Here is a 72089-nt window from a genome sequence, read left to right on the forward strand (position 1 = left end):
AGAGGGAAGAAATCAGATTACAGGGAGCTTTCCTAAATGTTGCTTATATAAATTGGTTCAGATGTGGATAAAATTGACAACACCCCATTTTCCGATTGTTGCTAAGATTGCTAGTTAAGGTATGTAGCATGTATTGATTTTTACTACTTATCATTAGGAAATTGTGACTAGGTTAAACGTGTTATATAGGCCATGAAGCAGGAGGATTATTACAGCCTTTTGTTTGCCTCAAATTAATGATCTTAAATCAGAGTTTCATGGCACATGTACACAGGAAAATTGAATCTACCTTTTCACTTTATCAAATTGTATGTCCCTATACCATTTACTGTGTTTGTAAACTTTAACAAGTTCTATAAGATACTGGATACTGTGTTTGGCCTTGGCAGGCTTTTTTTTTTTTTTTTTTTTTTTTTTTGGCTCTACCACCTGCTCATAGTGTCAGCGTACAAATTTAGAAACATAGAGAGAGCCAGAGGGTCATCATTTCACCAACTGATTTGTTACAAATTTCTCAAGTGAAACTACGTTGCCTGGAAGACCTCTTGACATAAACAATACAAAGGTATGTGTCTAATCCTTCTGAAAAACTTGGCATTTAAACAAAACACGAAGCGGAGTTACATAAGGACTCCAATACCAATAGTCATGTTACATAAAGTGTTGCATGTTAGGAAACCTTAGTGTATTCTCCTATGAAATTACTCTCTATGCTGCATAATAACTTGTTTTCATGGACTGAGAAAGTTATGCTATTAAATTTTAAGACCTTTAAATTATAAGTTGTTAAAAGATTTAATATTCTTCTAGTCTCGATTTTGGTTTACATAATTCATAGCTACTTTTATACACATTACTAATGAAAAATTTTGATATATGAAGTCAGATGTATGAATTGTTACATCTAATTTTAGAAAAGCTTTCTGTATTTCTACCAAACTGAAAACAATTTGATGTATTTGACAATTACTTCAATATTTGTGAGTAATGAAGCCCTTTAGAGCTAAGGCTGTTTATACAATTTCATTCAAAACTTATTAATAGCAGTATTCTATAAGTTATTATATTGTGTGGATTGCTCCTCATGATATTTAAATTCACTCCTTGAAATAAAATGTTTTTCAAAGAAAAATAAAGATTAAAATGTTGAGTTGAATAACCCTATCTGTCCACTGGAAAAGATTCTTCATTCTGTAGTTTTTATCCAAAGAGCCACTATTACTTTGCTATTGCTTTCTTCCCCACCTTTTTCTCCTTTCAAGTCTTTCTTCCTCCCTCTGGTATTTCTAGCCATTCGGTCTAAATCAAGATCACACACTCTACTTTGCTCTCTAAGTGAGTGGAAACTATATAGAAAGTGTGTATAGAAAGACAGACTCCTCCCTTAGCAGAACTGAGCCTTTCTCCCTTTTGCTCAGCCAGAAGCCTAGGAGTAGCAGGAAAGGCAGAAGAAAAAGAAAAATGTTCCAAATACATTTAAGGAATTGGAAAGCAGAACTAGGAAACTGGTTTGTAGGATTTGGGTGTTTTGTTGTTTGTTTGTTTGTTTGTTTGTTTGTTTGTTTGTTTGGCAGCTGGGTTGGGAAGGCTATTAACACACTTCAAAACTCTAAGGAAAATGAAAACTCAAATAGAATTATCAGTCATTTGTTTTCTGGCTTTACAACATGGTTGCATGCATTTAAAGTGAGGAACTAACATTGTTTAAGAGAAAATCTAGACGTATACCAATTTTGAAACTTTTTCTTTTAAATTGCTAAGAATGAAGAATTTGATGAAAAATGCTAGTTCTTTCACATCAAAGTCAATTTGGTCGAAGTCACAGTCCTAGTGAGTGGAAAAAAAAATTCAGAAAAGTTAACTGAAGATACACATTTTTAAATGACTTTCTAAATACATTTCCACCCATTTCCCCAATACTTAATTTAACCCATCCAAAGAATACATTACTGTCTAATAGGAATCCAGCCATAATAACATCATCAGTTAATCCTTGCTAAATATCTCAAAAGAAATTTTACAGACTCAAAATTCCCAGTAAAAAACATTCTTATTTTTCAGGATGTCAAACTTGGGACAATTTGACTCTGATTTTTACCAATCTAATTATACTATTGATAATCAGGACCAGAGTTCTGAAGATTCTAATGCCTATGGAAATCTTTATGGATCTAGACAGTAAGTATGCTTTCACTTTAAGAAGTCATAATATTTTAACAAGGGAGGGCTTCCTTGGGGAAAGCCAAAGCTCTCTCCAGCATATCTTGGTAAAATACCCGAGAAGAAATGCCAGGAAAGGTCAGGGAAATTAATTCACTTCACTGCAGGCCCATTTATAGGTGGGTGGCTTGTCTCCTATTTTCAAAATATCACTTAACGGGGAGCCTGAATACAGGCCCTGGACAGAACAGAAAACAATTTTCATTTTACATGATATTTTCTGGGACACTGATCAAGAAGTAGATTTTATTTAATTAATAAACATGTATCAAGTGCCTGCTTGTGTGTTAGGAATTAAGAAGGATGCTACGGACCCAAAGATAAAAAAAAAAGAAAAAAGTCCATAATCTTTTCCCTCATAAAATTTAGGAATTTATGTTGGAGAGAGGGCAATTAAATATGCAATTATAATACAGTGTGAAAGCTCTTAAATGGAATTAAAATACACATATTTCAGAACGTGTTAGTTATTTGAGTTGATGGTTTAACTTGAGTTGAAAATTAAAAAGACTAAGAATTTAGTATTTACCCTCACTAAGGTAAATAGGGCAAGAGCATTTAGGGTTAGAAGAATTTGTTTCAAGTTTTGGCTCTAGCCTTTGTTCTTTGTGATATTGGGAAACACTTTAACTTCCCTGAGTATCTTAAACTGAGAAATAAGGGCATTAATAATACCTATTTCATGGAATTATCATGAAGAGTTGTGATAATGTGTAGGAAATTGTGTTGTATGGTAGAACCATAAAATAAATATTAGTTTTTTCTGTGACTATAGCTTGTCACATCAATGGACACTTTATTGTCTAAAGTCATTTAATCTTAATTGTCTTTGTTTTTACAGTTGCTTCTTTGGATGTTCTTTTGTGAGTCTAGATTAGGGAATTGTGAGAGGCGTCAGACCTTTCAACTTTCAAGATATCTAAAAGTTATTGAACTCTTACTGTGTGTTAGGTACTGTTGTGAACTGTACATGAGTTAGCTTATTGGATCTCCAAACAATCATGAGATGAGTGCTTTTATTTTTCCCCACTTTACTTATTTTTCCCCTGTTTTACTTATGAGAAAACAAGGACCCAGAGAAATCCAGGAACTTTTCCAAGGTCACACAACTAGTAAGAAATAGGGTTTGGATTTTAGTCCAAGGTTATTGATTAGACCCATAACTAAGGTGGGCACACAATTTATTATAAAATCAAGACATTTTTAAGGTAAAATGCATGCCATTAATAATAATTGTGGTACAATGGGATTAAAACTGGACCATCTTAGGTGAACTGGGATATGTGGTCACTGTTTCATTCCAGCAAGTTTAGGCCAAATATAACCTCATAAGAAATATTTTTAGTTTATTAATTCTTGAGTGTATTTTTCTAAAAGCAGATAAGTATCATGAAAGATCCAGATGAAGGAGGAAAAGATAGAATAAATACAACAGACAGTGGGTATGCCCAGAACAACTTAGAAATTGTTTCCACTGGATGATCAGTCCTGAAGACAGACAGATAGGTGCTGTTTTCTACCTACTCCTGCTGAACCACTTCTCTAAGGCAATAGGGAAAGGTATTGGTATAAAATGTTTTTAAAACTGTTAAAGTTTAGTATGTGGAGTTTTATCTCATTCACATCCCTATTCTATGTTATCCAGCTTCAGTCAGGTTGCCATAAGCATTCCTTAACATGAAAACCAATCTATACCACTCCCTCCCTCTTTCTCTCTCTGTGAATATTATCATTAGGCAAATTAGGATATTTAAAAACTATAAGAAAAAAAGGACAAAAGGATAAAGCTATAGAATTGGCTCTATCATTGCAGAATCTACAAAAAATAACTTGATTTTATTTAATTTATGATTTACACTTTGGAAGGCCAAGAAAAAGTATTTGGTGTCAGAAAAGTGTTAATCAGGCAAAGGGAGTAGCTTGAACATTAAAGTATTACAGGATGGTAACTCAAAATACATAATCCACAGTGAGAGCCATCTGATAGGATTTTTCTGCTGTGTTCTCCTATTTTGGTGACAGAAACGAGTCACCTACTGTTTATTTTCTCCTTTCTCTTCTCCAGTTGGAATAAAACACCTGGGTTCTATGTATGTAGTCTCTACAGTCTACATTTTCAGACTAAACTAAAAAGCCCGATAAAAGTGAAACAAAGCTTTCTCCTTATGCAGGGACTCATGGACCACAGCTTTCTTCCCGCCAACACCACCCAATTTTCTTTCTTCATTTGATTACATATGTCAACATTGCCCAGAAATCAAGATGACAAAGAGATGGAAATTAACATAACCACATGAGAAAACTCAAGATTATATTGTATTAGGTTGATGGCCTGGCCTGCTTCAGTTGCTTAGCATTTAAATCCAAGTCTTGATTTGGCTGCAGTAACATTTAAATTCCAGTCCACACTGCAAGTCTCAGGAATTAGAAAAGGGCATATTAGGTATGGTAGTTTTATGAGGTACATAAAATATGGAGTCAAGTCAGCGACTTACTAGTGTACATCAAACTCCAGAGATTTGATCTTTTATTCATACAGTGAATTGTTCAATTAAAATACACCCCAAGTCACAGTGAAGATGCTGACCATCCTGGCAAAAGACACAGGAATCCAGGAGATAGCTATAATCAGTTAGTCTCCTTCTCTCTGTCTCTGTTCACCCCTGACCCCATTAATGGAAACTTGTTTTAAAAAGCTTACTCAGTGGCATACTCATCTGAAAGCTGGTTGACTATGCTTACTAAGACAATAAAGATATTTGTATTTAAAACAAAGTTTCTTATTTGAGAATGAACAAGGAGTTTTCTCATCTTAAAAAACTATTCAGTCAGGGGCGCCTGGGTGGCTCAGTCAGTTAAATTTCCGACTTCGGCTCAGGTCATGATCTCAAGGTTCGTGAGTTCAAGCCCCACATCGGGCTCTGTGCTGACAGCTCAGAGTCTGGAGCCTGCTTCAGATTCTGTGTCTCCCCTTCTCTCTGCCCCTTCCACACTCATGCTCTCTCTCTCAAAAATAAGTAAACATTAAAAAATATATATTTTAAACTATTTAATCATTCAGATAGGCATTATTTCCAATCACCTCTCACCAGTTATCTAGGCCATATTTTCCCACTATATCTTTCTTTTTTTTTTTTTTTAAATAGAAAATCTATTCAAATTATTTAGAGCAAGAAAGAGCTACTTCTGTGGAAAAGGTGACAACTAGACAACTCCCTCTGAATGTTTTAGTAGGGCTTTAACAGATAGACTGAACCTCAGCTTTTCTGAATCCCCAGACCTGATCTTCCTCTAGTATCTCTAACATAGTTAGTGGTACTGCCAGTGGCACAAAGTCACTGTGCACCCAACAGCTCAGCCAGAATCCGGGAATGTGGTATAAGTCGACTCCCCTGCCCCCATTCCTTAAACCACACCACCATCCAACTGATCCTGTATATTTTGTACTGACCGAGATTATTTGTTTGTTTATTTATTTATTTAGTTTATTTATCTATTTTGAGAGAGACAGAAACAGTGCAAGTTGGGGAGGGCCGGAGAGAGAATCCCAAGTTGGCTCCACACTGCCAGCGAGAGCCCAATGAGGGGCTCAAACCCACGAAGCCATGAGATCATGACCTGAACCGAAACCAAGAGTTGGACAGTTAACCGACTGAGCCACCCAGGTGCCCCTGTTCTTACCAAGGGTATTTAGAATGCCTCATTTTACTGGCTCAACTGGAGACTTACATAGATAAAATGATTCTGGGAGTACAGACCAATGTTTTTTTTGTTGTTGTTGTTTTGTTTTTTTGTTTTTGTTTTTTTTAAACCAGCAGGGTATTTTCATTGTAGATCTGTCATATTGTTGTCTCAGGCTATTTCAGGTGATAGTATTACAAATGCTGAAAACTTCATTGTCTCAGGTCTTTGCAAGCATACTGTGTCATCTGGCTCTATGAAATATACCCATACCTGAATATTAGTTAAATGTGCAGTTAGACTTTCAATGAATTGTACTTACCTGTTGATACATTTTTTACCACCTGATTTATACTCTAACTCTCCATATGGCACTGGGAGTTAGCTCAACATCTACATGCCTTCTGGATCAGACTGACAAAGGAAAGCAGCTCAGATGACTGTTGTAATGAAGTCCATACCTACAGTTTTGGAAAAATGAAACTTAGTAAAATATGTAGCTAGTGACTGTGTAACAGGATGCAGAAAACATATTGCTGCAATCACAAGAAATTATTACTGAGTCTTTTTTTTAATGTATTTTTTTTTTTGAGAGAGAGAGAAACAGAATGTGAGCAGGGGAGGGGTAGAGAGAAAGGAAGACACAGAATCTGAAGCAGGCTCCAGGCTCTGAGCTGTCAGCACAGAGCCTGATGTGGCGCTTGATCCCATGAACCACAAGACCATGTCCTGAGCCGAAGTTGGACGTTCAACCGGGTGAGCAACCAAGCACCCCTTACTGAATATTTTACCAATGATCTTCTATTTTTGCATTGCAAGGTGAATGTTAAGTCCTGTTTCCTCAGAGGTAAAATATTTTCCCCAGCTGGAGACCATGCCTTAACATGACATCATACCTCTGGAGACTAGTTGGAAGTTTATAAACCCAGGTATGGGTGGTGAAAAAGGAATTACTGAAGAGATGGTGAAGATACAGAGGATTTTTATATAGACCAGGTGTGTGGCCATTGCTTTATTGCTTAGAGACAGATGTCTTGGCATGCATGTAGTGGAGATTCTCCTGGTAGGAAAACACAAGACTGGTGGGGTGTTGGTGAAGTCAATTTGGGTGTTCCAAGGAAGCCAAAATGGTGAAAAGCTAAAGGTGATCAGCACAGAAACCCTCCTGGCCTCCTATTAATGTTGTTTTCTTTGAGAAAGACACAAGTATTTACAAATAGAGAAGGAGCTGTTCCAGGATGTGTGGAAGAAGTCTAGAATGCTTTAGTGTAAGCCTCAGGAAGAAAACAGCATACAAATACTTAGCTAATGCTTATTGATCATGTTTTGGGTGCCCAACATTATTCTAAGTGCTTTACTTATTTCAGCTAATTTAATTCACAATAACCTTATGAGTTCCATTATTATTATTATTCTATTATACAGCACTTTTTTTTATGGCTTGGATATATTGGTAGAAGAACATTGAGCCCTGTTCAGCTTTGATATTGACTAATTTTTTTTTAAATTGGTTCTTAATTGGTTCATACTTTTTGAGGTATAATTGGCATACAATGTTATATTAGTTTGAGGTGTACAATGCAGTGATTAGATAATTCTATACATTAAACTATGCTCATCAGGATAAGTGTAGTTACCATCTGTTACCATGTGTTCTTACAATGTTAATGAGTATATCCCCCATGCTTTACTTGTCATTCCCGTGACTTACTTATTTTATAACTGGAAGTTTGTAGATTTGAATCCCCATCACCTATTTTGCCCATCCCCCAACCTCCTCCCCTCTGGTAACCACTACTTTGTACCATGAGTTCTATTATTATGCTCATTTTACAGATGAGAAAACTGAGGCACAGATATGATGTAATTTGCCTAAGATAAAGATACTGGGACTTGAACACAGGATTTTACTCCAGAGGCATGTTTGCTAACCACTCTACTTGGTTTGGGATAAATTCTATCATTAGACTATTTCTGCAAGGGAAATGTAATCCCATGCAGTCAGGAAGCAAAAGAAGAGCCATGTGACTAGAATGTTACCAGTGGTTCTAAAGGGATTTTTTGCAGTCATCTGACAGTTGTTTTAACTTTTTATTTAAGTATTTATTTTTACAGGAAGAAGAGATGCCTGCTAACAAAGTTAATGTTTAAACTCTACCAGCCGGAGTCCAGTGTTTTCTTGGTCTAATTTAGTTGACATTTGTTTCATCTGGAATAATGTGCTGAGTTAGAAATCATCAAAATTTCAATATGCATCTTCTCATAGAACTAATTAAGATGCTGTGTAATCAAGGAGAAGAGGAATATTTTGTTGATACACCCTGCACAACTCCCATTGCTATATGGACTGTAGATAGGATAGACCCTTACCGTCTTAACTATTGGTTACACTAATTTAACTCATGCAATTGCCTTTAATAAGTTAATAATTCAGTGCTATGGGCTTAATAAAGCAATTAGGAAATTGTCCAGTCCATTCTCCTTGAATGACTTTCATGAAAGGATACTGTAGGCTTCAAAGATGTCACTGAAAATATAAGAGAATTTTGTTAGCATAGCCATCAGAGTTAGCACCATCTAATATAAAAGGATAATGCTAGAAAATGTGGGATTAAGTGTACATTCAATATATATGATTAAGAGTACACTTATGATGAGCACTGAGTAATGTATAGAGTTGTTGAGTCACTGTAGGATACACTATATGGTTACATGAAATTAATATAACAATATGTTAACTATGGAATTAAAATAAAAAATAAAAGAAAAAAGGATGTATGGTTAAATAAAATTAGCAATTTTAAGAAAAAGGGCATGAGAATTGGGTTATGTACAGAGTTTGTTGGGTAGAACTGTGAACTAATAATGCAACTATATTGGTATTGCTTAGATTTTATTGAGATGTAGGGTTAAATCTCAGAGTCAACATGTACAAAGTTATAAAAAGAGAGAATTTTAAATCAGTGATAGGAGGTGACCATGGTAATTTTTGTTAGATAAAAGGTTTTGAGGTTTCCTTTGTAGGGCATATTTTGAAATTATACTTTCTTAAACAAGTGGTGGGAAAATTTTAGTATTATGCCAAGGACAACAGAGGCCAAGCTCCTGATGAAGAAATTTTCTGGATGAAGGAGCAGAGAAGGAGGGAAAAAAAGGGGATGGGATTTAGCTGGTAATGGGCTCTTTTTTTTTTTTTTTTTTTGGCAAAATGTTTTTCTCTTTGCAGGGATTGGGTCAAGGTAGCCAGCCACCTGTGCCAAATTTCCCCCCATTCATGGAGATTGCTTTCCAGGGAGTGATTGTAAAAGTTACCTTTCCTCAAGCCTGGTTAACCACACCTGGGTATGGGTTTTAGTGAGGCCAGGACAGTTTGTCAGTGAAATCATCTTGGTTAGATGCTGGTCCATTAAGTCCACTCTATTTTCCCCTTTTATTCTACATTAAAAACTGTATAGATCAAGGGGGGCTTTCATCAACCAGCATGCCCTTCAGATTATTATAATTCATTTCTACCAGTACTTTAAAAAAAAGTTTCTTTATTTTGAGAGAGCACACATGTGAGCAGGAGAGGGGCAGAGAGAGAGGGAGAGAGTATCCCAAACAGGCTCCATGTGGACACAGCACGGATCTCACAAACCGTGAGATAATGACCTGAGCCAAAATCAGTCGCTGCTTAACCCACTGAGCCAGCCGGGCACCCCTTTGCCAGTAATTTTGATAGTGCATCTATTTTGGTGAGAAAAGAAAAAAAAAAGATTAAGAATATGCCTCATGGCTAAGTGAACAGTAACAGTAATCAACATATGCTGTTGGGGATTTGAGAAGTATTGCACGAGGTCCTGGCCCTAAGGAGCTTACAGCTGAGTTAACGAATGATTAAATGCATGTATCTTTATTTTGGCAGCTTTTTTTTTTTTTCCCCCCAGAGAAGGTTATTTTCTCTGTCAGGCTTACTCGTATAAGGAAAGTTAAATATGTTATTCTTAGACTTCATATTAAGATTAATGTTGGAAGGAAAGTACCAAAATCCATTCTGTAAATATTTTAACACAAAGAGATCAGGGAGCTGCAAAGTTCAGAATCCTGGGCTGTATTTTTAGCTTAACCTAAGGGGCTCTGATGAAAGAAACTTAAACATGTTAATAAGGACAGCTCCTTATGTGTCTCCTCCTTCCTTCAGGTAAAAACAATTTTAAATGATCAAATAACCTCATATAACTCTTTTTCCCTTCCTTCTTTTCTCTAGCTCTAGTAAGTTATGTACTAAGAGCATTGTTTTCCAACTTTCTCATACAAATGGTGAAATAAAAAACAAAAGCATGGTCAAAGAAGTATTGAAACATGATGTTTCAACAAAACTAAATTGCACATTTGGAAAGAAGGACATTAACCCAGCCATAGAATCCTTTTAGTGAGTTATTCAAAGATAATTCAGTTGGCAGTAATTGTCTGGCAATGGCCAGAGCTAGAAAGTCAGTTTATACATTTGTTTTTTCATATGAATTGACTATACCATTACAATTGTGAATTTTACCCATTGCTTCCACAGATTTGTAGGAAATGTCATGTTTGGTGATTGCCCCTGAACAAAGTGAAAAAACAACATCGTATCAATGGGCAGAGATGCTGGGACAGTTTCATTTAGGAGTCCAACACCAGCAGTGCTGCTGTGTGACCATGGACAAGTCCTTCAGTCTCCATGAACCTCTATTTCTTTACCTGTAAAATGGGATTAAAGTTACAATTTCTACCTTACAGAGTATTAATTATGTGGGAAAATGTGAGGGAAAGTGTCCAGCACTTGTACATAATCAATAAATATTAGTTGGTATGGGGATCTTTCTTCTAGAACCTTCTCACGACCAGTTACTTCATTTGTTTTTATTAAAGTTAAATTTTAAGCAAGTTCTGTCTTTCATGGGTAAGTGTTCATAAAAATTAGGAGAACTCATAGAAGAAAAATTGTAGCTTCCTTCAGTGATTTGTCATGATACCCTCTCTGTATATATATGTATATAAATCAATATTCTCCTTTCTCTAGACAGCAAGCCAGTGAGCAACTCCAGGCTGCCTTTGTCCCACAAGAGATGCTCATGTCATCAGGTTACGAGGGACAATTTTTTCAGCCAGCATCCAACCCGGATTATTATTCACAATCTTCTTACATTGACAGTTTTGATGAAGAGCCTCCTTTGCTAGAAGATAAGTTAAGGGAATGCTATTAATGTGTGTACAGCTAGAAGAATAATAGCAATAATCAGCACATAATGTGCACTGTCAGCATGCTGTATACCGTGTTTTATGTGTGATTATCCCATGTTTAAACAAGAGTCTGCCAAACAAAGGTGCTTAAACCGTTGGAAGTTTGTCTCGTGTGTGTGTGGAGGGGAGGTGAACTGGAAGTAGATCTGTACTATTGCCACACTATTACTGCTGTTATTAAATGTTTCTTCAGTGTGTTAGAGTGCAGACTCCCTTACCATGTGTAGACAATAGTGAACATGTCTTTTAGCAGAGTGGTTATAGCAATGACCCTTTTTAGCCCAGTTAACTTGTATCTTCTGCTATGATGCCTGGGAGCCAAGGGGGTAGTTTCTCAATATTCTTTTATTGTCATGGATACAACCCATTTTTCTTCTTTCCTGGGTCATATGAGTCCCCTCATCTCAGCTAGGTATGGCTAAGTGGGGAGGAATAGGATTCCAGTAAGTAACACTGTTGGTGGCAGGAAACCAGTGGACCCTTGCAGTTGAAGGTCTCAGGGATCTCAAGGGATGTTCCAACCATTGATTTTTTTTTTTTTTTTTTTTTTTTTGGTTCAGCCACACTACATCTGCTACTTTTGCTCTTGAAGAAAATCAACATATGCTAGAAGCATAGAGGCTAGAAAACTAAAACTCAAGTAGATTTAAATTTAACCACAGGGAAATACTAATAGGTTAACTATTATGCTCTAACCCCTTTATATGTAGTCAAGTGAAAAGGGATAGATTAAAATTCCCAATATTTTACATCAAAAGATAAGTGTTTGTCTCGTATAAACACAGCCAACCACTTGGCATTAAAGCATTCCCTCTTTGTCTTCAAAATTCATAAAGGGTGAAAGATTTAAACCACTTAGAAAAGCATAGAGGCGCATAGGTGGCTCAGTCAGTTGGGCATCCGACTTCCACTCAGGTCATGGTCTCGTGGTGCATGGGTTCAGGCCCTGCGTTGGGCTCTATGCTGACAGCTCAGAACCTGGAGCCTGCTTTAGATTATGTTTCTCCCTCTCTCTCTGCCCCTACCCCACTCGCCTCTGTCTCTCTCTCTCAAAGTTAAACATTAAAATAAGAAGTTTTAAAAGAAAAGCACAGAAAATTATGTAATAGTTTTGTTGGCTCTTTAGAAGCCAGTTAGATTTGGGAATCAGTTATGTTTAACCAATTCATTCTAGTTTGCCTCTGAAATAGTAACCAACACATGAAAGTTATAAGCTATCCTCATTACACATTTTCCTTGATTCCGCCAACATATCTACTTTAAAAAAAACTATCAGTTGTGTTGTTATAAAAGTTATCTATATTCAACATAGAAATTTTAAAAATACAGAAACATATGAATAAAATTATGAGAACCACCTAAAATTTTGTCTCTATGACATAACTACCATTAATGATTTGATGTATTTTCTTCCAGCCTTTATTCTATTTTTCTGAGTGTGTGTGTGTGTATAAAATGCATTTATGTATGGGGTGCCTGGATGGCTCAGTCAGTAAAGCGTCCAACTTCAGCTGAGGTCATGATCTCACGGCTTGTGATTTCGAGCCCGGCATTGGGCTCTGTGCTGACAGCTCAGAACCTGGAGCCTGCTTCGGATTCTGTGTCTCCCTCTCTGTCTGCCCCTCATCGGTTTGCATTCTGTCTCTCTCTCAAAAATAAATAAACATTAAAAAAAGTACAAAACTTTATAGCCATTGTATGATCTAACTTCCATTTTTGAGTATTCATAAATACATATTCAAAAATATAGCATTTCGGGGCGCCTGGATGGCGCAGTCGGTTAAGCGTCTGACTTCAGCCAGGTCACGATCTCGCGGTCCGTGAGTTCGAGCCCCGCGTCGGGCTCTGGGCTGATGGCTCGGAGCCTGGAGCCTGTTTCCGATTCTGTGTCTCCCTCTCTCTCTGCCCCTCCCCCGTTCATGCTCTGTCTCTCTCTGTCCCAAAAATAAAAAAAATAAAAAAAAAAATATAGCATTTCACTTTAAGCATATATACTTAAATATATACATACATACGTAAAATATTTACATATATGCATTTTAATTTTTTTTAATGTTTCATTTATTCTTAAGAGAGAGAGAGAGGAGAGAGCGAGAGAGAAAGCACAAGTGGGGAAGGGCAGAGCGAGACACAGGGCTTCAAGTGGGGAAGGGTTCAGAGCCTGACACAGGGCTTGAACTCACAAACCGCAAGTTTATAACCTGAGCCAAAGTCGGACACTTAACTGGCTGAGCCACCCAGGTGCCCCATAAAGTTTTGTACTTTTTAAAGTTATCTTATATCAAAAGCATTTCTCTACATGCATTCTTTAAAGTCATTGAATATTACTTCAAAATATGATTTAGAATGGCTTAATAATATTTTGTCATATAAAAGTACTATAATTTAAACTCACCTAAAGGTTGCTCATTATAGTAAGTAAGGCTTTGTTGAACACCATAGTGAACAACTTTGACCTCTACAGAGTTGTCCTTGGATTGGTTCCGTAACTGGGATTACTGGATCAAAAGGTACTTACATTGTCAAACTGATCTAGAAAAAGGATGACCTACTACACCATCATCATAGAACATGAGATGTCTTAGTTAATTTGATGGGCAAAAAGGAGTGCTTTGTAGTTCTTGGTTACTAGAAATGTTAGACATGTTTTTCCATGTTTATTGACTGTTCTTCCTGTTTTTCATGTTGTCAGATTTCTTATTGGAATCTTAAGATTTTTCCTTTCCTTGTTTATTTATAGGGATATTTGCATGTTTTTATTATTTTTATTTTTTTATTATTTAAAAACATTTTTTAACATTTACTTTTGAGACAGAGTGAGACCCAGCACTAGTGGGGGGAGGGGCAGAGAGAGGCGGGGTGCCAGGGGAGACACAGAATCCAAGGCAGGCTCCAGGCTCTGAGCTGTCAGCACAGAGCCCTAAGCGGGGCTCAAACTCACGGACTGCAAGATCATGACCTGAACTGAAGTTGGATGCTTAACTGACTGAGCCACCCAGGTGCCCCTAGGGATATTTGTATGTTAAGGATATTTAATGATTGCCTGGAATATGTGTTGCAAACATTTTTTTTTTTCCTAGATGGTGTTTGCCATCTAATTTGCTAATAGGAAATTAAAGCATATTGGAATTTTAATATTTATGTTTTCAGGTCCACAATATTTTTCTTGGTAAATTTTCTTTCTGATTGCTCTTTTGTTTATAATGTATTTCTCCAGCTCTGAGTACTGTTTATATCCTCTTGTATATTCTTAAATTTTTTAATGATCTTTTTTGTTTTGCACCTAAATTTTTGATTCAATAAAAATTATTTTATGTTTGTATGTGAAGTAGGATTCAGCCTTATTTTTTCTTTAATGATTAACCAATTTTTCCTGTAACATTCATTGAAAATAATCTTTTCTACTTGTCTAAATGTATCTATTGTGGTATTCTAAACTCTAATACATCCTTCCTTTATGTCTTCTCAAATTAAAATAGGAAATACCCTAGATTTCCCCTCCCACCTTATGCAGCTTAGAGAAAATTCTTAGATTTTTTTTTTCTTTTTGTGATTATCCCCACCGAATTGCTAGGGTATTAGAAGAGATTGCACCTAATATAATTCGGCATTTTGAATCTGTGAAATTTCTAGACTCTGATTCAATATGTTCCTCAGGCTGGGTGACTGAAAGCTTTCAGCTTCATCTGTCTCAAAGATATGTAAACACCGTAGGCAGGGTTTCTAGGATAAGGTGATAAATGGTGTTCGCTAGTTTTTATTGAGCATACACCAAAACAGCCTATCACATTATGAAGCTATAATAATTAACAACCCTTGCACAAAATATGTTATTTGAAAATGTGCTTGTTTATTCCTTAAATACTTTGTTATCTAAAAGACTCATTTGGTGGTTTTATGTAAGAATGATAACTTTTGCAATTTGATAATGTACAATCAATATGTTAACAAATGTATCTCGAAGCATAATAGTCAATTCAAGTCTGTCAAACCAGAAGAATTACTGTGATATTCGGTACTTATATATGTAGCACAGCCTGATGTTTATATTTGAAAGGCCAGTGCCACAATTTGCATAGAAAACAAAGATATTAATTCATTTTTATAGCATATATATCATATACTTTACTACCACTAGATGACAGCAAAACAATAAACTTTACATTCAAATTTCACAACAGCTTCATCTTTTATCTGTATAACAAGGTATTATATTAGGATATCTACAATTAATAAATACTTATAATCTCATTTGCATACATTGTAATAAATTTGGAAACAAAATGTTATGGGGAAACAAAATGTTATATTTTGGTAGAAAACACATAAACTCTTTTTTGGTATGACAGAATGTAGCAGGTCTTATGTTCATTCACTGGTTAATGACTCGATGTTGCAACATGTGCAGAAGTTAATTATGCCATAAAATAAATGTCTAAAATCAGTAATAATGTCTCATAGAGCATTTTTCATCGGAGTTTCCTCAGGAATAATTGTTATGCTTTTTGAGGAAAAAAAGGTATTTTGAATTAAAGGGCACTTTGTTGTAAATACTGAAAACATATTGCTAACATAAATGTCTTAATTGAAAATATAGTTTGAAAACAACATAAGGCTTAGATGAAATTAATTTAAACTATAATATTTCTCAAATTTTAAAATCTGCTAATTTAAAAAATCATAGTAGACATTCTAACCTCATTTTAAGCTCATCTTCTCCAAAGTGTATGTTCATTAAGAAATATATAAATAACAGTGTGATAATAAAAAGGATGCAACATGGAAGTTGAAATGCACGTGATTTACTCACCATTAACCAGTCAAATTCTTTTCAAACTAGGGATAGCAACTGTCAACCTGTCAAATGAGTGAAAAAATATCCTTACTATCCCAGTGTAGACCAATGTCTGGCCAACCTTTTGAAAATGTCTAGGTCCCTGTTAGAGCAAGACCCCTCTTATGTCATGGAAGTCATTAAAAGTCCATCTGGTATTCTGTGTATAGAATGTCAGATATGCAAGATGTTAGGTGTTATGTGCTGCTGTAAAAGAAGTTGAACTATGCCCTATATGTGATCAAAGACAGTTACTAAATCCTAGGAAGGGAAGTTGAATGCCATGTACAGATGATTTAGGGAGAGAATCCTTCATATGGGAGAATTGAGCTTAATTAAAAAAAAAATACAGCTATTATGAAATGGGATGCACATTGAGAAATATAGCTATATTATTAAAAATAAAGGTTTTTTTTTTTTTGCTTTTGTTTTTTGTTTGTTTGTTTTGTATGTGGTATGTGTGTGTGGGCAGGCATGTGCACTTGCCTTTATACCAGTCTCTTCCTATTTTTCCCACCCTCAGCCCCTAGCAACCACTTTTCTACTCTGTTTCTATGCATTTGACTTCTTTTCTCCTTGATTTTAGAATCCACATATAAGTGATTCTGTACAGTATTTGTCTTTGTCATAATGCCCTCAAGGCCCATCTATGTTGTTGCAAATGGCAGGGTTTCCTTCTTTCTCATAAATGAATATTCTGTTGTATGTATGTATCACGTATGATCATATGTATGATAGATCTATCCATTCATCCATTGACACACACTTAGATTGTGTCCATATCTTGGGTATTGTGAAATATGTTGCATTGATCATGGGAGCGTAGATCTCTTTGAGATACTGTTACCATTGCCTTTGGATATATATCCAGAAGTGGGATTGCTGGATCAAATAGTAGTTCTTTTTTTTTTTTTTTTTTTTTTTTTCTTTTTTCTTTTTTCTTTGTTTAAACTGGCCAGGTTCAGTGTTCAGGTCATAGCCTCTCTCTGCCATGCATTGCTGCCCTGGGGATGTATCCACTGGGCTCCTTGCTGTAGCCACTGTCTCCAGGAGCCCATGCCCTCCAGTTGTAGGTAGACCTGTGGCCAGCCTGGCCTGGTGAGCAGCCACAGTGGGAGCAGTGGAAACGCCAGAGCCCTATTTTCTTTTCTTTTTTTTTTTTAATTTTTGAGGAACCTCCATACTGTTTTCCACAGTGGCTGCATGAATCTACATTCCCACCTACAATGCAGAAGGGTTCCCTTTTCCCCACATCCTCACAAACACTTGTTATTTCTAATCTTTCTGATAATAGCATTCTATTATCAAATAGATAATAGGTGTTAGGTGATACCTTTTTGTGGCTTTAATTTGAATTTCCCTGGTGGTTAGTGATATTGAGCACCTTGTCATGTACCTGTTGGCCATTTGCATGCATGTCCTCTTAGGAAAAATGTCTATTCAGATCCTCTGCCAAGTTTTTAATTAGATTGCTTGTTTTAGGGAGGAAAGCATGGGGTCTTGAGTCAGATTCTTCAGTGTTAAAACCTAGATTTCTGTTACTAGCTCTGTGGCTTTGGACAAATTACTTAATATTTCAAAACCTCAGCTACCTGATGCACAAAATAGGAATAAAATAATAGTACTAGCTTCATTACATGTCTGAGAGACCAATGCGTACATATCTTGTACAGCTCACAGCAAAATTCAGTGAAAGCATTCAATAAAAAAAAAACACCACCACATTTAACTCTTTTTAGTTGAAATGCATGTTCTTTACTGTATTTTATGTCTAGTTTTTCTGGGTCTCTGCCTTACTCTTATTTAAATTTATAATGATACAAGCAGGGTAACCAGCTTGATTATTGGTTCTTAAATAGTAAAGTCATGTTCTCCTTTTTTAATGTTTTGTTTTTTTCTACTCAGGATACATCTTAAAGTTTATAGAGGTGATGAGAAAAGAAACTAATGTGGTGTAAATATTTATTTCTGTATTCAGTGAATGTCGAATGGCTGGGTGGATTTATTTTTTTTTTTGTTTTTTAAGTAAAAATGATGTAAGAGAATCAGGATCTAGCAGAAGGGTCTGTGAGGTGGCAGTCAGAATTACTTGAAAACAAGGTATTGGGGAAAAATAGATATTTCTAAAGTTTGGACTTATGGACACTGAGCCCCACAGATTTTGGATATTTTATTCTACCACCACCACTCATAAAAGGGAAAGGTTAACTTGTCTCAAGAATTTAATCTGTGAGTACATAAACTCAACCACAATAGCACTGACCGTATTAAAATATGGGTGCAAGAAGGAGTCATTCCACTTTCTCCTCTGTGGAGTTTTAGGCAGTTAGCATAGAATTACTCTTCTCATTAGGCGGGGTGGAAGTAAAATCCCAGATCTGGGCTAAATATCTTTAGTTTAGATAATGCTGCTAATTGAAAAATTAAACCATGTTTGGTATAAGCATGATATGATTTCAGAAGTATTATCAAGGGAAAATAGGGAAAAAGGAAATATGTAAATAGGCAATAGAATAGGACCTTTGGTCTGTTAGCTACCATTTTATTTTTTTTTACTGTAGAACATCTGTTTCGCAATTTTCAGACTTTAAGCTTATATTTAGTGCATAAGGCAGGGAAATTTTTTCTGTGATGTAATTATTTATCTAAAATATATCTTTTAACTCATTGGGAACAAAAAAATCTTTTTTTTGTTATTTTTGTTTTTGAATTACTATATATGACATAGAACTTTAGATTTTGAAAATACAACGATCAGATTAGAGTGCTAAGTAAATTAACCAGATATGTTAAATTTAATTAAATAATATTATTCATATTTATAAAATGTTATAGTACCTCTTTTTTTTTCTTTTTGCAGAACTTGGAATTAATTTTAATCACATATGGCAAAAAACTTTGACCGTGTTAAACCCACTGAAGCCAGCAGATGGCAGCATTATGAATGAAACGGACCTCACTGGGCCCATCCTGTTTTGTGTCACTCTGGGAGCCACCTTGCTTCTGGTAATAGACAGCAGCAAGCACCAGATTTTAATGTGTGCCCTTCCAAATGTTGTTTTTGAAGAAGTCTTTGTTAATACAGAAGAAAATGTGTTACTTTTTAAAGTGCAAATTGTTTAATTCATCACTACTTTTTTTTTTTTTTTTTTTTTTTTTTTTTGGTGAGAGAGATGTAGTTAATTGAATCATAGTGACAAAGTAAAACTACCCTCAAATATTACAACAGATGACATATAAATGTAAGCAGAATTTCAAAACTCAAATCATTGAGCAAATTTTCAACAAAGCAAGAGATCCTTTATGACTTTCTTGTTACTAAGATTGTCAATCTGAAAACGTTGAAGGAACACATGGATTTGGGAAATACAGGCCCAAATTTTATTTCTTGTTTTCTGTGACATTTCTGTTGTGACACCACAGAGATCCCTTCTCTTTGCTCATAATTTTCTTCGCTGGGGTGTATCTCTAGATTTCAAATAGTCTGTGAGGTATGAGATGAGTCTCCTTGTTTCGGGTTAGGTTATTATGGATATATTAACTTGCAATGATAACCAATAATTTGTTTATTCAATCTGTATATTTCTTTATTATTTTGGTTTTCTGCTTTTTATGAAGGCATTTTTCTCCCCTGACTTTACCATTTGTCTTATGTATCGGCTTTCATTCTTTAAATCTGGGAGTGATGAAATTGAGTCACCAGAAAAGTAAAGAAAAACGTATTTCCACCTAAATTAAGTTTAGAAGCCATTCTAGCTGATAATTTAGAAAAATGTTTCATTTAAAAAAAAGGGAAGAAAAAGAGAAAATGAGAAAAGGCCTATGATTTTAAACAAAGAAGGTAATGACCATAAGTTAAAAAAAGGATGAAAAAGATAGTCATGCCAGTCTGAAAAATATAGTTTCATTAAGGAGCAAAGAGATAAACTTGGCAGGAGAAAGAATACAGGAAATTAAAGATTCTGGGGAAAGCCCTTAAAATAACGATTTAGTCCACTTCTCCCTCTTACAGCTATCCACTTTCCATAATTGGTTTTCCTCACTGTAGCCACAGTTCTCAAAAGTAGATGTAAAATATATTTGCAACTAAATAAATTTTTACTTTTTATTTATTGATTGACTTTATACCAATCAAAATACTGATAGAAATCTAGTTTCTAGATTTCTAGAATGACACATGACGATGTGGTCACATCATATTTATCCAATATGCTAGTATTTACTGATAGCATCTTATTTCTTCCTTTGAACTACAGCAGCTGAAAGTACTCAAGTACTCTGGAAATCAAACACTAGATCAGCTAGAGTTTTAATTAAGTCTCCAACTTCCCTTCCATCTTTGTCACAGTAATTTGATAATCTTAGCTACGCTAGGTAAGACTACATCAATTAATCAAACAGTCAGAAACAATCCATTTAATATATTAACCCATATTTTCTTTTTCAAGTGATTTATAATATAACAGCTGTTTGTTTTCCTGTAGAAAATATTACCGTTACCATCCCTCAAAGGAAAGCATTAATTCCAGTAAGATCTTTTTGGGGTGCATAATATTAATTAGAATTATTTAAATATCCTCTTTTTTGTTTTGTTTTGTTTTAAGTACAGAGCAATATAGGCAAAGAACTCAACTGGAAGTGAGAAAATTGGATCTACCCCTAACTTAGCCTCTAGGTATGATCTTGAACCTTTTGTTCCCTATTTCTAGGCCTTCCTTTCTTCATTTTGAAGGTGAAAAAGGTTTATAAAATATTTCTTAAGGTTCCATTCAGTTCTAAAATTTCGGGAGAATATGTGAAAATGCATATTTCTGAAACTTTTAGGCAGACATTATCATTTTAATTTTACCATTAGATGTGTTTACTTCAGAACTGGTTCTGATACATGTAGAACCATAATGACCAACAACAACAAAAAATTACCCAAGTGTATATTAATGAAGTCAGATTTCACTCAGAATCCATTTGAGGCTAAGCTAACCCTGCCCTGGATATTTAGTGTTAAAATGTAAAGGAGAATTTTGTGGGCTGGTATATGCATTGTACTAGAGAAAGCAAAACTAAATCCAAAGCAATATTCCACTTGTTCATTCATGGTCACATACTTATCACTTTTATAATGTATGTGGACCTAAGGCATGACACAGTATCTTTTGTGGACTTTCTTCATGTAGAAGGAGGCAAACCAAAAAAGACAGCTTCAAATAGTTATTATAAACTTAGTTTTACTTATTCTTCCTCTCAAAACTATTTTCACCCCCCAAACAAGGAAGATGAGTGGCTCATCTATGGCTACATTTAATTTTTCTGGTAGGTCTAAGAGTATGATCTAGAAAAGGAACATGCATGACCAATGTAAAAGCATAATCAGAAGAAAAGTATTTCAAATCAAGATATAGTAATGAGGGTGGAAAAGGAGGACCTGAAAAGTTTTGAGGTTAAAAATAAAGGGAACATTTATTTTCCATTTCAGTTACAAGCCCTTTTTAGAGTTTGAAACAAATCTAAAAAATGACAGTGGCCCCTGCCAAATGGAATTACAGCTTAAATTGGATAAACTAACAGGAAAAGAGATGAAGAGAGAAGTCAGCAATTGATATCCAAAGGGGCAATTTTACTATCGATTAGTTTTATCCACCTTCTATCACCACCCCCCCCCCCACCATTTATAAAACTTCTTGGGGTCAGGAAGGTATACCTCTTGTTCTTTGGATGTGGGGAAGTTGCCTTTCACCATTACAACTTTCCCTACCTCAGAGCTATCTAATCCAATCAAAATATTAAGTAGAATCTTTCTCTAATACATGAAAGTGATTTGAAATTGTCACTATTTTCCAAGTGAAGCAAAATCACCCAATAGAGCAATGCATAACTGATGGGGTTCTTTAAACATGTCTGCTAGCATTATTAGCATTATTTCACAAAAGAGCCGAAAACACAAAAGGTCCTCAGTAAGAACTTATTACAGCTAATGCAAGAGAGAATTCTGCAAACATAGCCCCAGGGACATTTTGTGAAAGGACTTACTTGGTAGTGACCAATCTCCCCAACTGTACTGAGGAAGAACTCAGTAGTTCAAAACTAGATAGTTTTGAACATTAATATGGTCATAACACTGTCCACTGATTAATTATGAAGTAAATACCTTTTTACTCTGTAAGACATAAAGACTTTATAGATAACAGCCGTGGAGAAGAAAACATGACATCTAAAAAGCTCACTCTCTGAACTTACCAGATCCTTCATTGTTTTGCATAATTCCCACGAAAACCAGAGTCAGTCTATTTAATATTTATCTAGAATTTCTAACCAGCTTAATGTAAATATAAAAATTAAATGTGTTTCTTTCCTGGAGTTTTGGCATCCTCAGGTAGCCAACATTAAAATATCCCCTGTTGAATCAGTAGGAGACTGTGACTTTCCCTGGGTGAGTTTAATGGGAATATTTCTGCCCCCAGTCCATAGTGCCTTGTGGGAGATGGCTGTTTTTATGAGTCCTCAGAAAAATCAGTGTTGTATCCTGAACACTACTGACTTTCTTTAACAGTACGTAATTTATGATTCATTGTCAGTTGGTTTAACAAACCAGCTTCTCATGAAGTATGGTCAGTTAAACTGGTAATAGGCCTTATGAAAACAAAGGATTCTGTGGTCAAATAAGTTTGGGATATGCTAGGTTAAATACGGTTAAGCAAGTCCCATTATTTTAAGACTTGTTAGAGCTCCTATAGATGTCCAGGATCTACTTTCAGAGCCAGACTTCCTAGGTTCAAAGCCAACTTGTACCACTTAACATCATTTTCCTTTGGGCAAGTTACATTACTTTGGTGCATCTTAGTTTCCTCATGTGTAAAATGAGTGTAATATGGTACCTATCTCATAAAGTTGTTGTAAGAATTAAATAAGCTACTAGACATGATATGCTTAGAATAGGTCCTAACATAGTAAATCCTATAGATATTAGCTGACATTAATAATTTGCCTTGTAAAATCTTCAGGACTAAATTGGATTTTTTCATTAATTTATTCATTCATTTAATTATTCAACAAATAGGGGGAGAAAATATATTCTTACTTATGTCTGGTACTTCTAATAGGTGATCTATGATTTAAAAAAACAACTAGGAATTTTTCATCTTCTCTGTGGCATGCTTATGCCTCCCCAAGTATAGTCAGGGATGTTTGTTTTCAGGACCTGAATTCTTATGACAGCCACCGTTTTCTTCTGGAACTCCCAGTCTCCGATGACATGGAACAGTGTTGAACTGACTGATTCTAAAATGCTCTCTGCTTTGCTGATATTCCAATTTCCACCTGATGTTCCTTGTGTGTTCTAATGGTTTTCTTCCCATCCTTTCAGGCAGGAAAAGTTCAGTTTGGTTATGTGTATGGCATGAGTGCCATAGGTTGCCTAGGGATTCACACCTTACTGAACTTGATGAGCTCTTCAGGGGCGTCTTACGGCTGCGTGGCAAGTGTACTGGGTTACTGCCTGCTCCCCATGGTCATCCTGTCCAGCTGCGCTATCTTCTTTTCACTGCAGTAAGTGCCTGTGTGTGCTGACTGCCCCCACGTGCACAGTCATCTGTGAAGCTTGCCACACCAGTGGAACAGTTAACCTCTTTCGGATCTTTTTGGTAGTGCAATGGAGGAAACTATTAATGGCTACAGACAGACCCAGGAAAGTAGGTCAGTTTGGGCTCAGGCACTTCCTATTTGGATGATTTAAATAATAAATTCAACCAAGTTATCTTTGAAACTGGCACTTTGTAAGTTGTCACATTCTTCAATATGAACTATTGTCCGGGGTGCTCTAACAACTGCAGGAAATTCACTTGTTTGATTTTGGAAGAGTGAGTGCCTGGTGAACACTGACAAATTGCTTCAGTTCCCAAGCACTCTGCCTTCTAGGGAGGAAGCAACTGTTCTTTCTCAGCTGAGCTCCTTGCAGTGGAAAATTCCCAGGAACCCTGATGAGGATATTTATGCTAGAGAACTTTATAGCATATATGTTCAGCCAATAGATTTTTTCTTTTTTTACTTCCTGGGCAGATAGTATTTGCAATTCAAAACTATTAATGAGGATCCAGTAGGTATTTTTCTTTTGGGCACTTTCCCAGGGGATAGCACATCACTACCACTGGTTGGGGAGAGCAAGTAATTACATAGTCCTTTGTCCCCTACATGCCCTGAACCCAATAAATGTTTGCCATCAGTGCTCATTCTTCCATATCCAAAGGAGGCACAATTTGCATTTTTTTCTTGGATGATGCACATTTTAGGTTATTAACACTATATTGGATAGTATATTACATGAAGAATTTACCAATGCCAAAGGTAGGCATTTTAGGAGAGCATTTAATAATTTTGTTTAGGTATCTCATATAGTTTTTTTTTTTCAGAACATTATTGAGAATGACTGAGTTGGAAATGTTTCTTTGTTTTAATATGGTTTTATTTTTAATTTTTGTCAATGTTTGTTTTTGAGAGAGAGAGAGAGAGAGATGGGGTGCAAGCAGGGGAGGGGCAAGAGAGAGGAAGACACAGAATCTGAAGGAGGCTTCAGGCTCTGAACTGTCAGCACAGAGCCCGAACTCAGGAACCGCATGATTATGACCTGAGATGAAGTCAGATGCTCAACTGACTGAGTCAACCAGGCACCTCAATATGGTCTCATTAAAAATATATATATTTTTAATGCTGATTTATTTTTGAGAGAGAGAGAGAGACAGAGAGAGACAGTGTGAGTGGGGGAGTGGCAGAGAGAGAGGGAGACACAGAATCCAAAGCAGGCTCCAGGCTCCACGCTATCAGTGCAGAGCCTGATGTGGAGCTTGAACCCATGAACCGTGCATGACCTGAGCCGAAGTTGGATGCTTAACCAACTGAGCCACCCAGCCTCTCCAATATGGTTTAATTTTTAAAGTGTCATTCTTGAGAATAGCTTAGAGCAAACAGTTTATCAGCAAGTATTCAACATTAAAGAAAGAAATGTAACAGAAAATGGACACCTTGAATGTGTAAATACAGTGTGAGTTACAGGTATACTTACTGAGTTTTATCCATGGAAAAATGCCACTTTTTGTATATCATGTTCTTTAGCAAGCTTTCCCATTTATTAAGTTGTTTGGTTTAGACAGTTGACAAGTTAATACAGAGTTTAGTCCTGCAACTTCTGTTCTGTTTAATGCTTTTACCAAAGAATGCTATGATGATATACCATTTAAAAAATTTAAGTTTAAAACATTATTTCCAGCAAAGTTGAGGTTTGGGGCATCTGACTCCAGATTATTAGGGGAAGAAAATAAAACTGAAATATTTGGATTTTGAGAATCATCAGAAGTCTGGACCTTTTTTCATTAGATTTTCATTCTGAATTATAAAGGACGATTTAGAAATCTTTTAAATTATATTAAAGGAGAGTAAACTCTCTGACCCCGAGGACTATTAAACTGAATTTTCCCTTTTGGGTATATTACTATATCACTCAAATCAATCATATATATAATTTTATACTTTTGTTCATAAACCTGTATATTAGATCAACCTATAAATTATTCCTAATAGATATTAATTAAACCAAGGGACATAATATTCATTCGAGAGCATTTTAAATGTTTTTGGTTTATTTATAATCTAAGGCATTATAAGCTACATTGTAGTTTTCACTTATTTTTCTTTGGTTCAGTTTTGAAACGTAAGTATTTTTGTCTTTCTTACAAATAGTAAACAAAATTCTCAACTTCAGAATACCAGGATCGAGTGAGACTGCAGTTCGATGGTGAAAGGAGCTATGTGCCAGTAGGAATTAGGAGATCTTGACCTAATGCCCATTTTACATGCAATTTTCCTCGTGTCACTTCACTCATCTAAAGCTGGGGACTAGAGATCTCCTGATCTTTCCTAGCTCTTATAGCTTATTTTTCTAAATAACGCATTCTGTTTTGCACATATGGAAAGAAATTCACTCTTTACTATCCACACCTCCTCTTTTATCCCCAAGGTGGCTAGACTTAGCCTTATTTGCCCATTTCTTCCTAAAGAGCCAATTGCCTCCACAGTTATTTTTGAAGATACCAACTTGAACAAATCCATTCCAATATTCTAAAAGACCCACAATACACCTACAAAAAGAATCTTCAGAGAAGAGGTGGGAGGCCACATACATATATGTGTTCTCTCCTTGAATTATGTCAGGCTTTGCTGTCTCAGATAGGAACCTGAGAAGTGGGCCCGGGAGCGGTGACCGGGCACCCTACTGGAGTGCAAATCCAGTTGTCTTTCTGCTCACACTGGGAATAAATTTGGGAAGAAAGTGTGGGAAAAGGAATCTGTAATTATAAAAGAATACCCTAAACATAATTTATATAAAAGGTTTTCAGGAACTCGGATTTGAATGTTGACAGATGAGAGTGACTGCAGGTGAATTTTTGTATTTCTATTAGTTTAAGCTTTACCAAAACACAAAATGTTTACCTCCGACAGGGAATTTGACTCACAGATTTTCAAGGTGGGCAAGGCCTTTGAGTTCATACAGTTCCTCACCCTCATTTTACAAATGGAGAAAGTAGTTATAAATATTGTACCAAGGACATTTCAGAAGCAGCTCTGATTCAATAATCTCTTTTTCCTCTTGACATAAGGTAATCATCTCTTTTGTCTTTGCTATAGGGGCACCTTTGGAACTGTGTTGGCACTGGTCATCGTTGGCTGGTGTAGTCTCTCAGCTTCCAAAATCTTCATTTCAGCCTTGAACATGGAAGGACAGCAGCTTCTCATTGCCTACCCTTGTGCCTTACTTTATGGACTTTTTGCCCTCCTCACAGTTTTCTGAGTAGTATTTGAGATGATGTTTCAAGATTCTATTTGTTTCCTGTTCACATTATCCTGGAAATGTGTTAGCATTCATATTTGGTGATGTGATTTCTGCTTTATTATTATTGAGAGAATAATAAGCAAAGTGACAAAACAGCACTTAAGGATGGTGCTCTAATAACTTGTTTGGTTTGAATGATGTTTTTGCTTTTTGCGTTGATACATTAAAACATTTTAAAATACTTTAAAATAAAAGGGGATATTGTTGTTATGGATGGACCCTGCCTTTCTCAACGGATCTATTTTTAAGAAATTTTATGTACATAAAATCATTTAATGACTGCACAAAGCAAATCAATGGTGAGCCTTTTGAGAAACATTCACGACAATTCAAGCTATGTTCACATGGTGAAGGTCATACTGTCCAGTACCTTTGGAGAATTGCAGGGGAGGGTTATATAGGGTTTTATTTACCTGAGAACTCAAAGAACCTCCTGTTTTTCAATTCATTTACTGTAACAATTGTTTTTTGGTCCCATTTGAACAATCCACTAATTCACCACTTTTCAAGCCCTCACCTCCTTCTTTCTTGGTTTAGATGCCATGAAATTATATCATAATTTCTTTTTCTCATGTGTCCTCAGTAACCTTACCATTTGCTCTCTAAGTATATAAATGTGATGAGAGGAAATCCCACTTGTCTCACTTTAATTATATTTCTATATCCTAAATGGCTCCACAGTTCTGCCTTTTGAATCCTACTACATTACCCTGCTGCATTTGTTTTTACACCTTCCGAGATGATTATATCACACCATTTCTTCACTGCTTACATCTCCAATACTCCTTCCTCATTTCTCACTGTTGGTTGATGACCTTTCTTCACATTTTATTGAAAAATTAAAACATCCAGAAGAAAAGTGATGCATCTTCCTACCACCAGATCTAACAGCCTACATGCAGCTTTGCATATATATGTGTATATGTGTGTGTGTGTGTGTGTATATGTACATACAGAGAGTGTGTACACACACACAAGCGTATTCTACATTCCCTCCTGACACAGTCTCCTCTCTTCACAGCCAGCCTTTCCACCTATGTAACTAACGTTTTCCTCTTGATCTGTTTAAATTCTGACTCCAATTCCAGTGTGTAGGGGTTTATCCCACTCCACCAAGCAATGTTCCAACACCAGCTGGAGCCTTCCAATTTGACTCAGTTCTGACACTATCCACCTGGTGAGAGTGTCACATCCCATGGGTTATAGGCTCAGTCCCACAAGTCTGCTCTCAGCCCCCATTTCAGATGCCAATTGAAATTCCAGGTTGTCACCTCTGTTTCTGACAAACTGGTTATAGATTAGAGGTTCCAATGATCTCCTCCTTGGGTTTGATTAATTTTGCTGGGCCAGCTCACAGAACCCAGAGAAACATTGTACTTACTGGATTTACCAGTTTATTATAAAAGGATATAACTGAGGAACAGCCAGGAGGAAGAGATGCAAGGAATGAGGAAAGGACACCGAGCCCCGGTGCTCTCTCAAGGGGTGTCATTGTCTCAGTAACTCCACAGGTTCACCAACCCAGAAGCTCCCTGATCCTTTTGAGTTTTTATGGAGGGTTCATTACATAAGCATGATTGATTCAGTCACTGGCCATTGGTATTGAATTCATTCTCCAGTCCCTCTTTCCTCCCAGGAGCCTGGGTAATGGGAAGGACTGAAAGTTCAACTCTCTGTTCACAGGTTTGGTTCCCTTGGCATCCAGGCCCCAGTCTGGGGCCTCTCCAAAAGTCACCTTATTAACATAACAAAAGACATCTTTAGGAAATTTCAAGGGTTTTAGGAGTTTTGTAAGGAAACAGGGGTAAAGACCAAATGTATATTTCATATGAGAAATTACAGTTTCATACCTGTCATTCATGTCAGAACATAAACATGTCTCATTATCTCTTATCTTTAAATAAAAATCCTTTGAGGGGCGCCTGGGTGGCTCAGTCAGTTGGGTGTCCAACTTCGGCTCGGGTCATGATCTCACACTCCGTGGGTTTGAGCCCCGCTTAGGGCTCTGTGCTGACAGCTCAGAGCCTGGAGTCTGTGTCTCCCCCTCTCTCTGCCCCTCCCCTGCTCATGCTCTGTCTCTCTCTGTCTCAAAAATAAATAAGAACATTTAAAAATTAAACAATAAATAAATAAAAATCCTTTGATTCACTATCATTTTCAAGTTATGACCCATTTCTGTAATAAAAATCTTTGAAAGAAGTGTCTATTGTCTCTCCCAGCACCCATTCTCTTTCTTACAGTCCAGCCAAGATTCAGTACCCTATTCATCAAGGCCACCTTTTTCAAATCAGCAATAACCTCCACATCTTGCAAAATCCAGTGGTCAATTCTAATTCATTTTATTTGGACTCTCACAGGTATTTGGTTATCCTCCTCATCAATTTCCTTCTGCCCCTGTGCCAAAGCACTTCTTCACTAGACTTCTGGGGGCATCTGATGTTCTCCTCCCCCCCACCCTTTATGTCACTGGTGGCTCCTTCTCCATCTCTTTGGGCTTTCTTCCTCTTCTGAATCTCAAATCGCTTCTTTATATATACTCACTTACTAGATGAGCTCATTTAATTGCATAGCTTTAAAATCTAATGACTCCCAAACTTCCATCTCCTATCTAGCAGTCTCCCCTAAGCTCTTGAAAGGAACCACAAATCACCCAGTTGCTCAGTCTAAAAACTAGTAGTCTGTCTTCATCACCCTGACTTTTACTTCCAACATCCAATCCACCAGAACATCCTGTTGACTCTGTAATCAAAATGTATCACTGCATGCCCTATTTCAAGTCATGATCATCTGTTACCTAACTGAAGCGATCTTCTTATTGGTCTTTAGCTTCCATACTTTCTCCCCAATAGACTTTTCTACAAACAGCAGGCTTCGTGGTCCTTTAAAAAGGTAAATCAGTTGTTTATCCCAACTCCAAGGCCCCTTTATGGCTTTACTTCATATTTACAATAAAATCCAACAGTTTTCTCATAGCTCAGAAGTTTATTATTCAAAGAGAGGTCTTCAGAACAGCAGCATTAGCATCCTTTGAAATATTGTTAGAAATTCAGAATCCCAGCCCTTGCCCCAGACCAACTGAACCAGAGTCTGTGTTTTAACAAGATCCTAGATGATTTGTATGCACCACAAAGTTTGCAAAGCACTACTGGAGAGATGAAGGACTTCACTGCATGACCTGATCGTGTTTTGCCTTTCTGGCCTCATCTTCTTCCATTTTCTCCTTTGTTCCCTGGTATTATTGCCACTTCTTGGACCACCATGTTTATCCACCTCAAGATCTTTACTGTTCAGTCTACCTGCAATATTTCTCCCTCTAAATCTTCCATCTTAGTCAGGTCTCTGTTCATGTTTTACTTCCTTAGAGAGACCTTTACCGGCAATTCTTTCTGAAACAGTACACTTCCCCACTTTGCTCAGTCTATTCTATTGCCTTACACCCCTACAGTTCTTACAATTACCTGAAATTATGTTATTATTTGCTTGTTTGCTTTCTATCTCTAAACACTTTGAGTCCAGAGACCTTGTCTCTATAAACAACAGTTCCTAACAAGAATAGCAGATTAATACATATATATTGAATGAGTGAATGAATCAATCAATCAATCAATGAATCAATGAATGAGACTGGAGTTTATCCTCATAGTAAAGAAGACAACCAAGTTTGTTCCAGCTGTAATAGAAATTACAGTGGCAATGGGAGTGGGGTGGGGAATAGGTAATAAACAAGTAAACAATAAATAAACAAGACAATTACAAAGCGTGAGAAAGATACTAAGGTACCTCTTTCTACAAAGAAGGCGGTACTTTAGTAAATGTTGAGCTTTTGTAGTTTATAACCAATTAATGGACCTGTTAGTGAAGTGTGGAATTCTCTTCAGTTCTTGCTCCTTCTATTTGAACTGAGATGGTCCTGCGGACTCTTTGTTTAAGAGACATGAAGTAAGCATGCTGTTTATTTAAACGATTTATTTATAAAATCGACCTATTGCTTAGCGGTGCATTTACATTACAGACTTCAAACTTATTTTTCAAAAGTGCTTTTACTAAAATAAGTTATAGGTAAAAATTGCTCTAAATTCAGGATGTAAGCCAACATTTTTCTAGGCATAGAAACAGTCATACGCAGAAAAGGTTTGATGTTTTTACTATGACAAACTATAACCTCCTTATAAATAGCCACAAAACAAAATACTAAATATTTCATAACAGCAAGAAATAAGAATAAATTCTATTTAATAGTTCCTAATGGCAAAATTATGAAATACATGACAATTAATGTTAAAATAAAAATATATGATTTCCATGAAAATAATTACAAAATACAAGATTCACTTTTTAAGAAGACCAGAATCTGCAGATGGGTATGCTATAGCCCAGGACAAGATACTGAACTTTGTAAAAGAATGTCCCCAAAATAACTGTATAGACTTAATATAATTCCAACTAAAATTCTTAGAATATTTTTATTGGAAGTTGGCAAAGTGATTTTAAGGTTAATCTGAAAAAAATAAACAAATATATAGCCATGAAGAGTTGGAAATAATCCAAAAATGTATTACAATAAGCAGTGAGTTAAATCAATTATTTTTCATCTCTATGGTTGAATGCTAGGTAACTATATAAAAATAATTTTGAAGAATTGTAACATGAGAAAATATATGTATTAAATTCTTATACTTCTGATATTAACTGAGGACTTACTATGGACTGACTTAGATGCTTGACATTATAAACTCACTTACTCTTTACAGTAATTTTATGAAGTGCTCTTATCATCAGGTCCATTTTACAGATGAGGCTACTGAGTTACCGAAAAGCTAAATCACTTGCTCAGGGTTATTTAACCAGCAAGCAGGATTTGAATCAGGGAAGTCTGACTCCAGAGTCCATAACCACAACACCGCAACATAATATTGCCGATTACTGAGCAAAAACCCTCACTGCATCTTCATGGTCACCAACATGTCTACTATTTATTCTACTCAGATTTATACTTTCCCTTCAACCTTGGTCAACTAGACAGAACCAAAAACCTTTACCTGATGGAGAATAATAGTACAGAAGAAGAATCCAGAATATTTGAAAGAAGTAAAATGTTAATTGCATGACCCCTGGGTCCACTTCTGAACTCTAGCAGGAATATGCTGTGCATATGCAGATCTAGTTAGCATTTAGAGAGGAAAATCTCAGAAAACATAGGCCTCTTCCTCCATTCCAAGGAGTGAGTGTATTCTATAGATTTGTATGAAATAGCAATATTTTTATTTTCTAATAAATGGTGAAATTTATTTATTTTCAGTAGAGTATATGTTACAGAATAAATGGTAAAGGGAAAGGAAGCACACTCGAGATGCACAACTAGAAATATATGTTTTTAGTTTAATGGACTCTGACAAACCTTTTCACTATCCCTTCTCGAATGCTTTCAAATTCTTTTATCTGAGAATGTAACATTTTCCCACTTTTCTGTCTTTACTGGTTGGATAAAAGTTACAGACTACGTGCTAAGGGTAAATGGCACATTTGGAGTCAAGAAATGGCCTTCATTTTTACAGGAATGATTGGGGACATGTGCTGAAAATAAAAGTCCTGAATTACTTAGACTCAAATGCCCCAGTTCACAACAGTTTAACTAGGGCAGTGGCCTTTGCAACATTTGAGGGCAGATGTTTTCCTACTCTGCTCTGGTTCCCAGTGAAGAACGTCAACTGTGAGACCACAGTGACAATCTCCTGCTCCTCTCTTTCTTAGAGCACTGTATGTTTTGTTTTGTTTTTTTAACATGATTTATTGTCAAATTGGCTAACAGAGCACTGTACGTTCCATACCATTTCTCAGCGACTCAGTCAAGGATTCGCAGCTTTTCAAATCAGTTTTCATTTCTAAATGGAAGTTTGGAATGATTTAAAAAAACAAAGTTTAAAAGCCAACCAGACTATGTCACAGAGAATCCAAGATGGTGGTAACCGACTACCTATTTTCAGGGAAAAAAAAACCTTTTTTTCATGAATATAGGATTCATGGGCTTTTACACTGCTAATTATCCATGCAAAGTGGTAAAAATACATACAAGGACATTGATGTCAAAGAAAGAAGAATGAAGGAAAGAGGAAAGAAATATAAAAGGAAAGTAGAAAGGGAGGGAGGGAGGGAGGAAGGGAAGTAATGGGAAGGAAGGAAGGAACAGAGGGAGGGAGGAATCCTAGATTCTGGTCCTGGTTTCTGCAGGTAAACAGCTTGCTGACTTTTTCACACGGAAAATGGAGTGAATGATGCAGAGTTTGTAAGGTCCTTGTGAGGTCTAGATAAGATGTTGCACATAAATTACCTAACCTGGTGCCAGGAACATAGTAATTAGTAAGTGGATACTTGTGCCGGCTGTAATAGATCCTCCAGGATGAGCTTTTAAGATAGACTATTTGCTTTTCCATTAAATCATGAATAAAATTATGAGTAAAGGAAGATGACCTTAACTGATATACATACTTAGTGGAAAACAATTGTTTTGAAATAGTAATGCAGTTGATGAGGGGATCATGTCAAGGCTAACTAAAGGTTTTTTTGAAGTGTTACTAGAAATATTAACACAATTTTATGAATTCGAAATAAAGGTCTTTGTTGAAGTTGAATTATTTGTCTACCAAGCAGCTAAACCTCTTTCTTATATTCAAAGTATCCCCCACCCACCGCCATCTGCCAAAGCAGGGAGTTCTAGCCTCTCTCTCTCACTCCTGGCAGCTAGTGGCAAGTGAGCCGGGATCAGCCAGTTAGATCGTGTTGCTTAGCACTTGGACTCCTGATAAACTGGTGCAAAAGCAGGGGGACAATTAAGGAGTGCTAAAGAACAGCAGGCAAAGGCAGAGCAGGCAGAGGGCCTTCTTGGTGACTTCGTGACCTCATGCAAGGTGGGCACAGCCTCGGTTTCTGCCCAAAACAAGGTGCAGCGAGCTCACTGCCTAAATAGGCCCTGCAATCTGTCTTGCTCTTTAAAGTATGGAATCTATGGAATTTATCCCTATTTAATAAAAAGTGGGGGCCACGTAGATAAGTGGCCATCATGAACTCCCCTCCAAGGGTCATCTGTGGAACAGACGAAAAGGAGAGAGAAGCCAGTACAAGTACAAGCAAGATTGTTCTTTTGTCAAAAGTGTATTAGAGGAACTTTTACAGAAACTTTCCACATTTCTTGGATTCTCTCAGAATTTGATTATTTGTAGAGGTCCCAAAATGCTGTTTAGTGGTTTTATGTTTGATATTCTTCATTTTCCCAGAAGAACACTGGGAATCTCTACTACTGTGGAGAGTCCAAAAAATATATAGAATGTGCAATGATATTTTTATTCCTAGCATTATTTCTGTAAACACTGACAACAAAAGCATTTATTTTATATCTACTTGGATATGACCCTTGGTTTGTCCCTCTGCAAGGAACCACAGAGGCTGGTGTAATACTCTGCACACCTGTAACTTATATTTACCTTATTTATCTGCTCTGAGTCATGAGTGCTATTAAGAAACAATGCTTAATTAAAATGATAAATCAGAAATATAAATAATTCCTCCCTGGTCTGAATTAATGCTTACTTATCTTATTAGAAATACCACTTCCAGGAAGATTTCCCAAATTAAATTCCCTGCAGCATACACTATTCCATAAGTCTTTTCTCATGTATGAACTTTGATAAAATGGCCCCCTTCAATAGCCATTAGTATTTACTTAAACATTTTATTTTCATAAATTCTTGTCTTAAAATAATGAAAAATTCTAGGTGCTGATCTTTGCTCTCAACCACAGTTTAAACTAACCTTGAGGAGATTCTTTTTGAGCAGAATAAACTAATCCAGAATACTTTAACATTGTCACCAGAAACATCCTGGATCATGTGCACAGCTGCACAGAACTTCAGAGCCAGCAGTCCTGGGGTGGTGAACCATCTTCTCTCTTAAGTGACCTACATCCGCCAACACCAGGTCTCCTTTGCAACTCGCATCTCTAGGAGTGGGTCAGTAGAGGTGTTTGTTTATTTTCCAGATTCTTCCACTCTGGCTTTCTACTTTTTTTCCTTCCCTGGGTAGAAGAGGGAACAATATTATGTATGTATACAATAGATTGGCAGTATCTTGAAGAACTAATGTATGGTGGGCATCTATTTTATTTCAGTGTTTTATATCTGAAGTATATATTTATTTATCATCAGAAAAAGCAATGAGACTTTATGCTAATAAAAAAATATAAAGTAAGAGAATCCAAGCCATTTTTATATGTTTCCATGGCATCCTGTATCTACTCCTGTTGTAGGTCTTAAAGATGCATATGTATTTGTCTATATCTTCAGTGGAGTTAAATGTCTTGAAGATACTGATTGCATTGCTTTGTTAGGGTTGCTATCATGAAGTTGCACAGACAGGGTGTCTGAAGTCCAAGATCAAGGTGTTAGCAGGTTTGGTTTCTTCTGAGACCTCTCTGGTTGGTTTGCAGGTGGCTGCCTTCTCATGTTCTCGCATATTCTTTCCTTGGTCTGTTTTCTATGTTTTAACATTCACTTCTTTAAAGGACACTAATCATACTGGATTAAGGCCCACCCATGTGACCTCATTTTACCTTAAAGGCCCTATCCACAACTACATTCATATTCTGAAGTTCTGCATTTTAACACTTCAGCATATAAATTGGGGAGAGGGGAGCAGAGTTCAGTCTACAACACTCTCCATGTCTAATCATTTTTATGTCCTTGTATCATTTTCTATGCCAGAAAGGTAGTGCTTGTTTCTATCATACCATCTTCTCATCCAAGTAATTTTCTAATCTTCTCCTCAACCTGCTAAGAACAACTATTTTTCTATATTCCCTATAACACACCCCTTCCCCATCATCACCTCCCCCTTTTATAGGATTTTTAAGGAAATATGGCCACTGCCAACAGTTCCTTCCCTCTCTGTACACATGTGTTACTTCCCTTCTTGAATTTGGGCTACTTGTGACTTACGGTGGAAATGACCATCATGGTTCTGAGCCCAAACTTTAGGAGGACTAGCTGCTTCTGCTTTCTGGCTCTTGAAACCTTGAGCCACTGTTCAAGAAGTTCAGGCTGCTCTGTTGGCATAAGACACTACACAGAAGAGCACTGAAGTCCCGAAATGGTAGTGATGAAGATGTCTTGGACATATAGCTCTAACCTTGAGAATATGCTGATAAGAGCTCAAACTAAAAGCACTGTCTCTCCCTGACCACTGTCTTTTGAGGCCATAACTGACTTTGTGTATGTTTGATTCACTGAAGCCCCTGCCCCTATTTGACCACTTTGAAAATGGATGGATTACCATTACCTTGGAGAATTACTTCACACGAGCCCAGTACACAGAGGAGGCAATAAAGGCAATCTTGCCTTCTGTCCCTACCCAAGAAGTTAACTGACTCTGTCCAAAGGGAACTCCAAGCCTCTAAACAATTTAATAAAATTAATGTATTTTTAGGACAAACTCTTGCACTTTTAACATAAAACCAATTTCACATAATTTGAAATCTATTCACTGGAGCAACCATCCACAGAATGGTTCTCAAATATCCTTGAACCTGAAATGCCTGTTAAGGTACAATTGGTTCTGTCAACATTCCCTGCACAATTTTAATGAGAAAAAAAATTAAAAGCACACTTCTCTGTACGGCCAGTCATTAATCACTGCAATGATAGCTGGGAAGTAAATTAACTGATAGTATAACCTCTTCCCCTTCAGAAGCTAAGTAATCATAAAGGTACCGCAGGAAAATTGGTTACATCTGAACAAATCTTTTAAGAAGTGATGGTAATTAAAAATGTTAAAATCAAACTTGTTTTTTGTTGTTGTTGTTTTGTGGGTTTTTTAGTTAAAAACAGAACTCTGAGGACTTCAAATATGGAGGCAGCACTGCAATTCTTGTCTTTTTCCCACTGTCACGTCCTGCGTGCTTCTCAGGCCATGCCTTTACCCTCTTTCTTGTCACCCTATCCTCCAGGGGACCCTTTTGTATCCACTGAGGACTTAGGGTCCTTACTGTGTCCTGCTCTTTTCTCAAGGGACCTACATACCCACGTAGATGGTGTGTCCTGGGCTCCAGCCTCTGAGGTCCTGGATCACTGCCCTAGCCTTTATTTCTCTTCTGTCAAGTGTGTTACTATTACAGCCACACTTTGGACTTTGCTGTCACCAGAATTGTTCCATCTCAAAAGAAAAACTTCATTAGCGTCATCTGTTCTTCAATTCTTTCCTTTTGTATTTCAGTATGCTTTTCCCATCCTGAGATACTTCACTCTGGTTACTATTCAGGCCAGATATCAGTGTCTCACCCTCAGCTCCCTAAGTCCTCTGCACCTTCTGCCAACTTGCTTTGCTCAGCTGCATACAACCTTGGTTCCACACCAACTCTTGGTTTCCTAATTTCTTCCTTGGTCTTGTGGGAGCAGCCAGAAAACTGGAGAATCCCGCAAATACATTGATTAGTTTGGTTTCAAGTTTATAAACTAAAATATCAAATGGGTTCTCAAAGCTACTCAATTTTTATAAGTGTAAAACATCTTTATTACACAACTTATGAAAATAAACCAAAAGCAAACTGTGGAGAGAAAATCAACCCATAATATCGCACAGAAAAACTGCCATTAAGATTTTGGTGCCTTTCCTCCCAACCTTATTTCTATGTACATAAAAGACAAATGGTACATATTATTTTCACAAAATGCCCATAAAATGCATTTAGTCTATGGCACGGAACTTATTTCCAATGTCTAACTTTTAATGATATCATAATATCCTGCCTTTTAGACATGTTACAATTTATTTTTAGTTTTCCCTTACTGGTGGATAGTTAGACTGCTAGTGACCAGCAACTCAAAGTTTTTCTCTAGAATGAATTCCTAAAAAAAGAACCTAGGAGCTAAAGAAAATAGCAGTTTTGATGTTCTTAATGTACTTTGACAAATTGTCTTTGAGAACATTGAGAACAGTAGATACCAGTAACGGTGGAAGTAACAACTATTGTCCTACATTTGGGACACTGAGTCACATACATAAAAGTAGCACTGAGAGCATCTAAAAGGCTTTGTTAAATTAAGTGACCAAAATTTATGTGTATTTCTTTGATTATTAGTAAGATCCAACTTTTTACTTTATAAATTTCTTGGTATCAATGAATTACCTGTTCCCATTTTCTAGATAATCATTTGGACTATTCCTGGCCATCTCACCTTATCATTCCTTTTAGTCTCTCTCAATGGTCATTGTTGTTGTCCAATAGTCACCCACTCCAACTCCACACCTTCCCAATGTAGCTTTTAAATTATATTGAGTTCATTTGGCAAAAATATTCCTTCCCCTTTGCCCCCACACTCTGTTTCATGTACCGTGTAGATTTGTTTACTGACAACTCAGGACCATATTCCCCTTTGTGTGTGTTACTTTGCATCCCATGAGCTAGAAACCTTGGAATTACATTTACTGAAATTCCCCAAGAGTATTCCAGGTAAGATTCCAATAAGTCTTTCATGCAAGAAGTAGTAGGCTGAAAAGAAGCAGAAAGCATCATTTATCCTAGGCAGTGGTAGGCAAACATGAGCTTTGACAGAAGACAAATACAGATGCTCCCCAACTTAGGATGATTTGACTTACAACTTCTTGACTTTAGGAAAGTGTGAAAGTGATACACATTCAGTAGAAACTGTACTTCAAGTTCTGAATTTTGATCTTCCCAGGCCAGCAATATGCCTGCAGTACAATACTCTCTGATGTTGGGCAGTTGCAGCAAGATGCAGCTCCCAGTCAGCCTGTGATCGTGAGGGTAAACAACCATATGCTTATAACCTTCTGTACCCATATAACTATTCTGGTTTTCACTTTCAGTACAATGTCCAATAAATCATGTGAGATATTCAACACTAATATAAAATAGGCTTTCTGTTTCACGATTTTACCCAACTGTAGGCTAATACAAGTGTTCTGAGTATATGTAAGGTAGGCTAGGCTAAGCTAAGATGGCAGATGGGTTAGGTATGTTCAATGCATTTTCAACTTAGGATATTTTCATCTTATGAAGGGTTTATCTGGACAAAACTCCATCATAAGTTGAGGAAGATCTGCATGAGGTTTTCCCACCTTCAGGGTACTCTCTCATCGGTCATCCAATTTGATGCTACAGGCAGTAAAGATTATTACTGGCATTTTCCCACAATCCCCATATAAATCAAACTCTCAAATTCTAGAGGCTTTCCTGTTAGGTATCCAGCTCCAGACCAAAATCCTCTGTGATTATGCAGGCTGGACCCTAGGCAATTACAAGGCTTTGCCAAGCAGGCCTCTGAGGGGGAAGCTGCCCTCGTCATACCAGGCTTGCTGCATAGCCGGGCATTGAAGTTCATTGCAGGGAATGATAGTCAAGAAGTCAGGCTCCTCTGGACCAGCCAATGTTCATATACATATTGCAGACACTGTTATCAGGAGGTGTAGGGTGTCTCTTCACTTTCCAGACTTTTCCACTGCTAGCTCTTCCCTGAGTCCTGCTTGCCAGCTAACGGGTCCATAAAAAAGGTAAAGCTTTTTGTTCAGGACTCCTCAGTAGTGCCACCCTTATCACATCCACCTGACCCCTGCCCAGTGCCAGTCCTGGAGGAAAAATAGAACGCTGGGAAGCCAGTGTCTCCTTTTGTTTCTGGCTTGCACTTGTGGTAACAAATGAATAAAGGCTTGGCTAATTTTTCAGTTTGACTTGTTGCCATAATTGATCATATCACACCTGATCACTGGACCCCCACATCTTTGCTCTCCTGGTCCTAACACCCTGTGTTAAATCCCTTCCAATACCAAACACCTGGGGTTTCTTCTTTTGTTCTGACAGAATCCTTACTGATACATGTAATCAGTTTTCTTCTTTCTCTCCTGCTTTCCAGGAAGAAATGTTACATTTCCTGCTCAGGGTTAATAGTTCCCTTTCTCAGTCATTTATTAACTTTATCATTTAATCATATTTATTATGCATCCGGTACTGTGTTATTATCCCTGGCACTGTGTTAGTTCCTAAGAATATAAGATGAAGACAGTCTACACCCTCAAGGAGTTCATTGTCTTAACTCTATGACGCAAATGGACAGATGATTGCAATTCAGAAGTAATCACAGGGTACTATAGGGAAGTGTAGTCAATAGTTATGTAGTCAATAGTTATGTATTCACACAGAAGGTGATATCTTGGGTCAGAAAAAATCATATAATAAAAATTTGTTGAATAATGCTGAATAGAAATGGGGGTTTGTAAGAGGGTATGAGGCTGAGGAAAATAGGAAGGGGGAAAGACACTAAGGCCAGAGGAAAAGGGAGATCTTTATCTAAGAAAGAGAAAAGAGAAGCACTGTGTGTGTAGAAAACTACAAGTAGCCATGTGTTGTTTGATCATAAAGTGTGAAGGAGGGAGGGGAGGAGATGACCTTAGAAATCAGGTGGTGGTCAGCAAATATAATGATTGTATTCACTTTATTTATTTTTTTTAATGTTTATTTATGTATTTTTTTAATATATGAAATTTACTGTCAAATTGGTTTCCATACAACACCCAGTGCTCATCCCAAAAGGTGCCCTCCTCAATACCCATCACCCACCCTACCCTCCCTCCCACCCCCCATCAACCCTCAGTTTGTTCTCAGTTTTTAACAGTCTCTTATGCTTTGGCTCTCTCCCACTCTAACCTCTTTTTTTTTTTTCCTTCCCCTCCCCCATGGGTTTCTGTTACGTTTCTCAGGATCCACATAAGAGTGAAACCATATGGTATCTGTCTTTCTCTGTATGGCTTATTTCACTTAGCATCACACTCTCCAGTTCCATCCACGTTGCTACAAAAGGCCATATTTCATTTTTCTCATTGCCACGTAGTATTCCATTGTGTATATAAACCACAATTTCTTTATCCATTCATCAGTTGATGGACATTTAGGCTCTTTCCATAATTTGGCTATTGTTGAGAGTGCTGCTATAAACATTGGGGTACAAGTGCCCCTATGCATCAGTACTCCTGTATCCCTTGGATAAATTCCTAGCAGTGCTATTGCTGGGTCATAGGGTAGGTCTATTTTTAATTTTCTGAGGAACCTCCACACTGCTTTCCAGAGCGGCTGCACCAATTTGCATTCCACCAACAGTGCAAGAGGGTTCCTGTTTCTCCACATCCTCTCCAGCATCTATAGTCTCCTGATTTCTTCATTTTGGCCACTCTGACTGGCGTGAGGTGATATCTGAGTGTGGTTTTGATTTGTATTTCCCTGATAAGGAGCGACGTTGAACATCTTTTCATGTGCCTGTTGGCCATCTGGATGTCTTCTTTAGAGAAGTGTCTATTCATGTTTTCTGGCCATTTCTGCACTGGGTTATTTGTTTTTCGGGTGTGGAGTTTGGTGAGCTCTTTATAGATTTTGGATACTAGCCCTTTGTCCGATATGTCATTTGCAAATATCTTTTCCCATTCCGTTGGTTGCCTTTTAGTTTTGTTGGTTGTTTCCTTTGCTGTGCAGAAGCTTTTTATCTTCATAAGGTCCCAGTAATTCATTTTTGCTTTTAATTCCCTTGCCTTTGGGGATGTGTCGAGTAAGAGTTTGCTACGGCTGAGGTCAGAGAGGTCTTTTCCTGCTTTCTCCTCTAAGGTTTTGATGGTTTCCTGTCTCACATTCAGGTCCTTTATCCATTTTGAGTTTATTTTTGTGAATGGTGTGAGAAAGTGGTCTAGTTGCAACCTTCTGCATGTTGCTGTCCAGTCCTCCCAGCACCATTTGTTCAAGAGACTGTCTTTTTTCCATTGGATGTTCTTTCCTGCTTTGTCAAAGATTAGTTGGCCATACGTTTGTGGGTCTAGTTCTGGGGTTTCTATTCTATTCCATTGGTCTATGTGTCTGTTTTTATGCCAATACCATGCTGTCTTGATGATGACAGCTTTGTAGTAGAGGCTAAAGTCTGGGATTGTGATGCCTCCTGCTTTGGTCTTCTTCTTCAAAATTACTTTGGCTATTCGGGGCCTTTTGTGGTTCCATATGAATTTTAGGATTGCTTGTTCTAGTTTCGAGAAGAATGCTGGTGCAATTTTGATTGGGATTGCATTGAATGTGTAGATAGCTTTGGGTAGTATTGACATTTTGACAATATTTATTCTTCCAATCCATGAGCAGGGAATGTCTTTCCATTTCTTTAAATCTTCTTCAATTACCTTCATAAGCTTTCTATAGTTTTCAGCATACAGATCTTTTACATCTTTGGTTAGATTTATTCCTAGGTATTTTATGCTTCTTGGTGCAATTGTGAATGGGATCAGTTTCTTTATTTGTCTTTCTGTTGCTTCATTGTTAGTGTATAAGAATGCAACTGATTTCTGTACACTGATTTTGTATCCTGCAACTTTGCTGAATTCATGTATCAGTTCTAGCAGACTTTTGGTGGAGTCTATTGGATTTTCCATGTATAATATCATGTCATCTGCAAAAAGCGAAAGCTTGACTTCATCTTTGCCAATTTTGATGCCTTTGATTTCCTTTTGTTGCCTGATTGCTGATGCTAGAACTTCCAGCACTATGTTACACAACAGCGGTGAGAGTGGGCATCCCTGTGGTGTTCCTGATCTCAGGGAAAAAGCTCTCAGTTTTTCCCCATTGAGGATGATGTTAGCTGTGGGCTTTTCATAAATGGCTTTTATGATCTTTAAGTATGTTCCTTCTATCCCGACTTTCTCAAGTGTTTTTATTAAGAAAGGGTGCTGGATTTTGTCAAAGGCTTCTCTGCATGGATTGACAGGATCATATGGTTCTTCTCTTTTTTTTGTTGTTAATGTGATGTATCACGTTGATTGATTTGCGAATGTTGAACCAGCCCTGCGTCCCAGGAATGAATCCCACTTGATCATGGTGAATAATTCTTTTTATATGCTGTTGAATTCGATTTGCTAGTATCTTATTGAGAATTTTTGCATCCATATTCATCAGGGATATTGGCCTGTAGTTCTCTTTTTTTACTGGGTCTCTGTCTGGTTTAGGAATCAAAGTAATGCTGGCTTCATAGAATGAGTCTGGAAGTTTTCCTTCCCTTTCTATTTCTTGGAATAGCTTGAGAAGGATAGGTATTATCTCTGCTTTAAACGTCTGGTAGAACTCCCCTGGGAAGCCATCTGGTCCTGGACTCTTGTTTGTTGGGAGATTTTTGATAACCGATTCAATTTCTTCGCTGGTTATGGGTCTGTTCAAGCTTTCTATTTCCTCCTGATTGAGTTTTGGAAGAGTGTGGGTGTTTAGGAATTTGTGCATTTCTTCCAGGTTGTCCAATTTGTTGGCATATAATTTTTCATAGTATTCCCTGATAATTGTATCTCTGAGGGATTGGTTGTAATAATTCCATTTTCATTCATGATTTTATCTATTTGGGTCATCTCCCTTTTCTTTTTGAGAAGCCTGGTTAGAAGTTTATCAATTTTGTTTATTTTTTCAAAAAACCAACTCTTGGTTTCGTTAATCTGCTCTACAGTTTTTTCAGATTCTATATTGTTTATTTCTGCTCTGATCTTTATTATTTCTCTTCTTCTGCTGGGTTTAGGCTGCCTTTTGTTCTGCTTCTATTTCCTTTAGGTGTGCTGTTAGATTTTGTATTTGGGATTTTTCTTGTTTCTTGAGATAGGCCTGGATTGCAATGTATTTTCCTCTCAGGACTGCCTTCGCTGCATCCGAAAGCATTTGGATTGTTGTATTTTCATTTTCGTTTGTTTCCATATATTTTTTAATTTCTTCTCTAATTGCATGGTTGACCCACTCATTCGTTAGTAGGGTGTTCTTTAATCTCCATGCTTTTGGAGGTTTTCCAGACTTTTTCCTGTGGTTGATTTCAAGCTTCATAGCATTGTGGTCTGAAAGTATGCTTGGTATGATCTCAATTCTTTTATACTTATGAAGGGCTGTTTTGTGACCCAGTATATGATCTATCTTGGAGAATGTTCCATGTGCACTCGAGAAGAAAGTATATTCTGTTGCTTTGGGATGCAGAGTTCTAAATATATCTGTCAAGTCCATCTGATCCAGTGTATCATTCAGGGCCCTTGTTTCTTTATTGACTGTGTGTCTAGATGATCTATCCATTTCTGTAAGTGGAGTGTTAAAGTCCCCTGCAATGACCACATTCTTATCAATAAGGTTGCTTATGTTTATGAGTAATTGTTTTATATATCTGGGGGCTCCGGTATTCGGCGCATAGACATTTATAATTGTTAGCTCTTCCTGATGGATAGACCCTGTAATTATTATATAATGCCCTTCTTCATCTCTTGTTACAGCCTTTAATTTAAAGTCTAGTTTGTCTGATATAAGTATGGCTACTCCAGCTTTCTTTTGGCTTCCAGGAGCATGATAAATAGTTCTCCGTCCCCTCACTCTCAATCTAAAGGTGTCCTCAGATCTAAAATGAGTCTCTTGTAGACAGCAAATAGATGGGTCTTGTTTTTTTATCCATTCTGATACCCTATGTCTTTTGGTTGGTGCATTTAATCCATTTACATTCAGTGTTATTATAGAAAGATACGGGTTTAGAGTCATTGTGATGTCTGTATGTTTTATGCTTGTAGTGATGTCTCTGGTACTTTGTCTCACAGGATCCCCCTTAGGATCTCTTGTAGGGCTGGTTTCGTGGTGACAAATTCCTTCAGTTTTTGTTTGTTTGGGAAGACCTTTATCTCTCCTTCTATTCTAAATGACAGACTTGCTGGATAAAGGATTCTCGGCTGCATATTTTTTTCTGTTTAGCACACTGAAGATATCGTGCCAAGCCTTTCTGGCCTGCCAAGTTTCAAAAGAGAGATCAGTCATGAGTCTTATAGGTCTCCCTTTATATGTGAGGGCACGTTTATCCCTTGCTGCTTTCAGAATTTTCTCTTTATCCTTGTATTTTGCCAGTTTCACTATGATATGTCGTGCAGAAGATCGATTCAAGTTACGTCTGAAGGGAGTTCTCTGTGCCTCTTGGATTTCAATGCCTTTTTCCTTCCCCAGTTCAGGGAAGTTCTCAGCTATAATTTCTTCAAGTACCCCTTCAGCACCTTTCCCTCTCTCTTCCTCTCTGGGATACCAATTATGTGTAATTATTTCTCTTTAGTGTATCACTTAGTTCTCTAATTTTTCCCTCATACTCCTGGATTTTTTTATCTCTCTTTCTCTCAGCTTCCTCTTTTTCCATACCTTTATCTTCTAGTTCACCTATTCTCTCCTCTGCCTCTTCAATCCGAGCCATCGTCGTTTCCATTTTGTTTTGCATTTCGTTTAAAGCGCTTTTCAGCTCCTCGTGACTGTTCCTTAGTCCCTTGATCTCTGTGGCAAGAGATTCTCTGCTGTCCTGTATACTGTTTTCAAGCCCAGCGATTAATTTTATGACTATTATTCTAAATTCACTTTCTGTTATATTATTTAAATCCTTTTTGATCAGTTCATTAGCTGTTGTTATTTCCTGGAGATTCTTCTGAGGGGAATTCTTCCGTTTGGTCATTTTGGATAGTCCCTGGAGTGGTGAGGACCTGCAGGGCACTTCCCCTGTGCTGTAGTGTATAACTGGAGTTGGTGGGCGGGGCCGCAGTCCGACCTGATGTCTGCCCCCAGCCCACCGCTGGGGCCACAGTCAGACTGGTGTGTGCCTTCTCTTCCCCTCTCCTAGGGGCAGGATTCACTGTAGGGTGGCGTGGCCTGTCTGGGCTACTTGCACACTGCCAGGCTTGTGGTGCTGGGGATCTGGCGTATTAGCTGGGGTGGGTAGGCAAGGTGCACGGGGGCAGGAGAGGCAGGCTTAGCTCGCTTCTCCTTAGGTGATCCACTTCAGGAGGGGCCCTGTGGCAGCGGGAGGGAGTCAGATCTGGTGCCGGAGGTTTGGTTCCGCAGAAGCACAGAGTTGGGTGTTTGTGAGGGGTGAGCAAGTTCCCTGGCAGGAACTGGTTCCCTTTGGGATTTTGGCTGGGGGATGGGCGGGGGAGATGGCGCTGGCGAGTGCCTTTGTTCCCCGCCAAGCTGAGCTCTGCCGTCTGGGGGCTCAGCAGCTCTCCCTCCCTTTGTCCTCCAGCCTTCCCGCTTTCTGAGCAGAGCTGTTAACTTATGACCTCCCAGACGCTAAGTCGCGCTTGCTGTCGGAACACAGTCCATCCGGCCCCTCCGCTTTTGCCAGCCAGACTCGGGGGCTCTGCTTGGCTGGCGAGCCGCCCCTCCGCCCCGGCTCCCTCCCGCCAGTCCGTGGAGAGCGCACCGTCTCGCCGCCCTTCCTACCCTCTCCGTGGGCCTCTCGTCTGCGCTTGGCTCCGGAGACTCCGTTCTGCTAATCCTCTGGCGGTTTTCTGGGTTCTTTAGGCAGGTGTAGGTGGAATCTAAGTGATCGGCAGGATGCGCGGTGAGCCCAGCGTCCTCCTACGCCGCCATCTTCCCTCCCTCTCCTGATTGTATTCACTTTAAGGAGGACTTTGTGCTTCATCTTGAAGGGAATCAGGAGTTATTGAAGAATTCTATGAAGAGAAGTTGTCAACTAAAAAATGAGTTCCTTGAGGAATTTTATGCACCCGTCACAATTAAAATCATTCTGTAACATGGTCTAAAACCTTTCAAATTCTTGGAGGCTTCTTGGCAGCTTCCTATGAAGAAGCAGAGGCATATGTAAGCATGTAAGCCAAGACATGTATAGAGTAGATAGCCAAAGACCTTGCTTTCAGATTCATTGGTAACCAAATAAATAAACTAAAATTGCAAGTCTATGCTATATTCACTCCTAAAATTAGCAAAGATAAAAATGAATGTTAATACTTATGAAGGTGTGGTAATGTAGAAGTTCAACTGTAGTACTCTAAATTATTACAGATTTTTCTGGAACTCAGTTTAACAACATTTGCCAAAAGCCTAAAAATGACCGTATATTTTGACTCAGTAATTCCACTCTTGTGGATAATAATTGCAGACAAGAATTATATTAACACTGGAATACAAAATGGCAACAACTTATTATGCTGTGAAGAATAAGTGAGATAATGCTTGTAAAACACCTGTAACACTTCCAGAACATAGAGGAGTTCAGTAAATATTAGGAATCAGTCTTATTTTGCACCTTGATTTAAAAGATGCTTAGGCAATAAATAGATGAGTGAGCAAACCACAGTATGTGTTGACTTCCCACTATGTGCCAGGCCCTATGCTTATTGCTGAACATACAGTTGTGAATATTATGGCCCTGGTTCTTACATACACACATATACACATACATAAAGAAATGAACATGGTACAGTAAGAGAAAAATAGGAGATTAAATTTAGAGAGGCAAAGTCAGGATAGTACTTGCAGATCAAGTGAGCCTTAACCGAGGACCTTATTATGGTCTGAACAGTTCCCCCACCCCCCACCGATGCATATGTTGAAGGTCTAAGCCCTAATGTGACTGTATTTGGAGATAGTGCCTTTAAGGAGGTAATTAAAGTTAAATGAGGTCATAGATGTGGGGCCCTAATCCCATAGGACTTCTGCCCTTATAAAAAGAGGAAGAGGGAACATTCTCTGTGTGTACACAGAGAAAAGGCCATGTGGTGACACATCAAGAAGAAGCCATCTTCAAGATGAGAGTGGTGTCACCAGAAACTAACTCTGCTATTAACCTCAGTCTTGGACTTACAGCCTCCAGAAATGTGAGTAAATTCATTTCTGTTGTTTAAATCTTTTGTTATGGCAGCCTGAGCAAACTAACACAAATCTGAAGGATGGGAGGAGATGGCCATGTGCAAGGTAAGGGGACAAGCATTTCCAGGAAGAGGGAACCATAGACACAAAACCCAGGAGGCTGAAAAGAGCTTGATGTACTTGGACAACCAGAGGAAGAACAGTGTGACTGGGGTCCTATGGATCTGTTGTGAATATTGCTTTTTTTTTTAAGTTTATTTTTATTTATTTTGAGAGAGATAGAAAGCAAGCAGGGGTAGGGGAAGAGAGAGAGAGAAGACAGAGTCCCAAGCAGGCTCCGTACTGTCAGCACAAATCCCAATGTGGGGCTCAAGCTCACTAACAGTGAGACCATGACTTGAGCTGAAGTCAATAGTCAAATGCTTAACCGACTGAGCTCAACCCAGACACGCCTCTCCATCATGAATACTTCTGAGATATTGTGAAATGAGGCTGACATGACATGATGACTAGTTATGGAAATCACAAATGGATTTGGGGTCTGGTAGACCTGAGTCCCCATTCTAAGGAGTAAAATGTGATTGATGTCGGAGAAGAGAATGAAGTTCCACATGCTGGCAGTGCCTGGGGCACTAGTTACCACTGGGTATGTTCAAACTTTGCATGTGACAAGATGTCAAAACCAAAACAGAGAGCAATGAAGACTACCAACAGGGATCAAACAGACATGCAAGAAGCTAGCTAATGTCAGGCACATTTAAGAACCTAGGTCTCCTATATCCATTTCAAGTGTTTTAAAACAACCCCATTAAATGAAATATTTCTCACCCCAAATTGATATGTCATAATTGGACAATGTCACCAATCCTAGATTTCTATAAAAGCAGTCTCCATGGTATCTGAATAATTTTAAGGAACATAGAAACTGCAAGCATTAACTGTTAATGCTCTCGGCAAATGTATTTGTATCTATAATCTTAATAGTACTGACCAGGCACTGTTTGAAGGTATAGGGTGTGCAGATCCTGGATCTGCTGCATATGTTGTTTATTCACATTGCACTATAATCTCCAAAAAATCACTTGCATAATTGTAGTAATAATAATATAATGTATATTTATTGACTACTTATCATATACCTAATAGGTGGCTAAATGTTTTATAAAACATATTTTGTCCATAAGGTAGGCATTTTTAGGTCCAACACATGAAGAAAGTAAGGGAATATGTGGATAAATTACTCAAGGTTATCCAGCTAAAAAAATAAAGTTGCTGAAAATGAACTGGCCTGCTGATAAATGCTTAGCAATTGGGTCTCTGCTAAAACAGGGAATCATTGATCGGTAGCATTTGTGAATTTCTGTGGTGTTAATGCACTCACCATGGTTGAGTTCAAGCTACAAGGTGATACCACTGAGTTGGGAACAGACACACGGTAGCACATTATACAGCACGACCACCATATCCATCCATTCTCACAAGCCTGGGTAAGCCAATTCCAGGACACCTCTGTCCAATAGAAGTGTGACTTCTAAGAGTTTGTACACGTAAAAACCCTGCTCTGTTTTCTCTCTTTGACACTGGGCTTTAAAGGTAGTACAATAGGCACAACGGGACAGGTATTTGTAAGAGACTGGTTTATGATTGTTCTGCTTTTTTTCATGTTCCATCTCTTCAACTTTACAGCAAGAGGTATATAAGTTTCTTTCTGACCGGTTGGTAGTCAAAAATTGGATCCAACTGGAAAGACATTGGCTTCCTTTGTGAATTCCCAGGACTTCAGAGAGTAGATTGGGAAATGGACCAAAAAAGGCCAATAATCATATATTTAGAAATGTATGGGGTCTAGAACACTAATTTTTTAGAGAGTAGGTAGGTAAAACAGGTACTTGCTCACCCAACACTTATTGCCAAACTTCTCCCTGAATGCAGAGCCTGAATTTCACCTTTCCCCGTATACTTTGGTACATCTTTGTGGGTCAAGCCAATAATCAAGTCCCATAACTTTTGCCCATGATGGATTTTGGTTTGGGCACATCACACATTTATGGTCAATGAGATATGAAGGGATGTCTGTGAACCTCTGAAAAGACTTCCTAAGTCTTTAAATGCAAAGACAAAACATAGTCGCTTTTTCCACTTCCCTTTAAAGGCATAGGGGTATTTGATGCCAGGAGATACAGTTGTGTTACAATAGTGAGGCAGGCTGACTAGCTGATTATGACTGAGTGGGAAGATGGCAAAAACCTGATTATTGCTGCTAAAATAATAACCCTGGAGGGGCACCTGGGTGGCTTAGTCGGTTAAGCATCCAACCATGATTTCAGTTCAGGTCATGATCTCACAGTTTGTAAGTTGGAGCCCTTGTGTAGGGCTCTGCACTGACAGCCTGAAGCCCCCTTGGGATTTTCTCTCTCTCCTCTTTCTCTGCCCCTCCCCCACTCTCACTATCTCAAAATAAATAAATAAACATTTTAAAAAAGAAAAAAATAATAACCCTGGAGTTTCCCTTCCTCAGGGCTTCCTGCTCTGTGAACTAATAAAAATCCTTATTTGTCACTTGAATGGATCTTCTGTTTCTTGTACCCTTAAATCTAGCCCTGTACTATCTTTCCATCCCATTTTTTTCAGTCTCTTTCCTCTGGATTATTTGTTAGATCCTATATTAAATTTTCATAATGGAGTACTTGGCTGAAATTTGACCAAAGATTTGTGAAACTTGGAACAAACTAAGAAAAGAAAAAGTTTACATGAAGTTTAATAGTTTATTTAATAAAAACTAATATAAAAAAACTAAAAAATAAAAGCCACAAATAATTTTCACCTCTCAAGAGCTGGAGGCATCAAAAATCTTTTAAAATAAATTATCCTTAATTTAAAGAAAGTAAATAAATGGTATGAGTATTTTATTTACATAATGTAAAGGCAGTAGCCACCTTTATTCTTGGGATAAACTAAAGAAACAAGTCATTTGTATGTAGCTCTTTTAAACTGAAAATTCTTTCTGTAACATAAATTGTTATTTTGGATGAATTAATACTGTGCCTACATAGATTTGTTTGTTTGCTTGTTTTGGCTTAATTTGGAAGTGGGAGGATTATCTCCTTATTTTTTTTCCCCTTGTGAGTGTTGGATGCACTTGCATTTAAAGTTTTGCATGCTCTTATGGAGATGTGTGTGTGTGTGTGTGTGTGTGTGTGTGTGTGTGTGATAACCAGATACTTATAAATATATAAGTTAAGATGTAGAGAAGTACTGGAGGACCATGTGAGCCTGAACTTCACCTCATTCTGAAGGAGGGTATATAAAAAATTTGTCTGACAAGACAACTTGCCTAGAATTTTCTCAAATGCCAATATCCAGAAGATCACACATACACACATAAAGGATGAGGATCTGTCTTAGATTAATGGAGAAAAATGAGACATGACTGTTAAATGCAATGTGGGATCACCAATCACATTTTTAAAATCCATGCAGACCACTCTTGAGACAATTGGCAACATTGAATACAGACTGTCAAATTTCCCAAATGCAGTAAGTACATTGTGATTTTGTCAGGAAATGCCTTTGTTCTTAGGAGGTATATCCCAAATGTTTAGAGATGAAGTGTTGTTTACTGCCTGCCATCAATTTTCAAATGGTTAAAGAAAAAAAATTATATAGAGATAAAAAAGAGTTGGCAAAATGTTAACAGGTATATCTAGATACAGGGTATATTGATCATCGTACTATTTTCTAGAAATTTTTTTGTAAGGTTTGAAGTTTTTAATTTAAAAAATTGGATAAAATATACATATAATAAAGGGACTTGAGTTTGTGGTCACTCAACCTGGATTAACTGCTGATATTTTATACATGGTGAATAACAGAGGATATTTAACTGTGGGGAATAAGCTTAGGAATCCCCCAGGCTTACACCAGTGGGTTAACAAGGCATATAGAAGTACAAAGCCATAGGATGCTCACACCCGAGTTTGGGTAAACAAGATTAGGTGAATAAGGATAGAGAAGGGGGGCTTAGGCCCCAGAATAGAGTCAAGAGGGGCCAGCATCCCCAGAATAAAATAGGGAGGTACAAAGTCACCCAAAGTAGGGAGGGGCAAAGGCCCCAATATAGAATATAGGTATATGAAATAAACAAGATTAGATATTCAGGACGGAAGTGCCCTCCAATTTAGTAATATACCAGAAAGCTGCTTTCACAGGAAGAAAGGACCAAGTTAGGTAAACATGTAAATTGAGCTATGAACTGCTGCTCTGCGATGCAAGGTGAAGATGCCCAGAGCTGAGATGATTAACAAAAGAAAGGTGACTTGTTAACTCTGAGGTCATGTGTCCTACCTGTCTCATCTCCTAGGCTAGCTAAGATAAACAGGTGGTGCCTTATGTCTGCTGTAAACATCCTTCTGCCTGACCACCTGGCTCTAGGATTTTATTTTGTATTAACCCAAACCCCTAACCCCAAATATTTTCAAGACCCCCTTTCCCTCACATCCACAAGTTAATGTTCACAGATTCATTGTCTCTTTGTGCATGTCCATCACCATGTTTGTAAGCCTTCTGATCCAAGTAAAAACAGGGCAAGGAGCCTTATTCTGGGCCCTTTTCTTTTTCTGGATATTAGCCATCTCTCGCTTTTCATCTTGCATCCTGCTCTCTTGCTAGACAAAAGAGAACTTTAGACTTAGAGTCTACAACATTGAACCACCGTGGTTTGAAGTGATTATCTAGTTGTGAATACAGAGGAAGGACACATTATTTATGATTCTAGGGATGGTATTTTCTCTGAACAGAGCAAATAGCTCCTCTGTAAGTTTTCCTGGAAAGAAGTGTAAGACAGGAGAAGAAACGAGAACTTGGAAGACAGACCATCCAGTGGGAAGGATGAATATGGGAGGTAGGAGCTGACATTTTACAAAAGGTGCTACTATAAGCAGGTGTTCGTGGGGTGAGATTACACTGGCTCCTGCCACAAGGAATCACCCTTCAGCCAAGCCTGGAAGTGCTGTGTGAACTGTGAGCTTATGGGTCTGAGAATATTTGCCTCTAGTATTAGTATTACTTTCTTTAAAGGCTCATGCAAAGCCAGACTGAGTTCTGCTATGAAAATATATGGGTAGACCCTTCACACCTCACCCAAGCCAAGTGGTGATCGTAGTAGTGCCTGAGGAAGATCATGTGCCCTCAGGAAGGACGCTGGAGGCCATCAGGCTTAATGCTGGTGCTTGGTTTCTGTAAGAACTCACAAAGAATGGAGGAAGGGACCACCTTCACTAGAAACGCACCAGAGATGATGGGGAAGGAATCCTTGAAAGTTCAGGCTAAAGTCTACCATTCAGCCCAGTAGGGTTTTAGGGCCTTTGTGATTTGGCCATTAATGGCAATATGATTTTAATAGTAGTGTTAGTCTTGGTTCATATCTAATGTTTTTATTTAAGCAAGTGTCCTATCTCCCCTACTAGAGTATAAGGTTCTTTAGGATAGCAATCACCATTTCTTTTTCTTCTTATCTCTTACTGCTATTGTTTCTTATGTTATAGCAGCTATACATTGACAGATGATCTCCTTGACCAAACTTTAGATAGGATCCTCTGAACCATCTTCTCAACTAGGTCCTGGCCTTTGGGCTTCTCTGTTCCTCTTTGCATCACCAAGTTTTAGCAGAAATCCTGCTAAGTCAGTTTATCCAGAACTCACATCCTCCATACCTGATCACCTTGAATATCTAATCATATTCCTCACCCCCCTCAACTCCTCAGGTAATATATGATCACCCTGGCCTGCCTTCAGCAAGAATCCCATCAGGTTGTTTAGCCAGAATCCCTCTTTAGCCCTGACTTTTCTCTTAGTAATTTTCCATCCACTAACTACCACCCTGATCCTTGACTATAAACGCCTATTTGTTCTTGTTGTGTTTGGAATTATGCCCCTTTCTATAGTGAGGTGTCTTTTCCCCTATTGCAGTAGCTCCTGAATAAAATATATTACCACCTTAACTACTTCCAGGCTCTGTTTTTTCTTGTTCAATGAGCACTGGTGATGAATGGAAGTGTTGAATCACTATATTGTACACCTGAAACTAATATTACTCTGTATGTTAACTAACTTGAATTTAAAGAAAAACTTTTAAAAAGTATTAAATAGGGGCGCCTGGGTGGCTCAGTTGGTTAGGTGTCCGACTTCAGCTCAGGTCATGATCTCACAGTCTGTGAGTTCGAGCCCTGCATCGGGCTCTGTGCTGACAGCTCAGAGCCTGGAGCCTGCTTCAGATTCTGTGTCTCCCCCTCTCTCTACTCATGCTCTGTCTCTCTCTGTCTCAAAAATAAACAAAAACATTAAAAAAATTTAAAAAGTATTAAATAAATATATGTTGAATCCACATTACATTTCATAATAATACCACTTCCATGATAATTGTAATGTTAAAAAAAGTTTGTTCCAAAACTTTTTGACAAAAAATTCTTAAAATTTATAGAAAATTATTTTTAAAAATCAACATGTTAACCTCCACTTTGCATTTATTACTATCTATAAACACTATTTTAAATACCATAACATCCTAAGCCATCTTCTTTTCTCTGAAAACAATGCCTGGGCCCCACTGCCATGCAAGTAATCATATTCTGATTTTTCAGCCTATACCAACATTTTCTGAATAACAGACTCTGAAAAGGTGGTTTTCTTTCATGCAGAGTCTCTACCTATATCCCTGAGTTTGCAAACTGAATGTTGATGGAGACTTCTAAAGCCTGAATGAGAGCTGAAATGTCTGCATTGATCAGGACGCCTTTTAGAGTGCATTTACTGTTTCCTGATGACCTTGTTGGCAAGGTATCTCTGTGTTTGAATTATGAATGGTACTTAGATGAGAAACCATGCCCTTTATTGATGAGTTGCATTTCAGCGGGGGTATAATAAATGTAGGATTTGGCTTGGTCACGCATGGTGTTTCATTGAGGATGATGCAGAGAGCAATCCACTTCCAAATTTGGGGTCAGTGTCAATACTGCCCCTCTGCCAAAGGATTCTCATATCTTCTGCAGGCTGTAGATACCAGATGATGCTGTTAAGAAGTGCACTTGCACTAACCCACATATTCATCCAAGTTTTAGTTGTAGATGAAGCAGAGATAATAGTATGGCCTAATCCTGGCATATATTTGGACGTTATAACTATAAACCCTTAAACAGTTTCTTTCTGTTCAGTACTTTCTACTCTAAGATTGACTGAGAGGCCCTTAGCATACACATTTTACGAAATTGGTCAATTGACATTAAGCTCTTCAATATGCCCCAAAGTTGGAAGTACAGACTCTGCTCAAATTCCAGAGGGGAGACAATATTCAGTTGTATCTCATTCTATAATCTAGCTTTAGTTTTAATAGGATTTTGTTCTCTTTGCGAAAAGATTGTGTTTCTGTGGACTAATGGTGGAACTTGACAAAACCATGCTTATTTTCAGAAAAAGATAACCTGGATCAATCCCACCCTATAAACCTCAACAGTAAACCTCAACAACCAAGTGATTTTAATGCAGACAAAATTACACGGAGCATTTAACTTGAGAAACATACGTTATAAACTTCCTTATATAGTGATTCTAAAAGGAGCATTCACTTGACAGGCACTGAAATTCTGATTTCTTTTTGTGTGAGGACAGGGTTCCAGCTTGTGTATGACTAATTTTCAGTTTCTTTCCTTTTGTTATGGGAACACTTTCTTCAAATAGATTCTTTCAAGTGGTGTCTGATTTAATTCATGGATAAGAGCTCAACTGCTTAGATACCAAGTAAACAAAGTATGTGTATGTTTGCATCTCTATCTGCCTATCTATCTATCTATCTATCTATCTATCTATCTATAAATCATCTATCTATCCTCTATCTCCCATCATTTCCAAGGTCAAATACTGAGTAAGTAAAGTGTTATAAAGCATGATGATATAATAGCAATTATACATATACAAATATATTTATAATAAACTTGTTTAAGAAAAATCTGTGCATGCTAGAAAGTTTTTGAAATGTTAATCAAGCAGAATGCCACTAATATACTACATAGAACCAAACAAATTTTGATTATGTCATTAAAATCATACTTCAGAAATGAGAGTATCGATTTGAAATAATTGTACCATTAATGTAAGAGAAAAGGTAAATATGCAAATCTTATATCTCAATTTATAATTTGTGTGTTTCTGACTTCTGAGAAGATAAGACAAAGGAGAATATGGAGAGATTACAAAAAACACATAGTACTATGTATGTGTTTGAGTGCATAAAAGAAAAAAGACATAGTTCCTCCCTGTAAAAGGCTGACAATCTATGCAATGGATTCTTGCTTATAAATATAGAATAGAATTATTTGGTTGGTTGTGTGAAATATAACACTATATGAATTACTTAGCTGGTTGTATGAAATATAACAGTATCTGATGACTTTGCCACTACCTATTCCTAAGTGAAAATGAGGGATTCTCTTCTGACTTTCCAGGCTAAATATATATTAGTTGATTCACTGAGATTGATGAATTAGATAGAATTCTGCAGATGTTCTTTAGTTGAAGGATCTTTTAGTTGAAGGAAACAGAGACTCACTCAAGTTGTCTCAATAATGAGAGATTTCTGGTAAGGAAACAGGGCAATTAGAGAGACTGAGCTGGAACAAGATTCCAAGAATGGAAACCATAGTTCAGCTGGCCATCATGCAAATGGAATTTGATCCAAAGCAGCACTAATAACTTCAGCAGCTGAAGTTCATGAATTGTCAGGAGCTTGATAATGATGCTTGTTCTTTGTATTGACTTGTATATTCTTTCCATTACTCTGTGTTCTAACTGCTTCCTCAAAACTCTGGCTATGACCCTTGATAACCCTCACTCTAAATTCTGACTGGCCTCATCTAATCTTCATGGCTTCATTTTCTTTTCAACAGCTATAATTCCCAGGGTTAATTGCTTAATTTTCTTAGAATTTAACAGATAAAATTCTTGAAATATAGAATTTTATATGACTTTTCTACTAGGATGCTTATTTTTCTTTTATTGATTTTAAAACATTTTAGTATATCAGAGTAAACCCAGGCTTTGATTTAAAAATAGCTTTCCTGGGGCGCCTGGGTGGCTCAGTCGGTTAAGCGTCTGACTTCGGCTCAGGTCATGATCTTGCGGTCTGTGAGTTCAAGCCCCGCGTCGGGCTCTGTGCTGACAGCTCAGAGCCTGGAGCCTGTTTCAGATTCTGTGTCTCCCTCTCTCTCTGACCCTCCCCCGTTCATGCTCTGTCTCTCTCTGTCTCAAAATTAAATAAACGTTTAAAAAAAAATTAAAAAAAAAATAGCTTTCCTGGATGCCTGGGTGGCTCAGTCAATTAAGCTTCTGACTTCAGCTCAGGTCATGTTCTCATGGTTCTTGAGTTCTAGCCGTGCATCGGGCTCTCTGCTGTCAGCATAGATCCCACTTGGGATCCTCTATCCTCCTCTCAATCTGTCCCTCCCCCACTCTCTCTCAAAAATAAACATTTAAAAAAATAAGTAATAAAAAATAAATAAAAAATAAATAAAAACTGTTTTCCCAAGACAAGTACCATGTGATTTCACAAATGAGCAAAAGGTAAAGAGAGAGCGAGAAAGAGAGAGAGAGAAACCAAGAAAGAGACTCTTAACTACAGAGAACAAACTGATAGTTACCAGAAGGCAGGTGGGGGTGGGGGGATGGGTGAAACAGGTTATGGGGATTAAAGATTACACTTATCACGAGGAAAACTAAATAATGTATAGAATTATTGAATCACTATTTGGAACACCTGAAACTAATATAACACTGTATGCTACCTATACCAGACTTAAAATAAGAAACTTAATAAAAATATATATTTTTAATGAAAAATAGTTTCCCAATTTATTATCTGTTTTTTAATTTGGATCAATGTTTTCTGTCATACTTTAGTTTTAAATTTTTGTTAAATAAATCCATCTCTTCTTCCTAGATTTTGCTTTCTTATCAGACTCAGAAAGGTCTCCCTTTGTACAGCATAATGTGATTATTCTCCATCATCTCCAACATCTCCAACATCTCCAGTGTTTTTGAATTGTGGTCTGTAGACAACCTCACCAGAATCACCTGGTTTTACTTAAAATGTGCATTCCTGGTCTTCTACCCTAGGCTTATTAGATTTCTTTTCAAAGATTTATCCTTTTCTATATTAGTTGAAATATTTTTCTAGTACTTCATTAAAATTACAAATTACTTTTAAAAAATTATAAAAGGATGTTATTTGGAAAAGTTCTGCAAAACAGAAGTGTATTAAAAAATGTGAAAGTTATCTATTTATAAATAGTTATATATTTATATAAATATAAATATATTTATATAATTATATATATATCTATATATAAATATATTTATAAAATATATAAATTTTTATATATAAAAATATATAAATATATAAATATATAATTTATATAATTATTTATATATCTATATATAAATATATTCATAAAAATATATAAATTTTATATTTATATATATATTTTTATATATATTATATATATATATATTTTAATATATTTATATAAATATATAAAAGTTATATAAATAGCTATATATGAAAGTTATATATTTATAAAATATATTTTATATATATATAAAATCTATTTTATTTTAAAAATAAAAATAATATATATAATTTGCAAAATATTGCAAATTATTCATCATAACATGACTTGAAACTTAGTAGTAAAGTTATCCATATTTTATTTTCTGTCATGCCAAGTTCTTTGCAAATCGTTTAGGGTATAAATTACTTTTAAAAATTCTGGTCTTGTGCAGTTTGATGTTGTTGATAAAATTTTCAAAAGACATTGAATGTCCTCAGAAGTGGCAGTTTCATGTCAAGTGCAAAAAAATACATGTTAATCTTAGATGACAGTTTGTCTTTTATCATGGCTTTCCATATATTACTGAATTGAATTTAAAGATGAGCAAGCTGTCTTATGCTATTGTTTGACTAGGAATTTACAGTCATTAAGTACAGAGCAATGATTATTTTCTTCAAAATTTAATGTAGGCTTTTGTTTACATATTTAGTACTATTTTTTTATAGTATTTAACTGGATTCTGTGATACTGATTTTCCAGTGATGTATAATCAACTAATTGAAATAATGTCTTCATTTTTATTTTTTATTTATTTATTTATTTTTATTTTTTTATTTAAAAAAATTTTTTTTAATGTTTATTTATTTTTGAGACAGAGAGAGACAGAGCATGAACGGGGGAGGGTCAGAGAGAGGGAGACACAGAATCTGAAACAGGCTCCAGGCTCTGAGCTATCAGCACAGAGCCCGACGCGGGGCTCGAACTCACGGACTGCGAGATCATGACCTGAGCCGAAGTCAGCTGCTTAACCGACTGAGCCACCCAGGCGCCCCTATTTCTTCATTTTTAAAAATGTAGTATCTTGGACCTAATCTCTATATACGTTAGAATACATGTTTTAATTCAGGGACTTCTGACTTTTCGCTGAGACTGTGGAATTTATATAAAAGGGAACCCATGGTTATTGTCCTACACCAAATATTTATCTACAGATTTTTCTGTTCTTACCATTGGGTTACATCCTGATAAATCTATTGTAAATTGAAAATATCAAGTTGAAAATCTATTGTAAATTGAAAATATCAAGTTGAAAATGCATGTAATACACCTAATCTACTGAATGTCATAGCTCAGCCTAGCCTACCTTAAATGTGCTCAAAACACTTAATATTAGCCTGCAGTTGGGTACAATCATCTAACACAAAGTCTATTTTATAATAAAGTGTTGAATATCTCATGTAATTTATGGACTACTGTGCTGAAAATGAAAACCGGAGTGGTCGGGTGAGGACTCACCCTTGTGATCTCTGCTCACTGGGAGCGGTGGCTTCCTGCTCCTGCCCAGCATCACAGAGGATCCTCAGCCCTGCACTTTGCTAGCCTCGGAAAAGATCCAAATTCAGGACTCCAAGTGTGGTTTCTACTGAATGAGTACACTTTTGCACCCTAGTAAAGTTAAAGAATTGTAAGACCATCTTAAGTTGGGGACTATCTGTACTTACAAATATGGTTGTGTGACCAAGGGTTCGTTGTTTAGATTTTCCACTTCAGTGTCTATACTTACTCCCTAGGTAGTAATCTCAGGCAGCCCCAGGGGTTTAGATTTAGTTTATGACTCCCAAATTTCCCAGGCAATTAAGGGCTGAGTAATAAATGCTACATTCTACTCTCCCCGCTCCCTGGGTAAAGGACCTCAGCGAGAGCCCTTCGTGAGAGTATTGCTGAAGAGGCAGAAACTTGCCATTGGAGCTGCAGGTGAAAAGTAAATGAAAAGCTTCTAGGGATTCGCCCCGCCCCACATCAGTCCTCTTGTGGGGAGAACTGACTGAGAATGAAACCAGCACAGGGAAAATCACTGCGGAGAGGTGGATAAAGATGGATTTTCGATTAATTCATTTGAGCACATAAGCCCAAACAAGCTTACTCCTGGCCTTTTCAGTAACCTTTTTATTCATACAACCCCCAATTTACCTTTATTTGCTTAAGCCTCTTTTAATTGGTTCTGAGTTCTTTGCAAATAATCAATGACACAAAAGATACTTAAATAATAGTAACAAATGGTAAAAACTCACACAATTTTAAAATTTCTAATATTTCAGATAGAAAAACATGCAAAGAAAAAAAATAAAAATGTAATTCTCTTTGAGAAATATAATTATGAGTGCTTTTAGTTAGTGGCTTTCTTAATCTTCAAATTTTCTACAAGAAGTATCTATTATAATTGGAAAAACTGTAAATCTACTTTTATAAAAACTAGTTTTTCCATTATTATGTATGGTGTTGTTTCCTCAATATTATTACTGACAAATATTATCTGTGCTTAAATATGGAATTGCTTCAGAATTTAATTGAACAGATTTATTTTTATTGGATTCATGATTTGAGTTCATTTTAAAAGAAGGATGTATACCGGGTGAATAGCTTTATCTCAATTCATAAAGATTTTTGTTTCCTATTTTATTTTATTATTTTTTTAAATATGAAATTTATTGTCAAATTGGTTTCCATACAACACCCAGTGCTTATCCCAACAGGTGCCCTCCTCAATACCCATCACCCACCCTCCCCTTCCTCCCACCCCCACACCAACCCTCAGTTTATTCTCAGTTTTTAAGTGTCTCTTATGTTTTGGCTCCCTACCACTCTAACCTTTCTTTTTCTTTTTTTCCTTCCCCTCCCCCATGGTCTGCGGATAAGTTTCTCAGGATGCACATAAAAGTGAAAACATATGGTCTCTGTCTTTCTCTGTATGACTTATTTCACTTAGCATAACACTCCCCAGTTCCGTCCACGTTGCTACAAAAGGTCATATTTCATTCTTTCTCATTGCCACGTAGTGTTCCATTGTATATATAAATTACAATTTCTTTATCCATTCATCAGTTGTAGGACATTTAGGCTCTTTCCATAATTTGGCTATTGTTGAGAGTGCTGCTATAAACATTGGGGTACAAGTGCCCCTATGCATCGGCACTCCTGTATCCCTTGGGTCAATTCCTAGCAGTGTTAATACTGGGTCATAAGGTAGATCTATTTTTAATTTTTTGAGGAACCTCCACACTGTTTTCCAGAGTGGCTGCACCAATTTGCATTCCCACCAACAGTGCAAGAGGGTTCCCGTTTCTCCACATCCTCTCCAGCATCTATAGTCTCCTGACTCTGACTGGCATGAGGTGATATCTGAGTGTGGTTTTGATTTGTATTTCCCTGATGAGGAGTGACATTGACCATATTTTCATGTGCCTGTTGGCCATCTGGATGTCTTCTTTAGAGAAGTGTCTATTCATGTTTTCTTCCCATTTCTTCACTGGGTTATTTGTTTTTCGGGTGTGGAGTTTGGTGAGCTCTTTATAGATTTTGGATTCTAGCCCTTTGTCCGATATGTCATTTGCAAATATCTTTTCCCATTCTGTTGGTTGCCTTTTAGTTTTGTTGATTGTTTCCTTTGCATTGCAGAAGATTTTTATCTTCATGAGGTGCCAATAGTTCATTTTTGCTTTTAATTCCCTTGCTTTTGGGCATGTGTCAAGTAAGAAATTGCTGCGGCTGAGGTCAGAGAGGTCTTTTCCTGCTTTCTCCTCTAGGGTTTTGATGGTTTCCTGTCTCACATTCAGGTCCTTTATCCATTTTGAGTTTGTTTTTAGGAATGGTTTAAGAAAGTGGTCTACTTTCCTCCTTCTGCATGTTGCTGTCCAGTCCTCCCAGCACCATTTGTTCAAGAGACTGTCTTTTTTTCCATTGAATATTCTTTCTTGCTTTGTCAAAGATTAGTTGGCCATACTTTTGTGGGTCTAATTCTGGGGTTTCTATTCTATTCCATTGGTCTATGTGTCTGTTTTTGTGCCAATACCATGCTGTCTTGATGATTATAGCTATGTAGTAGAGGCCAAAGACTGGGATTGTGATGCCTCCCACTTTGGTCTTCAAAATTACTTTGGCCTTTTGTGGTTCCATACAAATTTTCGGGATCTTTTGTGGTTCCACACAAATTTTAGGATTGCTTGTTCTAGCTTCAAGAAGAATGCTGGTTCAATTTTGATTGGGATTGCATGGAATGTGTAGATAGCTTTGGGTACTATTGACACTTTAACAGTATTTATTCTTTCAATCCATGAGCATGGAATATTTTTCCATTTCTTCATATCTTCTTCAATTTCCTTTATAAGCTTTCTATAGTTTTCAGCATACAGATCTTTTACATCTTTGGTTAGGTTTATTCCTAGGTATTTTATGTTTCTTGGTGCAATTGTGAATGGGATCAGTTTCTTTATTTGTCTTTCTGTTGCTTCATTGTTAGTGTATAAGAATGCAACTGATTTCTGTACATTGATTTTGTATCCTGAAACTTTGCTGACTTCATGTATCAGTTCTAGCAGGCTTTTGGTGGAGTCTATCGGATTTTCCATGTATAATATCATGTCATCTGAAAAAAGTGAAAGCTTGACTTCATCACTGCCAATTTTGATGCCTTTGATTTCCTTTTGTTGTCTGATTGCTGATGCTAACACTTCCAACACTATGTTAAACAAAAATGGTGAGAGTGGACATCCCTGTGGTGTTCCTGATCTCAGGGGAAAAGCTCTCAGTTTTTCCCCGTTGAGGATGATATTAGCTGTGGGCTTTTCATAAATGGCTTTTATGATGTTTAAGTATGTTCCTTCTATCCTGACTTTCTTGAGGGTTTTTATTACGAAAGAGTGCTGAATTTTGTCAAAGGCCTTTTCTGCATCGATTGACAGGATCATATGGTTCTTATCTTTTATTTTATTAATGTGATGTATCACATTGATTGAGTTGTGAATGTTGAAGCAGCCCAGCATCCCAAGAATGAATCCCACTTGATCGTGGTGAATAATTCTTTTTATATGCTGTTGAATTCGATTTGCTAGTATCTTACTGAGAATTTTTGCATCAGGGATATTGGCCTGTAGTTCTCTTTTTTTGCTGGGTCTTTGTCTGGTTTAGGAATCAAATTGATACTGGCTTCATAGAATGAGTCTGGAAGTTGTCCTTCCCTTTCAATTTTTTGGAATAGCTTGACAAAGATAGATATTATCTCTGCTTTAAATGTCTGGTAGAATTCCCCAGGGAAGCCATCTGGTCTTGGACTCTTATTTGTTGGGAAATATTTGATAACTGATTCAATTTCCTTGCTGGTTGTGGGTCTGTTCAAGCTTTCTATTTATTCCTGTTGGAGTTTTAGAAGTGTGTGGGTGTTTAGGAATTTGTCCATTTCTTCCAGGTTGTTCAGTTTGTTGGCATATACTTTTTCATAGTATTCCCTGATAACTGCTTGTATTTCTGAGGGATTGGTTGTAATAATTCCATTTTAATTCATGATTTTATCTATTTGGGTCATCTCCCTTTTCTTTTTGAGAAGCCTGGTCAGAAGTTTATCAATTTTGTTTATTTTTTCAAAAAACCAACTCCTGGTTTCATTGATCTGCTCCACAGTTTTTTTTAAGATTCTATATTGTTTATTTCTGCTCTGATATTTATTATTTATCCTCTTCTGCTGGGTTTGGGGTGTCTTTGCTGTTCTGTTTCTATTTCCTTTAGGTGTGCTGTTAGATTTTGTATTTGGGATTTTTCTTATTTCTTGAGATAGGCCTGGATTGCAATGTATTTTCCTCTCAGGACTGCCTTCGCTGCATCCCAAAGCATTTGGATTACTGTATTTTCATTTTCGTTTGTTTCCATATATTTTTTAATTTCTTCTTTAATTGCCTTTCATTCTTTAGTCGGGTGTTCTTTAACCTCCATGCTTTTGGAGGTTTTCCAGACTTTTTCCTGTGGTTGATTTCAAGCACTGGTTGATTTCATAGCATTGTGGTCTGAAAGTGTGCATGGTATGATCTCAATTCTTTTATACTTATGAAGGGCTGTTTTGTGACCCAGCATGTGATCTATCTTAGAGAATGTTCCATATGCACTTGAGAATAAAGTATTGCTTTATTTATCTGTTGCTTTATTTATCTGTTGCTTTGGGATGCAGAGTTCTAAATATATCTGTCAAGTCCATCTGATCCAATGTATCATTCAGAGCCCTTGTTTCTTTATTGATCCTGTGTCTAGATGATCTATCCATTACTGTAAGTGGAGTATTAAAGTCCCCTGCAATTACCACATTCTTATCAATAAGGTTGCTTATGTCTGTGATTAATTGTTTTATATATTTGGGGGCTTTCATATTCGGTGCATAGACATTTATAATTGTTAGCTCTTCCTGATGGATAGACCCTGTAATTATTATATAATGCCATCCTGATATCTTGTTACAGCCTTTAATTTAAAGTCTAGTTTGTCTGATATAAGTATGGCTACTCCAGCTTTCTTTTGACTTCCAGTAGCATGATAGATAGTGCTCCATCCCTTCACTTTCAAACAGAAGGTGTCCTCACGTCTTAAATGAGTCTCTTGCAGACAGCAAATAGATGGGTCTGGGCTTTTTTTTAATCCATTCTGATACCCTATGTCTTTTGGTTGGCACATTTAGTTCATTTACATTCAGTGTTATTGTAGAAAGATATGGGTTGAGAGTCATTGTGATGTCTGTAGGTTTCATGCTTGTAGTGATGTCTCTGGTACTTTGTGGTCCTTGCAACATTTCACTCACAGAGTCCCCCTTAGGATCTCTTGTAGGGCTGGTTTAACAGTGATGAATTCCTTCAGTTTTTGTTTGTTTGGGAAGACCTTTATCTCTCCTTCTATTCTGAATGACAGACTTGCTGGATACAGAATTCTCAGCTGCATATTTTTTCCTGTTCATCACATTGAATATTTCCTGCTGTTCCTTTCTGGCCTGCCAAGTTTCAGTACATAGGTCTGTCACTAGTCTTATTGGTCTCCCTTTATATGTTAGAGCGTGTTTATCCCTAGCTGCTTTCAGAATTTTCCCTTTATCCTTGTATTTTGCCAGTTTCACTATGATATGTTGTGCAAAAGATCAATTCAAGTTACGTGTGAAGAGAGTTCTCTGTGCCTCTTGGATTTCAATGCCTGTTTCCTTCCCCAGATCCGGGAAGTTCTCAGCTATTATTTCTTCAAGTACACCTTCAGCCCCTTTCTCTCTCTCTTCTTCTTCTGGAATTCCTATTATATGGATATTGTTCCGTTTGATTGCATCACTTAGTTCTCTAATTCTCCCCTCATACTCCTGGATTTTTCTTATCTCTCTTTTTCTCAGCTTCCTCTTTTTCCATAATTTTATTTTCTAATTCACCTATTCTCTCCTCTGCCTCTTCAATCCGAGCTCTGCCTCTTCATTGGCCGCCTCCATTTTATTTTGCACCTCATTTATAGCATTTTTTAGCTCCTCCTGACTATTTCTTAGTCCCTTGATCTCTGTAGCAATAGATTCTCTGCTGTCCTCTATACTTTTTTCAAGTCCTGCGATTAATTTTATGACTATTATTCTAAATTTGTGTTCTGTTATATTGCTTAAATCGTTTTTGATCAATTGGTTAGCTGTGGCTACTTCCTGGAGTTTCCTTTGAGGAGAATTCTTCCGTTTTGTCATTTTGGATATCCCTGGAGTGGCACAGAACTGCAGAGCTCTTCCTCTGTGCTGTCTGGAGTAACTTGTGTTGGTGAGCGGGACCGCCATCAGACCTGATGTCTGTCCCCAGCCCACCACTGGGGCCACAGTCAGACTGGTGTGTACCTTATCTTCCCCTCTCCCAGAGGCAGGACTCACCATGGAGTGGTGTGGCCCCTGTCTGGGCTACTTGCACACTGCCAGGCTTGTGGTGCTGCTTCGATGGGATCTGGCATATTAGCTGGGGTGGATCTGCAAGGTGCATAGGGGTGGAAGGGGCAGGCTCAGATTGCTTTGCCGTAGATGGTCCCCTGTGGGAGGGGCCCTGCAGCACCAGGAGGGAGGCCGACCTTTTGGAGGGAGGGATGAATCCACCGAAGCACAGCGTTGGATGTTTGCGAAGTGCAAGCAAGTTCAGTGAACTAGTTCCCTCTGGGGTTTTGGCCTCTTCCGTGGGCCTCTTGTCTATGCTTGGCTCCAGAGAATCTGTTCTGCTAGTCTTCTGGTGGTTTTCTGGGTTATTTAGGCATGTGTGGATGGAATCTAAGTGATCAGCAGGATAAGGTGAGCCCAGCATCCTCCTACACCGCCATCTTCCTCCAGCTCCTTTGTTTCCTATTTTAATTGTGTACTTTTAAAATGTATAATTCTTACCTCTAAAATTCTAAATTTTCTCCTCATTTAGTTGCCTATCGATTTTCTTTCTACTGTTTGTTTTGGGACATTCTAGTGCATATATTTTCTATTTCTCTTTGCCTTTTAGAATGTGACACAAATGTACTTTCTTTTAACTGTAGCTTTAAGTGCATTGAAAGCAATATCTTGTGAATATCCACATGAATAGTTGTGATTGAAGTGGACAGTAATTGCTATTTTAAGTGCTCATACTACTGTCCGTGTAAAAAAAAAAGGTTTTCAAGCCTTTGTGTTTTGAAAAGATTGTAGAAGATCCAAGCATGATATGAGTTGGCTCCTATTTAGCTGATAGCCACAATTTACTTAAAATTATCATATTAAAATGTAATCTAATATTGAATAAATTTTATATCTAAATAGATGGAGACTGTATGATTCATTGTAAATGAAGTTTGTACACTACGTAGGTATTGGAAATTGCAGTATGTGTTTAGCTAATACATAAATGTCTGTGAAGCATTAATAAACATGAGGCATTTTGATGTTAAAATGCCATGCAACAACAGAATTGTTTTTCTTTCTAGTATTGGGAAAAGAGTTTTATTTAGCTTATGAGTTTTTTTTCTCCCAAATACCTTCGTACCGCACTTACGAAAGGAGCTGTCTCTGGGTATTGTCAGGCAGCTGCTCAGGAATATTTGGCCAAGGTGGAATCGGAAAAGAATAGCATCTATGGAGAATTTGTCAATCTACATATCTATGTTAGGGTTGCAGGAATGCAGCTGAGGTTTCCAGAGCAAAGTTAGTTGGATCAATTATAGAAGAGACTGAGAATTCTCTGAAATTTGTATAGAAGCTCTTATACAAGGAAGTAATTAGCCTGACATGAACCAGTTTGGGAACAGAACAGGGTTAGTGGGTGGTTAGGGAAAAAAAAAAGGATAAAAATAGCAGAAGCAGATCTGGACCAGACCTGGGACAGAAAGATTTGCTTGAGGGTTCTTAAGAGTTTCACTGTGTCTTAGAACCCAGGGGCTGATCTTTCACACTAGAAGTGTATACTAGTCTTAACTGTTTTGATGTTGTTATCATTGTCATGCTTAAAACTACACAGTGTGTTTCTTAATAGTTGTTCAATTCTTCTCAACTTCCCCTCACCCCCAACAAGTTAATAGAGCTTCAGAGATTGCTACCGGAACAAAAAGAACTTAAATTCCATTCAGTTTAGTAGAATGATATTTAAGGACCTAGTAAATGTCAGGCACAGTACTCAGTGAGGAAAGTGAATAAGATCACTTCTCACGTAGGGACACACAAACAGCATAATGTAGTAAACTAAGTAGTATGAAAATGAGCACTGCAAGGTCACTCTATCCAGACCTCAGTGAGGCAGAGGTCAAGAGCTGGGGCACAGGTGAGGCTTGCTCAGGAGGTGATTCTAGAGCTCAACATTGAAGAAGAGTAGGATCGTGTTATGCAAATGGTAGAAATTGTCATGTTTCAGATTGCAGCAGGGCAATGGGTAGAGGAATATTTTAGAATCAGAGAATGGGATTAGTGAAGGCATGTCATTGGAACAGAACAGATTAGCAGCATGGCTTCTGTGACTCTGTTTCCTAATTTTTAAAGATGAGGAGCATTTATTCATCTTGATTCAAGCTCTATTAATTTCTAATGTTAGAAGTTTTGCTCTTTTTAAAAATAACATATTTCTTACCTATTGGAAGCCTGGATTCAATAAAATATTAATGGTTTATAATCATTTGGTCATAAAATCACCTGCAGTTGAAGATTCCTGGTTAATATCTTTCTTATTTTCTTGAAGCATGAGTTATTTTTCTAATTTTGTATTTTTTAAGTTGTGCTTCATATGTTTTAGCCCATTTTATTGTAATGTCTAGAGGTCTTTATAAATCAAAGTATATGCTTTAAAATTTTGTCTTTGGGGGCACCTGAGTGGTTTAGCTGGTTAGGCATCCGGCTCGGACCAGGTCATGATCTCCTGGTTCATGAGTTCCAGCCCCACGTCAGGGTCTCTGCTGTCAGCACAGAGCCCACCTCGGATCCTCTATCCCACTCTCTCTCTCTCTGCCCCTTCCCTGCTCACATGCTTTATCTCTGTCTCAAAAATAATAAATAAAAACAATTTAAATCTTGTCTTTATTTTTTTTAAATAAAACTGTTGGTTAAACTTTCGGAATAAACACATTTGCAAAAGGTGTTAGAAGCTTAACAGATAAACCAATTGCCCAATAATTATAAACATTTACCTGTTTGAAGTATAATTTTGTACCTTCAAAAATGTGGAAATATACCCTTGATGCCATATAATGTATTTTCAAAAACAAGCAGAACTGACTCATTACAATAGAGAGGGAGAGACAGCAAAAAGAGTTGGAATAAAGGTCTATAACTGGGACATTTTTGTAATGCTAGTGAGCCAGGAATGTCCAGAAAATATGTACTTCTGAGTTTTCCCAAAGTAAATCTTTCAAATCTTTCAATCTCAGTTTGTCTTTTGCTGGGTTCTGTTTGTTTCCTTTTCTTTGCTCTCATCTGTAGCCAGTACACAGGAGATAGAACCTTAGCTGTTTCAGAATTTCACAGCTTTCTGTGGGGCTCTTACAGATAAAAATAATTTTCTCTGAGAAACACTGTGGAACAGGAAATCCTCTATGGCACTTGAAAATTAGAATCTACCAGAATGTTGGCTCCTGCTTTTTGTTCAACCATTTCTCTTAAGGCCTCAAGTTCTATTTCTTGAAATATTATAATTTAATTATTTTGGTACTATAAAAATCTCCATTGATTAGCATTTGGTCTGTGATTCTTGTGACTCTTTGGAAGTATATTGAACTTAATTACAAACAAATAAACTCTCTTTGTAATGTGTTGTCATCAGGACTCGCTGTCTTCAGCGATGAAGAGTTACACTAAATGATTCCACAATAGTGCCTAGATTTTTTCTTCTCTTGTCCTTCCTATCTACAAATAGGCAGACGGAAATTAATTTATACAGTTTTATAGTTTCCCATCTTTAAGGTTAAATTTGCTCGTTTCCTAAGCCACTTAACATAACTCCATTTCTTTATTCATCTTTGCTCTAGCCAAAATCCCTGAGTGTTTTATTTTCTTACTTTAAATGGATTGGGGGGTTTTCAGTAACAATAGGTTAGCTTTATTGACTCTATTGTTTAAATTATGATAATTCTCCCACTGTATCTTCTGTGAACTTGCCATGGTTGTACGCAAAGGGAGAAAGTAACCATATTTACTTCAAAAGAATAAGATTCTTTTGAGTATTTTTTTATAGCAGTGCTCCTTCTGAGTTTTACATGATTGCTTTACTCTTCTAGAATTATTTAACTTTGTGTTTTTCAAAAACTGAAGACCCCGGCACAGAATTTGTTTTTGACTACAGTATTACAACTAAATTATTCAGCTTGAATCACTTTACCCCCCCCCCCCCCCCCCCCACTCTTTGAGAGAAGATTCAGCCTAGAATTGAATAAAAATGAAAATTTTATCTTGCTAGGGTCTGGAGATCATTTCTGATAGCACCTTTTTAATGGTCTTTACATTAAAAAAAAGAAGCTGAATACATTTTGATTTGTAAGAGTTTAAGGAGGAAGAGATCAGAGACATAGGACCAAGGAAGGTGATGAGGAAAGGAGATCATGCAAGAAGGTGCTGGAAGATTCAGATAGTTCTTGAACCAGAACAAGGAGAATCATCCTATAATCATGAATGGTGGTCATGAAAATGTTGGAACCTGTAGTCCTAGAGAAGAACAAATGAAGGATAATGTTTTCCTATACTTTGTTCTAGTCAAGTACTCAGAAGTAGTGTTATGAAAAGGGCCAGCTCTAATACCAAGGCTTTTATCAATCTGTCTGGACAAACTGTTGAGCATATTATTGAAGTATATTATTATTGAAGTATATTGTCCTGCCTATGTCTTAATAGCTCACTCAGCCTTCTTCAATCGGTGCATGCATCAGCATCCTACTACTGTTTCAAGTTCTCCAAAACTAACTTTTAGGATGTCTCATGCATACATTCCAGGCATTTTAGTTGTCTATTTTGTTTGTCACTCTATGCCTATTGCCAAGCTTAATGCATTGGACAGAGCAGGTGTTTAATAAACACTTGGTGAATGAGTGAATGAATGATGAATTAATGGCTCTTTGGATATCTTGATTGGTGGGAAAAGGCAGAAGATCTCCTACTTATAGTTTAATTTGGGCGCTTTCCTTACTCAACACACATACATATATCTTTTTACATCCCTCTCTTTCCACTACAGTTTGGCACAGACTCCTGCAACTTCATGTCTGAACTTTCCCAGAAGGACCTTCTGGCCTATATCACTCTCTTCTATTGTCTATTTAATTAACATATGCAAAATATTGTTAGTGAAAATCTTACAACCTAACTTACACTGACATTAAACGAGTTTAATATGCCAGTTTATGTAGGTGTAGGAGGGATTAAATTAAAATTAAAAAGATGAATTTTAACAGAAAAATTTGAGAGCTCTGAGAAAAATACTTGAGGAAGAAGTATATTCCAAAATCTTCAAAATGTATTAATTTTTTTTAACTTATAAGACTATAGTGTATCTTTCAGTATTCTATTGCTGTGTACAAAGTCACCCAAAAATATAATGGTTTAAAATAAAATGTTATCATTTCTCGCAGTTCTATGGGTTGACTGGATCTAGCTGGGCAGTTCCTACTGAGCGTCTCTCACATGGTAAAATTGGAATCATTAAAATCTTGATTAAGTTAGATATTCAAGATGGTTCACTCACAAGGCTGGCAGGTGATACTGTGTCATCTGGGAGCTCAAGACTAGAGCTCCTACCCATGGGTTCCACTTACAGTATGGGCTTCTCACAGCATAATAGCTCAGTTCCAAAAGGGAAAGTCCCAAGAGTGAGCATTCCAAGAGGCACAGAAAGAAATGGCCTCAGAAGTTTCCGAATATCAGTTCCATAGAATTTTACTAGTGGGGCAACAGAATCTAGCTTGATTCAAGAAAAAGGGAAATAGACTCAAACATTTCATGTAGATGTAATACGTGAGTACATGGAGGAATAAAATTGATGGTGGCTATATTTGGAGACAACTTGCAACCGGGGGGACATCAGATATAAATAAACTTAAGTTTTTACTAATTCATCACTTCCACTAATGATCACTCAAGTTTGGCAGTGGTTAGAACTACCCATTTACATATAAATAAAATTGCTTAAAAAATAAAGGGCTGCCATTTATTTATTAATTTATCCTCTTAACAAGTGTTTATTGTGACATAAAATTTTAGAGCCTAGCCTCTTAACATTCATAATATACGGTAAAAAGATCAAAAAGCTCACTCTGAAATATTCACTTATATCATTTGGTGAGCATTCTTCTAGACCCAGCTATCTCTCTTTTTCTTGTTGTATATATAAATATATCCATATTATCTATATAATATCATATTAATATATATATATATATATAACCATGTTATTTTATAACATTTTTTAAAAGAAATGATGTACGTGGAGCATATTGCCATGTCAATAAAATTGTAGTGTATTCTTTGGACTTCTGGTCATTCCGCAGTCGGCTTAGCATTTGTGGAAGAAAAATAAATAAAATTAATTTGTTTTCAAACGTATTGTAAATTTGAACTCTAAGATTGATTACGATTTTCATAGAAGCCTTATTATGTCCTTAATAAAAATTAATGTTCCCAAGTGGTGTGCATATACTTAGGGCTGTGTT

General features: G+C 37.1%; 1 protein-coding gene across 1 annotated transcript; it reads left to right on the forward strand.

Moving 5' to 3' along the window:
• Window positions 1–447: 447 nt before the first annotated feature.
• YIPF7 (Yip1 domain family member 7) lies at window positions 448–27091 on the forward strand. The gene is made up of 6 exons (XM_053901607.1): window positions 448–565; window positions 2062–2178; window positions 10943–11101; window positions 18856–19003; window positions 23358–23539; window positions 26669–27091. Exons 2-6 carry the CDS (start codon window positions 2063–2065, stop codon window positions 26829–26831), a joined length of 768 nt encoding a protein of 255 aa, XP_053757582.1. The 5' UTR covers window positions 448–565; window position 2062; the 3' UTR covers window positions 26832–27091.
• The last annotated feature ends 44998 nt before the right edge of the window (window positions 27092–72089 follow it).

Source organism: Panthera pardus, unplaced genomic scaffold (assembly GCF_024362965.1).
Source record: "Panthera pardus isolate Hobbes unplaced genomic scaffold, ASM2436296v1 HiC_scaffold_13, whole genome shotgun sequence".
Lineage (NCBI taxonomy): Eukaryota > Metazoa > Chordata > Mammalia > Carnivora > Felidae > Panthera > Panthera pardus.

What these genes read in the sequence shown, in the direction of transcription:
- YIPF7 (XM_053901607.1), top strand. Translation starts at nt 2,063, where the DNA reads ATGTCAAACTTGGGACAATTTGACTCTGATTTTTACCAATCTAATTAT. An exon ending in AATCTTTATGGATCTAGACA is followed by an intron (nt 2,179 to 10,942) that starts GTAAGTATGCTT and finishes TCCTTTCTCTAG; the next exon opens with ACAGCAAGCCAGTGAGCAAC. An exon ending in GAAGAGCCTCCTTTGCTAGA is followed by an intron (nt 11,102 to 18,855) that starts AGATAAGTTAAG and finishes TTTTCTTTTTGC; the next exon opens with AGAACTTGGAATTAATTTTA.